Genomic DNA, 72089 nt, shown 5'->3' with positions numbered 1-72089 from the left:
GCCCATTTTTGTCAAAACAAGGAGAAAAGGGCTGGCTGTAGCGCGAGAACCGACGGACCGATTGGACTAATTTTTTTGTTTTGTGCTTGGGCCATGGTGAATTTTATGTATACCAAATTACAACGAATTCTGAGACGGTCGGGTGCAACCACTGGGTGAATCCAGATGGAATGACCCCTATAGGTGTAAAACTAACACCACCAATTTAACACCGGTGTAAAATAACTGGTGTGGTCCTCTATGTACACCAGTTAACACCACAGTTTTTGCTGTGCACATTTAAAAAAGAAATCATTAAAATGCCCCTTTTGTAACCAAAAATACCTATGTCCCTACAGTTGCAATCTATTTTTCAATATAGTAACGTGGGGATCTTTTTTGTATTCTCTGGAGCGCTCAAAAACCTAAATTATGTATGGGCATATTTTTTGTGCAGGCCCCTGTATTGGTGGAAAGTAAAATTTCAAGAAAATCTTAATTCATTTTTCAATCTCTATTTTTTATTTCGAAAAATAATTTAAAAAAATGACATCAATTTACTTAAAGGGGAATCCAACCCAAATAAAAACTTGTTTTTTTAAGGAAAAGAAAAATCAGACAAGATGATTGGTGAAACTTTGAACAATATTGGACAAACAACAAGAAAGTTATGAATTTTTAAAAGTTGTAAATATTGGTAATCACTATACCCATGGAGACTTCAAATTGGCCGCATATGGGATGTGATAGTGATGTAAGGCAAGGACTACTCTTCCATGTACTCCAATACACATTATGGCTAAAATGTCATTTTTCCCAAAAGTTTTATTTCAAATTATATTTTTCTTTCATGAGGACATAAAACAATATACTCCCTGGGTTATATTTAGATTACTGCCCCAGGGGAATGGGTACTTAGGAGAAAACCACAAATCCCTGATAATAAAGTACATGGCCTATGGGAAAGTTGTCCTTGCCCCTTGTCATAATTTACTTACTCAGTTGCCAATTTGAAATCTACATAGTGATCTCAATTTTAAAGCAGCTATAACTTCCTTATTATTTGTCCGATTTCTATCAAACTTGCACCATTCTGTTTAATTTATTTTTCTCCTTCCCAACACCAATTTTATGGCCAAGGCTGGATTCCCCTTTAAGAATCAAGTATGATGAATAGTTGTAATGGAAACTGACACTATAAAAATAAAGCATTTATCCATGTAAGAATTAAGTTGTAGAAATAGTTGTGGAGAACCTTAATGGTCTCTGTCATGTCACCCTTAGCTCGTCTATAAACAAGAGTAGGCATTACGAGAACCATTTCCAAGATGGGACGTAGTGAGCCTGAGCTCGTCCCTGCACATTCTCAAGTCCGGTCTCAAGTGCATCAATATATATATATATATATATATATATATATATATATATATTCAACTTTATATGGATTCCACACAGCGTGGCATACATAGATTAAATGAGGCCGAACAAAAACCTTTTAAGTCACTATAATTATCTGCATCCAGAAAAAATGACTTCCTTACCATACCTGCTAGCCTATTAGCTTTTGAAACAAAGGTTTCTGCATGTCAGCATGTGAGCATCAAATGAAAGCCGTCTCTGCCCAGATCCCTAATCGAATCAACAGTAATACACAGTATAAGGAAAATAAAAAAAATATGTAGAAATGTCCATTTATTTGAGAACACGTAATCGCTGTTTAAAATCCTTCTAGCTAGTCGTTCATGTTGTATTGCCATTTGTATGTTGGTGTGTTGCCGTAAATTTAAAACACTCTTCCGTCCACATACCATGCTATTCAAAATTTCCCGCTCATTGTTCGCTCGTTTTCCGCCTCGGTGCATATACAGATCAACTGCAAGACATTCGTAGCTCAATTCCTTGGATCCATGGTGATTGTCTTTGTCAATGTCGTTTCAATGAAATTGCATGCTTCTTTACTTTGATCATTGTCAAGGGGAACTTCACTCTAGCAAAGAGTTGCAATGAATAAGAGAACCTCCCGCCCCCAACAATAATCAAAATCAGAAGCAAATAAGAAAATTATATGACATTTTAATATTTCACTTTATCATTTTTCTTTCATTTGCTTTCTTTTTCTCTTTTTTCTTGGACGAGAACCTTATCTGAGGCAGTAAAATGTATTGCTGGACACAAATTACAAACATCCCCTAAACAAGTTTATCTCTTTGTGCAAAACAACCCCCTTAACACGTTTTTCGCGAGCTTCATTTACATATTTTGGCCCCTAAACAAGTTGTCGCCAGAAAAATACGTTTGGTTAACTTGCTATTAAAATGCTTAAATTCATGCAGGTCGGGGAAACACCTCGGGGCGGGTTGGAAACATACTCTAAACTTGTTTGGCTAGTCTTAAAAAGAAAAAAAAGCTTTGGGAAAATAATATACCCTAAATACGCCTGACCCCGCGATTGACCATTGATCAGTCTTTCAAATCTTTGAAAATCGATGTTTTGATACCCTTAACGAGTGCACACACGGCCCGCGTCCAAAACCATAGACAAATTAATTCTTCCAAAACTGAAAAAACGACCCTTTAAACACTTTTTTTTTGGGGGGGGGTGTTACACCCACAAATGTAATAATCGCCCACAAATGTAATAACGCCCACAAATGTAATAACACTTTACCCACAAATGTAATAACGCCCACAAATGTAATAACACTTTACCCACAAATGTAATAATTTCACCCACAAATGTAATAATGCACTTTACCCACAAATGTAATAATTTTTGATCGCCCACAAATGTAATAATGACTTTACCCACAAATGTAATAAATTTGAAGGGATTTTTGGCAAATCCGTTCTAAGCTAAAATCGTATAGTAATGCGTTCATTTAGCACAAACGTGCAAAGTCTCATTTCCTGACCCGGTTAATTAACAAATTATATTATAATATAAATCCAAAGTCTTTATTCCAGACCCGGTTGTTTCAAAAATAATATGAGCCCAAAGTCTTTATTCAAGACCCGGTTGTTTCAAAAATTATAATATAAATCCAAAGTCTTTATTCCAGACCCGGTTGTTTCAAAAATAATAATATGAGCCCAAAGTCTTTATTCCAGACCCGGTTGTTTCAAAAATTATAATATAAATCCAAAGTCTTTATTCCAGACCCGGTTGTTTCGAAAATGATAATATGAGCCCAAAGTCTTTATTCCAGACCCGGTTGTTTCAAAAATAATAATATGAGCCCAAAGTCTTTATTCAAGACCCGGTTGTTTCAAAAATTATAATATAAATCCAAAGTCTTTATTCCAGACCCGGTTGTTTCGAAAATAATGATATGAGCCCAAAGTCTTTATTCCAGACCCGGTTGTTTCAAAAATAATATGAGCCCAAAGTCTTTATTCCAGACCCGGTTGTTACAAAAATTATAATATAAATCCAAAGTCTTTTTCCAGACCCTGTTGTTTCAAAAATTATAATATAAATCAAAAGTCTTTATTCCAGACCCGGTTGTTTAGAAAATAATAATATAAGTCCAAAGTCTTTATTCCAGACCCGGTTGTTTAAAAAATAATCATATGAGCCAAAAGTCTTTATTCCAGACCCGATTGTTTCAAAAATGATAATATAAGTCCAAAGTCTTTCCTCCAGACCCGGTTGTTTCATAAATTATAATATAAATCCAAAGTCTTTTTCCAGACCCTGTTGTTTCAAAAATTATAATATAAATCAAAAGTCTTTATTCCAGACCCGGTTGTTTCAAAAATAATAATATAAGTCCAAAGTCTTTATTCCAGACCCGGTTGTTTAAAAAATAATCATATGAGCCAAAAGTCTTTATTCCAGACCCGATTGTTTCAAAAATGATTATATAAGTCCAAAGTCTTTATTCCAGACCCGGTTATTTAAAAAATAATAATGCAAGTCCAAAGTCTTTTTCCAGACCCTGTTGTTTAAAAAATCATGATATGAATCCAAAATCTTTTTTCCAGACCCGGGTGTTTAAAAAATTATGATATAAATCCAAAGTCTTTTTTCCAGACCCGGTTATTTCAAAAATTATAATTTTAGTCCCAAATGAGATACATTAATGATATTCCAGTGGAATAAAAATGAGAATCGAGCTTAGTCTTTTCTCCAGACGCTAATGGTAAATTGAAAATCAAGCATAGTCTTTGCTCCAGACCCGGTAACTAAAAGCTGAAACTTTATAGTAATGTGTTTATATGGCACAAAAAAGCGAAATCTTTTTTCCAGACCCGGTTAATTAAAAAATTATAACATAAAAAATAAGTCCAAAGTCTTTTTCCAGACCCATTTATTTCAAAAATTATAATAATTATAAAAAAACAAAGACCCACGATCCTATTTATGTTGAATAACATGGAAATGTAGTGTAGTCTTTCTGTCAGACCCAGTTATAAAAGTCATTAAAAACACAACAACAACAACAAAAAGACCCTGCAACCATTAAAGGTCAAGTCTCTTCAGAAAAATGTTGATTTGAATCAATAGAGAAAAATCAGACAAGCACAATGCTGAAAATTTCATCAAAATCGAATGTAAAATAAGAATGTTATGACATTTCAAAGTTTTGTTTATTTTTAACAAAATAGTTATATGAACGAGCCAGCTACATCCAAATGAGAGAGTCGATGATGTCACTCACTCACTCTTTCTTTTGGTTTTCATTGTTTGAATTATACATTATTTCAATTTTTACGAATTTGACGATTAGGACCTCCTTGCCTAAAGCACAAAATGTTAAAATAATAAATTTCCACGTGTTGCAGGGAGGAATGAAACTTCATTTCACATGACAATGACGAGAAAATAAAAATATTTCATATTTCATTTAAGAAAATACAAAAGAAATAGTGAGTGATGTCATCAGTTCCTCATTTGCATACCGACCGAGATGTGCATATAACTGTTTTGTGAAATGAAGCGAAACATTAAAATGCCATAACTTTCTTATTTTACATCCGATTTTGATGAAATTTTCAGTGTTATGCTTGTTGAATTTTTCTCTTTTTATTCATATCAAGTTTTTGTTGGGGTGGACTTGTCCTTTGAAAAAAAATAATTTCTTGTATATTCCTTCCTTCTTTCTTTGAAAACACCTAAATAACAAAACATTAAAATCCATATGAAAAAAACTGAGAAATAAGATATCAGTAAACAATAGGGGGATTACTTCCCGAAAACGATAAAGTTGTTGATTGACGATCTATGATATATTATATAAAAGAAAAACATTCTAACAAGAGGGGATAACCATTCCATTCCATGTTTTTATTTGGCAATAAGTCATGATTGACTATTTTTGCCACCCACTGTATGAAAAGTAGGGTAACTATTTTCATTTAGTATTATTTTTATTACTTCTTTTTGTCTCACCTGCATAGCAGAGTGAGACTATAGGCGCTGCTTTTCCGACGGCGACGGCCGCGGCGGCGTCAACATCAAATCTTAACCTAAGGTTAAGTTTTTGAAATTACATCATAACTTAGAAAGTATATAAACCTAGTTCATGAAACTTGGCCATAAGGTTAATCAAGTATTACTGAACATCCTATTAGAGTTTCACGTCACATGACCAAGGTCAAAGGTCATTTAGGGTCAATGAACTTAGACCATGTTGGGGGAATCAACATCAAAATCTTAACCTGAGGTTAAAATTTTGAAATATCATCATTCATAACTTAAAAATATATAGACCTAGTTCATTAAACTTGGACATAAGGTTAATCAAGTATCACCAAACATCCTGCATAAGTTTTACGTCACATGACCAAGGTCAAAGGTCATTTAGGGTCAATGAACTTTGGCCGATTTGGGGGTATCTGATGAATTACAATCAAAACTTAAAAAGGTTTTGGATCTGATTCATGAAACTTGGACATAATAGTAATCAAGTATCACTGAACATCCTGGGCAAGTTTCAGGTCACATGGTCAAGGTCAAAGGTCATTTAGGGTCAATGAACTTTGGCCGAATTGTTTTTTTTTTGTTGAATTACCATCATAACTTTGAAAGTATGTTGGTCTAGTTCATAAAACTTGGACATAAGAGTAATCAAGTATCACTGAACATCCTGTGTGCATTTTAGGTCACATGACCAAGGTCAAAGGTCAATGAACTTTGGCCATAATGGGGGTATCTGTTGAATTACCATCATAACTTTGCAAGTTTATTGATCTGACTTTTGAAACTTGGACATAAGAGTAATAAAGTATCACTAAATATCCTGTGCAAGTTTCAGGTCACATGATCAAGGTCAAAGTAATGTGAGGTCAATGAATTTTGGCCACATTGGGGGTATTTGTTGAATTACCATCCTATCTCTGTAAGTGTATTGGTCTAGTTCATAAAACGTGGAAATAAGAGTAACCAAGAATCACTTAACATCTTGTGCGAGTTATAGTAGTTTTCAAAGTCAGCACTGCTGCTATGTTGAATCGCGTGATGCAGGTGAGACGGTCAGAGGCATTCCACTTGTTCATTATTATTATTTCTTGTATATTCATTCCTTTTTTATGAAAAAAACCCCACAAAACCTTTAAATACATATAAAACAAAAAACTGAGGAATAAGATATCAGCACACAATATGGGGATTACTTCCCGTAAACGATAAGGTTGTTGATCGACGATCTATGAGATATATAAAAGAAAATCATTCTAGCAAGAGGGGATAAAGTTTTAACAAGTTCTTCGCTACTTTAAATTTTCAGTGTACCAAGCACCATTTGTAATATATTCAGCATTTTTTTTTTATTAGTTACAATTCCAATAATCTCAGTGGCCTAAGATATATTTTCTGGGGTTATATTGACCCGTTAAGTAAAGAGAGAGAGAGAGGGAGGATTTATGTGATCAAGAAGTGATAAGATAGGGAAAAAAACTGATTTGAAATGACTGAAAGAGAGACAGGCAAAGAAAGAAGAGCCCCCTCCCACACCCGTACCAGAGTTACGGAGTTAGGCTGTCCCGTCGGTGGATTCAGGTCCATCAACATCTTGAGGTTTAATATTTCCAGGGGGCAAACGTGTGTGGGTGTGTGTGTGTTTGAGTTTTGTCAGACGTGTCTCAATCAGATATGATTATTTACGTCTGGGACCGACCTTTAACGTCACCATCCGAAAGACGTGACAAGGGCTCGAACCTCGAACCTCTGCATCAATTGTAACTTCCCCACATAGCTTGGATTACAGGCGCACAACGCCCAGTCTTTAAATATGGTGTAGTCTTTGCTCTAGACCCATGCAGTTATTTCAAAATAGGAAATTATTAGAAACGATAAAAACAGACAAACTATATTAACAAAGACGCCACAATATCATTGATGTAGAATAACGTTGTTGTTGTTGTTATTTTGGGTTTTTAAGGCGCGTACCATTCAGATCTGAATATTTACACCTTTTATTAATTTGACGTTTTTGTGGTATTCAATTCAATTTTATTTATTTCACTTCCATCAAACAAAAACAAGTTGTATACCAACTTACGGTATGCCTTATCACAGGGTTTTATAGTTTGGGAGATGCTGGTGTCTAAGTTTTTAGATTAATCTTTTGCTTAATTTGTATTTTAAGAGAACTGGATGTGGGGTAAAGACAACTCTCTAAACCCAAGCATTTTAACTGGGTTTAATTTTAAAGATTGGTCTCAGCTTTGATTTTTTTAAATATTTGTTTATCTTATAAATAGCTAGGTCTAGACGAAGGTCTAAGCATAATAATAATGTTATTCAACAGGAATAAGAATATGACAAAGTCTTATGTTTTTAAGATTGTTTGAATTAATTTGTAAATGACTGGGTCTGGAATAGAGACAACGCTCTAAACATGTGCTTTTGTACTTAATTTGGAGGATTGTTGGTTCTTAGATTCGTTGTTGGGGGTTGGGTTTTATTGTTTTTTTATTCTTGAAATAATTGTGTCTGGAGGAAAGTCTACAATCGATCTCCATGTTATTCCACAGTAGTTAGATTATTGGGTATTTGTTTTAGACAATTTTATTTTTAAATAATAATAAAGTCTGGAAAATGGACGTTTTCTTTGCAAATGCATAATTACAATGTTTTGTAGGGGTCTTAGTATTATACAAAAGAATCTGGGTGTGGGGTACAGACATATTTTTTACTGGGTGTAAATTTCAAAAATTGGTTTTAGATTTGATTTTCTTTTTTAATTCATTTCTTAGATAACCTGGTCTGGAGGAAAGAGTACGTTTTACAACTCATGTTATTCCAAGAGAATATGATAGGGTCCTATGTTAGAAGATTTTTTTTTTAATTTTTGTAATGATTAGGTCTGGAATAAAGACAACATATTAAACCTCATTTTAAAAACATGTTCTTAGGTTCAAGGATTGCTTGGTATTAGATTTGGAGTTATTTATATTTTTACTCTTAGCCTTATTTTGAAAAACAAATGACTGGGTCTGGCTGAAAGACTACGCTATATGTCCATGTTATCCAGCATTAATGAGATTATGGGGTCTTTATACGGTTTTTGTTGTTGTTGTATTGTTATTTACAATTTTTGAATAACAGGGTTTGGAGAAAAGGCTAAGCTCGATTTTCTTTTTTTCCACTGGAATATCATTATGGTATCTTAGTTTGGACTTATATTATAATTTTTGAAATAACTGGGTCTGGAAAAAAGACTTTGGACTTACATTATAATGTTTGAAACTACTGCTTCTGGAAAGACTGGACTTTTGTGCTATATGAAGGCATTACTATAGGGTTTTAGTTTTTAGTTTTAAATAACCAGGTCTGGAGAAAAGACTATGCTTGATTCTCAATTTACTCATAGCGCGTATATTCACAATACATTCAGTATAATTTAAAACAACAACAAAGACTTTGATTCCACCAGTTTTAATTAACTGGGTCTGGAGAGAAGACTAGGCTCGATTCTCATTTTTATTCCACCGGAACATCATTATCGTATCTAAGTTTGGACTTATATCATAATATTTGAAACAATCGGGTCTGGAATAAAGACTTTGGATTTATATTATAATTTTTGAAACAACCGGGTCTGGAATAAAGACTTTGGGCTCATATTATTATTTTTGAAACAATCGGGTCTGGAATAAAGACTTTGGATTTATATTATAATTTTTGAAACAACCGGGTCTGGAATAAAGACTTTGGGCTCATATTATTATTTTTGAAACAATCGGGTCTGGAATAAAGACTTTGGATTTATGTTATAATTTTTTAAACAACAGGGTCTGGAAAAAGACTTTGGATTTATATTATAATTTTTGAAACTACCGGGTCTGGTGAAAAGACTTTAGGCTCATATGATTATTTTTTAAACAACCGGGTCTGGAATAAAGACTTTGTACTTATATTATAATTTTTTAAACAACCGGGTCTGGAATAAAGACTTTTGGCTCATATTATTATTTTTGAAACAACCGGGTCTGGAATAAAGACTTTGGATTTATATTATAATTTTTGAAACAACCGGGTCTGGAGAAAAGACTTTGGACTTATATTATCATTTTTGAAACAATCGGGTCTGGAATAAAGACTTTGGATTTATGTTATAATTTTTTAAACAACAGAGTCTGGAAAAAGACTTTGGATTTATATTATAATTTTTGAAACAACCGGGTCTGGTGAAAAGACTTTGGACTTATATTATCATTTTTGAAACAATCGGGTCTGGAATAAAGACTTTGGATTTATGTTATAATTTTTTAAACAACAGGGTCTGGAAAAAGACTTTGGATTTATATTATAATTTTTGAAACAACCGGGTCTGGAAAAAGACTTTGGATTTATATTATAAAATTTTAAACAACCGGGTCTGGAGAAAAGACTTTGGACTTATATTATTATTTTTTAAACAACCGGGTCTGGAATAAAGACTTTGGATTTATATTATAATTTTTGAAACAACCGGGTCTGGAATAAAGACTTTGTACTTATATTATAATTTTTGAAACAACCGGGTCTGGAATAAAGACTTTTGGCTCATATTATTATTTTTGAAACAACCGGGTCTGGAATAAAGACTTTGGATTTATATTATAATTTGTTAATTAACCGGGTCAGGAAAAGAGACTTTGCACTTTTGTGCTATATGAACGCATTACTATACGATTTTAGTTCAGAACGGATTTGCCAAAAATCCCTTCAAATTTATTACATTTGTGGGTAAAGTCATTATTACATTTGTGGGCGATCAAAAATTATTACATTTGTGGGTAAAGCGCATTATTACATTTGTGGGTGAAATTATTACATTTGTGGGTAAAGTGTTATTACATTTGTGGGCGTTATTTCATTCATTCATTTCATTCATTTCATTCATTTCATTTCATTTTTTCATTTCATTTATTTTCCACAAATCAATCAAAATACAAAGAAAAACATACAACTCATTCCGAAATAGTATGCATAATTACAATACAAAAGCAGATTCTAAGTGGATGGACCTAAAGTAAAGCAAAAGCTTGTTGTGGATAGGCCCTTAACAAATAATTTATGTGTAATCATTGATAGCTACAAATAATTATAGAAAAAATAGAGCTGAGCTCGGAGAAAGTTACAGAAACTGGACAAGGACGAAAACAGAGAACGTTACAAAGAACAGGGGCACACAGGTTACTAGACAAGACAAGGAGGACAAAACAAGACATAAAAGAAAGAAAGAAGGAAAGAAGACCCGTCTATTATATTGCTGTTCATTATTGCGTCGTTAAAGCATGACGTAAAATATTTTGACAGAATTGATCGTATGCCAGTGGAATAGTAGACGGGTCCTTTGTAAGGGTATCTGCAGCTGTAAATATGAATACATGTAATTCATTACAATGGTAAACATACGGACATAGTGAGGGGATAGAGCACCTGGCAGACGAGGAAAAGAAAAAAAAACTTAATAGTTGCTAGGAGAGAAAAAGTATCAAAGGACCGAAGCATTATTACATTTGTGGGTAAAGTGTTATTACATTTGTGGGCGTTATTACATTTGTGGGTGCAACAGGGGGGTCACGCATGTGTACAGCAATATATTTGACTGCCCCCCCCCCCTCGGTCTCCCATCTGTATACGCCGGTGGGCGAGACTATTATTGGTGGTTCAATAATTTGTGTACTGTGGAACGAGCCCCTATAACAGTCTCACCAACCGGCGTACAGATGGAAGGGGATGCTTGACATGCCCCCAACAAAGATTCTCGTCCAAGAAAAAGACAAAAAGAAAGCAAATGAAAGATTTGTTTGTCAAGAGTCGCAAAATTTGTCAACATTTTTGCTCGCACGCATTTAGAACTTTTCTCCATCCACGCGTATCTGGCCCCTTTTATACTTTAACAGTTTGAAATTCATTGATAAGAATAACTTGATATACAATCATAATATGGTACATTTCAAGCGCCCTTTGATTCGTAAAAATGAAAAGTATATGACTAAACATAATTGGAGGGCAAAGCGACAGCTCATATGACCATAGAGATATATCTATCTCTGGTGTTGACCTAAATCAATAACATGTCAAGCACTATATTTAGATGATAAACAGGGCGAGTCTAACATTAAAACATCAAGCAGGCGCGCGCTAAACCTCTTTCATATGTGAAGCACCGTCTTGAATCAATAAAATAAAGAGTATATTTATCGAACAAATAATTTGAGAGCGAAGAGCGAGTATATTTTATATACAAATAAATTTTATTGTGACGGTACATAACAAATAATGCAAATAAGAATTGCGAGCTTGAATCATTCAATTTTGACAATTAACTTTTTTAAGGCATTAATACGATATATCTCAAGAAATAATTCATGCGTGGAGTTCAGTCTGAAATTTAAGTTATTATGACAGAATATTTTAATAACTTTTCATAGTCTAACACTATAAACACAACATGCGAGTACGCGCTAACCTCTTTCATCATGTTCATTTTCATAATGACCTGTCACCTGAAAAGGGGATATCTGAAACACCGTTTTTAATCAATAAACACAAAGAGTATATTTACCGAACAAAATAATGTGAGCGCGAAGAGCGAGTTTATTTTATATACAAATATAAAATGTTATTATAACGGTACATATCTCATTAAACAAAATCAAATGCGAGCTGGAATCATTTGATATTGACAATTGACTATTGAAAGCATGAATACGATATATTTTTGGAATTCCATCTCTAATCATGTTAAATCGGTTAAGGCATGGTCACACCGCCCGAGCGTTGTTGGAGCGGCGCACAGTGGGCCGGGGCGAAACAAAAGTGCGCCAAAAGTCATTTTGGGCAATTTCAGATTTTTAATTTTTGTCATGCCCAGCTGAAAGACAACACTTTGAAGAATACTTCAGCAAAATATTTCATTCGGGAATTTGCATAAAGGTTGTTAATTTCCTACCTCAAATCGTAAAATGTGACATTTTGCGAAATGCCGCGTATATGACAACTTAGTTGAAAAACAAGCCATTTCACAGGAGGTTTTTCATGTAGGAATCTGAAATGGCACCTACATAATCCTGATATATTTTTTTTTCGTGTGAAAGGGTTCAAATTAGATAAAAGACATATTTCAGGAGGTTTATAGGATAATTATTCCTCGAAATAGGCTGATAATCCATGTTTTTTGCATTTACATTAGAAACGTTTACATTTCCGTGGATTTCCGTTTAAATTCTATCATCATTATTTTGCTAGATGTATAAGCTTTAAGTCGATACCAAATTTAGCTGCCCGTTTCCATGTTACAGCTGATTTTACTTGACACAACTTGTTCAAAAACGGTCATTTTCATACCGCGCAGTCATTGCAGCGCACCATGTGGGATGTACATTGCCGTTCATTTTTGCATGGCGAGGACGATTCCCCTTCCATTCCATGAAAATGACATGAATTTCGGGATTAATGCAAACAAAATAAAGGTTGATAACGCTTATTAGGGCTACCCGCCCCTCTTCCAGAGATAAAATTTATTGTAGAATAATTTCAGCCAAAAACCCTCCTCATAGTAAAACATTCGTTGTGTTATACTCTGCGTTTTACCCAAGTCTACGCCGCTTGATAAAGCACGTTAATATTTTTCAGATTTTTAAGTATTTTTTTTATCTAATGATCATTTTGATGCCATAAAATTATTTTCAGGATCTCATACACACTTTTTAGGCATGCGAGAAGCATAAACCAACATTCACTCTGGTAAATCTTAAAGTAACACATAACACAGAGTATATATACTGCACATTGTATAGCGTAATTTGTCTGTTCGCAGATAGGTTTTAAGTTGGTATCAAAGTGACGTCATATCGGCTTTAGATTATGTTCAGTCGATTCTACGCCCAAAATTACCCTTGAACATGTTAAAGTAAAAATATGGAATGTAATTTTGGCGCACTTTCAACTCATTCTGGCCCACTGTGCGGCGGTCGTGGAGCGGAGAGAAAAAAATCATCACCGCTCGCTACCGTTCACCATTTTTTATTTCGATTGTTTTTTTTTTCGATTTTCCCCCAATTTTGTGAGCGAAATTCGACCCTCTTTCCCTTCCGCTCCACGACCGCTCCAACAACGCTCGGGCGGTGTGACCATGCCTTTAAGACTAATACACAATTTAAAAGAGTATTGAAACAACACTTTAAAAATGTCCCCACTCTGTAATGTTGAATATTCTTTCTAATTTCATGTGTATCGTGTAGTCTTATATATAAGTTTAGTTATGATTTATTTAATCAACTTGTTTTACATTGTTTCATCATCTTTTGTTGTTTACGTGAAAGTTTGATGTCAAACTTATTTGTACTTTTTCATATCTTAGGTTTTACGATTTAATGAATCTTGTATTAGTTACGATGCATTTAGCGCCACTTAAAAACTGATTATTAGTATAATTCTCATATGAAACTTAGAAGTAATGATCGCTTACTTAACCTGTTTTACTATTATTTTGATCATATTTTGTTGACTGCGTAAATGTTTTTCATGGCAAACTTATTCATTTTTGTCTTTTCATATATTAAGTTTTAAAATTCATCGTGCTAATTTAGTGGTCTAGACTTAATTGATGTAGTTTGTAGATTTCTATAGGTGTTTTTTCATAGATGTACAGTGCCTTACTGATGTAAGGACCCCATTGGAATTAAGCCATCTCGGCTTTCATGGGCAATCCTGTCAAGGTATACACTTCTGTTCATATTTTCTTGTACTTGTTCATAGTTACCTGACAAATAAAATCAATCATATCAATCATATCTCACGAAATCAGTTTAGTCTGAAATTTAAGTTTAATATATGACGGAATATTTTAATCACTTTTTTTAGTCTAACCCTCAACACACCATGCAAGCACGCGCTAAATCTCTTTCATGTATCTGAAATACCGTTTTGAATCAATGAACATATAGTATATTTACCGAACAAATAATGTGAGCGCGAAGAGCGAGCTTATTTTATATACAAATATTATAAATGTTGTATGTAACGGTAGACATCTCATTAACAAATGATGCGAGTGAGAATAGCGAGCTGGAATCATTTAATATAGACAATTGACTATTCATGACTATGAATATGATATGGAGTTCAGTCTGAATTTATACATGACATGGCAAAGAACACTTTAATTATAGTGACTCGTGAATGTCACACCTGACATAGGCCTATCAAATGGAAAATTTTCAGGACTTTTGTCGTATTATACAAATTCATGAACATTATTTTATGAACATAATACATGTGTCAATAAACGAGAACAAAATGAATAGTGAGCTAAATTATATTTGGGACTACAAACGGGACGTTTTAAAGACCAATTCATGAACAAGTCGTAAATCTTACACCCCCCAAAAATAGAGTGCGAAACGCGAAGTGGACTATTTCTTTTCATATTGACTGGAAAATGAGACATTTTATGCGTTAAATAATTCTTATAAGTAGCTGTTTATGCAAGCCCAAAGCGCAAGCGGATTATTGTGATCTGGAAAGGCCGAAAAATTGCTACTTGAAATTTTACCCTCCTCTCATTTTTTCCACCCTTTCCTCTCCTTTTATTTTTATTCTTCTTTTACTTCTTCTTTTCAAATTTTCTTCATCTTTCCTAATTTTGCGCCGCCTACAAGCCTATATGGGGCAGCTGCCATTTCGGCCCGAGGCTTTGAAAAATGATCCCCCACCTAATTCGTTTTTTTTTTAAAAGGGAAGGGCGTGGAGCCGTTCAGCATGCCACTTTCTTTCTCCTCTTTTTAATTTTCTTCTCTTCCTTGTATATCCCTTTTAATAAAGCTTTCTTTCCTCCTCTTTCTCATTGTTTTTGCGGGAGGGGGGGGGGGGGGGCTTGCCCCAGGTTGAAACTCTTTTCGCATCCGAAAAAAAAGAAAATAACTGTTTTGGAAAACGATTCCGCCCTTCATTGTTCATATTGAACCAAACAATCAAGGTCAAATGTTTCCATTTCTCTCTTTCCCTTCTCCATTTCATTTAATTTTCTCATCTTTACCTCTCCTTCCTTTCCTGTCAGTTTTCCTTTCCCGTTCTTTTCCGCTCTTTTCTTTCCTTACAAAGCTCAATTTTTCACATTATTTTCTGTCTCTTCTTTTCCCTTCTCCATCTCCTTTTTTAAGCTCCTCCTCTTCTCAATTTATCTCCCCTCTCCCTTTCCCTTCTTACCCTTTTCACCTTCATATTCTGCCCTCAATACCCTTCTCTCTTTTTTCTAGTTCCCTCCTTTTTCATTTCCCTCTCCCCTTCAGCTCCTCCTCCTCTATCCTTTTTCTCTTTCCCCTCTCCTTTTCCCTAGATACGATATGGCCACCACAAAAACAGACCCAGTATTAAAGGACAAGTCCACCCCAACAAAAACTTGATTTGAATAAAAAGAGAAAAATCCAAGTAGCATAACGATGAAAAAATTATCAAAACCGGATGTAAAATAAGAAAGTTATGACATTTTAAAGTTTCGCTTCATTTCACAAAACAGTTATATGCACATCTCGGTCGGTATGCAAATGAAATATGAAATATTTTGATTTTCTCATCATTGTCATGTGAAATGAAGTTTCATTCCTCCCTGAACACGTGGAATTCCATTATAGTATAACATTTTGTGGTTCAGGCAAGGAGGTCCTAATTGTCAAATTCGTAAAAATTGAAATAATTCAAACAATAAAAAACAAAAGAAATAGTGAGTGACATCATTGACTCTCTCATTTGGATGTAACTGACTCGTTCATATAACTATTTTGTGAAAAATAAGCGAAACTTTGAAAATGTCATAACTTTCCTATTTTACATCCGATTTTGATGAAATTTTCAGCATGTGCTTGTCTGATTTTTCTCTACTGATTCAAATCAACATTTTTCTGAGGTAGACTTGACCTTTAAAAATAGCAAAAGACATGCAAACATTTTGATAAGATTCCTTGTGCCCATACCAACTAAACTACTCAACAAGAAATTGGAAATAATTCATGGTTTTGATATCTCTTTCTTTTTTTCTTTTTACAGAACGATAAATTGGAAAATTATCATTAAAGAAAGTTGACTGGTAGCCCCAAATATATATTTAATTAAGAAGCCCCAGATCAATTAAGCAAACACCGACCCTCGAAAAATGGTTGCTATCCAGTCTGAGATGTACCGTAGTCTTCGAAATAAAGACCCACACAAGTCTATGACATCACGAACAAAAGGCGTTCCACTTGTTTTACGTTGTTATCAGGATCTTTAAGGACAAGTCCACCCCAACCACAACAAAAAAAATATTTGAATAAAAAGATGAAAATCCAACAAGCATAACACTGAAAATTTCATCAAAATCGGATGTAAAATAAGAAAACTGTGACATCCTGGTCGGTGTGCAAATGAGGAGACTGATGACATCATCCACTCACTATTTCTTTTGTATTTTATAATATGAAATATTATAACTTTCCCCTCATTGTCAAGTGAAACAGTGATTAATGCCTCCCTATACATGTGAAATTAGCATTATTTAACACTATAGGTTCAGTCAAGTCAGTCCCTATAAACAAATCTGTAAAAAATGAAATATTGTATAATTCAAACAATAAAAAACAAAAGAAATAGTGAGTGATGGACATCACTGACTCATTTGCATGTCGCTGATACTGCTGTTGTGCATATAATTTTTTTTTTTTTTAATAAGCGAAACTTCGAAATGCCATAACTTTCTCATTTTACATCCGATTTTGATGAAATTTTTCAGTATGGTGCTAATTTGATTTTTCTCTATTAATTCAAATCTACAATTTTGCTGGGGTGGACTGACCTTAAAATTACCAGATTGAAGGGAGACCATGGTGTGCGTACACTCACTGGATGTGCCGTGGCCAAGTGGCCTGGCTATACATGGAAAGTCCGGGGTTCGATCCCCGTCCGCTTCATCTATGCCCGTGAGCAAGGCATTAAATCGACAATGCTCTTTTACCCTGCATTCAAATAAATGGAAATGCTATACGCATTATTGGTAATTAGGTGTGAACTTGTTTGTTTTAAAAAAATTCTCCCTGAAATAAAAGACTGAATTTAGACCACTGTTTATGCATATATTGCATCTAGTTTTAATAATCATTTGAGTACTAAAATTATGTTTCTCATTGGCATGATAATACAAAAATAGAAATTGAGAAAGAGCTGACGTTACTGGCACTATAGATGTCTAAAAGAAGAAATACATACTGTATATCATAGACCATACTACGGTAAAACACTTAAGTAAAGTCAAGGCAGAAACAAATATATTTTATCATATGGATGTTAATTTTACAGTTTGAATATTTACATTAAATATTTATTTCAATATTATGAGGCATCTCGTCATTGCTGTGAAAGTATAAGGAATGTAATTTGACATAATCCTAAGAGGAGATGATGACGATGATGGTGGTGATAAGATGATGGTGATGATGATGATGGTGATGATGACTATGATGATGATGGTGATGATGATGACTATGATGATGTTGATGATGATGATTATGATGATGATGCTGTTGATGTTGATGATGATGATGATGATGATGATGATGATTATGATGATGATGTGGGAGGTGCTGCCAATACATAGTGGTGGGTGGTAGTGATGCTGATGGCAGAAATTTTCAAAGCCTAATTTTCTACTGCAAGTTTTCACACAACTCCACCCAAAAGAGTATGTCAGATCCTTCAATTTTAAATTTGATACCAAACAAAAAAAAATCATTTTGTCTACTCTCTTTCAATTCACATATTGTTGAACATTAACACATTCTAGGAAAACTTTCCATGTATGACCATATCGTGGCGCAGTAATTAACATAAAGATTGTGGATTGAGTGTGGGACTGACTAAAGCACCTGATTACATTGACTATTACGTAAGTTTACTATTAATCATAAAAATTAATCAAAGAAATCAAACATAAGATCAATCAAACATCACTGTGCTACTGGGCCAAGGAAGTGAATGTAAACTAAAAAAATAAATAAAAGCTATGATATGGTCACTTTTTCATATATTTTGGCACAAGATTATCTGAGTTTTTAAACATTATAAAATTCTCAGAAAGCTTAATATCTAAATTAAATGTTAATTAAAAATATATTTCTATATATGATATATATATCATCATCATTCTATTTGACCATTTGCTTCCTATATATACTGTTTATACAAATCAATATGATTCAAATATCATTCGTAAACCCTATAAAGATAAGCATTGATAAATACCATCTACATTCACAATATTAGAGACAGAGTAAAAATATGTGTGGAATGGACAGAACAATTTATAATTAAAATTCAATAAACCCACATATATATTAGTACATGAGTGTACTTAAAGTTACTGTGCATAAATTACTGTATGAGAGAAATGGTGAAAGACCACACCCATGTCTTTGAGAAATGTTTTCTATGCCAAGAAAATCAGATGAACCTTTACTCTCTAAGATATTGCCAATTTAATGAAAACCCCACCATGATCACAAAGATATTACATGTCCGGACAGAGTATTTTATCCCAAATAATTGGATATCATTTTTGATGCGGTATGTGTTTAAGCATGAATAATCTAGAGGTATTCCTTGCTGTGATATTAACTTTGATGTGTTTCAAAGTAAGGAATGACAACTCTGAACAAGTTGAATGAATATACATCCATGACATCATAATACTACAAGTACATGAAATGCTATGAAATGCTATAAAACTTCAATGCAACATGCATTTTCAATTTCAGATTGATATTCAAATATGTTTAATAAACAATACTAATGTTTCGTTTAATTGAAATGTAGCTTGCTATGAATTTTATTGCAACTCTAATTAAGTTTTGACCAAATGGACATATGGATTTACAGTGAATTCTACTCCAGTTCTTTTCTGTTTTGATTTCATTGACATCCAGGTTCAGCAATATTGTATTCATTCCTTAATACTTTGACCCAAATTGAGGTACACAAAACAGCAAGGAATACAGACTGATTACCCAACTGGTGCATAAGCATTTACCCCATCAAAATGGTATCAAATTGTTCAGGACATACATGTTTATGACTGCTTTTTTTTTGCATCAAATTGGTGATTTGTGAGGTGTATTTTTTTCGGACTCAATTTGCAAAATTACATGAAGTATTCAGTACTGTACTTCTCAATTTATTATACAAGTGAGTGCATAGAAGTCGAAGCAAAGATAGATATATTCCTGTCATATTTCTATTTGTTTTTGTATACAACATCACTGGATTAAGCACCTTCTTCACTAACCATTTCACACATCTCATATATTGCACAAATTTAATCAACAGAAAACTATCAATGATTTAAGGAATCCTTCCGACTGAAGGTATAATTCACACTGCATACATTCGTAATTCCAAAGCTTCGTTATTCCGAAGGTTCGAAATATTCCGAAGGTTCGAAATATTCCGAAGGTTCGTATTTTCAAAGGTTCGTATTTCCAAAGGTTCGTAATACCAAAGGTTCGTAATACCAAAGGTTTGTTAGTCCGAAAACGAAATGAGGTTCATAATTCCGAAGGTTTGTTTGATTGAAAACGAAGTGAGGTTCGTAATTCCGAAGGTTCGTTAATCCGAAAACGAAATGAGGTTCGTAATTCCGAAGGTTCGTTAGTCTGAAAACGAAATGATTAATGAATCTTATTTCGTTTTCGGACAAACAACCTTCGGAACAACAAACCTTATTTCGTTTTTAGATTAACGAACCTTCGGAATAATGCCACAAATATTCAGATTAACGAACATCGAGGTATAGGCAATTTATGCGTTTCAGAATTATGAACCTTCGGAATTACGAAGTGTAACCAATTCACACACCCTATAGATATAAAGCGACTGATCAATACGATGCAATTATATACTTACCACACAATGTCAATCAATTATTGTGTCAGACATACAGTATAAAAATGTTTGTGCATGCATCATATGTTAGGTATAATCATAAAAACAAATAGAATGGAATTAGGACTAAACCTACACTAGGATAGATATAAAATAACCACCTTCTGCATATCAATATTAGGAACAAATAATTATGTAATAAGGTGGACATATATTAAACATACTTTTATTCAAATCATCTGGGGTCCCGTAACATAAAACTTAGCAATTGATTGTAGGTCTGACTTTAAATAACTGGGCCCCATCTTACAAAGAATTACGATTGATCCAATCAATCATAACTCTATGGAAATCCATCAGTGTCATAATTTTTTCTAAAGGAAATTTGCACAATGTCCTTTGTAAACAAAGAGAAGCACACTAAATTTTCAAGAAAACAATGAATGCATGAATATGCATCATAGTAAGAAAATATTTTGAACAAGCATGAATAATACACGTTGATGTTGTTGGCTGTCCATAGTTGCGATTGATTGGATCAATCATAACTCTGTAAGATGATCATACACAATAATCAAATGAATGCAATCAATCGTAGAAATCAGTGATCAATATCTAAGCTACATTACTGGGCCAATATATCCGCAGTACTTGTTCCCACGTACTTAAGCAACCTAACATTCACAAGGGGAATTGTGATATTCAACATTTCACAATAAGGTGTGAAGGACACTTACACTTTCATACTCTAGTGTAATTGATTATGTGAATTCAACCATATGCTCAATAATGAAATGTGAGAACACTTGAAAGTCTTCATGAAAAATAGCATCAGCGTACTGTAGAGTAGAGAGAGCAATGGCATGACGTCTGAAAACAAATGATTCGATTATTAGAAATCTGATAGTATTCGATGTTCGCACAAAAAACAATATTAAGCACCTTTAACCCAAAATGTTATCATTATCATCATTACACATATAAAAGGTTTATACCAATTTTTAATTTGTTATATATAATTTTTCACACATTCTCAGCATAAACTACCCTAATAGCTAGACCCTAAATATAATATAGGCTTATTTACATAGCAGCTGCATAAACAGATTTTCAGCAGAAATCTTACTGAAAAGTGGTACGGTTCTCTTTACTTACTTTAAACAATTGCCTTAATTTTGCAGACTCTCCTATCAAAACAATTGTTGGTAAAAAAGCAGGGTTTTTTTTTAATTGCTTCATTGACTAAGTTAAGATTATAAGCTTGGCTCTAAACTGACTTGTCTGAAACTCTGCATGAACTGGCACATATTCTATGATTACAATTATACTATGAGCATAAACTTGGGTTGAAACTCACTTGTCCAAATGAGCCAGGCATAAAATTCATTCAGATATTAAATGATTGTAAACTTTGGTTCCAATCCACTCATCTGAATGACCTAGTCTTGACATTCAATGAAGAGTCAAGTGATGGGAGTAAACTTGGGTCCAAATCCACACATCTAAATGACCTAGCCTATTTATTCAATGAATGATTAAGTCATGAGTGCAAACTTAGGTCCAAATCCACTAGTCTGAATGACCCAGTATTAGCCTTCAATGAACAATCAAGTCATGAGTGTAAACTTGGGTCCAAATCCACACATCTAAATGACCAAGCCTATTTCTTCAATGAATGATTAAGTTACGAGTGTAAACTTGGGTCCAAATCCACTCGTCTGAATGACCCAGCATTAGCCTTCAATGAACGGTCAAGTCATGAGTGTAAACTTGGGTCCAAAACCACTCGTCTGAATAACCCAGCATTAGCCTTTAATGACTGATTAAGTTACGAATGTAAATGTGGGTCCAAAACCACTCATCTGACTGACCCAGCATAGGCCTTTAATGAAGGACTCAATTATGAGTGCAAACTTGGGTCCAAACCCACTCGTCTGAATGACCCTTCTCTTGCTTTTTGGAAGGCAGTCTCGTATTCAGATATCGGGTAGATGACTCCAACGATCTCTTCAAATGGGTACTTCCTGCTGAACTTTGACATGAATGCTATTGCCTTTTCTAGGTGCTCGGGGGCATAGTTATGGATACCTGAAAGTAGAAAAATTTATGAAGTTATCTACAATTATGAAGTTCAAATAAATGTAATGCTACTGGAAGATGTAAAAACCCATTCCATTCAGGCCCAGTGGACCAGTCTCTGGGCTTGAAACAGAGGGTTGTGGGTTTGAATCCCAGCCATGGTGTTATTTCCTTCAGCAATAAACTGATTCAGATTGTACTGCAACCAACCTAGGTGAGAAAAATGGGCACCTGGTAGGAATTCACTTGGAATGCTTGTGTCCTGTAAAAGACTTGCCAGGCCAAAATGACAGTGATAATATCCAAGATCTTTGAAGCACCCAGAAAAGTATGGCACATGATATGCACTCTACAAGAACTAAATACTATTAATCATTATTATCTCTTCCTTTAATTCATACTAAAGTATGTTGTGATTTGGAAGTTCTGGGTCTTGTTCCAAAAGAAAACTATTTATATTATAAAAAGACCAAAGTTCCAAAGAACCATAACTTTGATCTATCCATTCAAGTTTTACTTGTATCTTCCACAAGGAGAAACTGTAAATCTAAACATCATTGCACAAATATTTTTCCATGTAGGCCTATAAGAAAAAAAGGCCTTCCTAACTATCATTATGCAATCAAATAATTGGATATTTCAAATCAAATTAAACCATAAAAAACTCAGATTTCATTTATTATTTATTCATTAATAGGACAAATCAAATTAATGCACATTTCCAGCACTTATATTACACCCACCTTTTATAGTAAGGCATTTTCTAATAATAGCTTCAGCTGTTATATTCATGTAGGAGTCTGGATGTACAAGTCCAACTAGGACATAGATTCCGCCTGGCTTGAGAAGTTGTATACCAGATTTAATGATGCCACTAACTCCACATACCTATGATAAAGTGAAAGAAAGTTTAAGGATTCATCTGACTTATTTATTAATTCATAAATCAATTCATTCATGCGTTCAATTATGGATTGATTGGATCATTCATCCATTCATTCACATCCATTCAGTTTTATTTTCATGTATTCATTTATCCATTCAATTACATACATTATGTACAAATACAAATGTATTTATTCATTCATTAATACTCATTCATTTATTCAATTAATGCATTTTTCTAAATTTATTTTTGCATGTTGCATGATTCATTCACTTCTTAAATCATTAATTTATTAAATCATTTGTTAATTCATTCATTTACACACAATTTATTTTAGTGATTTTCATGGCAAGTTCTTTAACAATTAAAAAAAAACAATGATTAGTTCTTCTCTTAGACTGCTTTGCAAAAGTGGATGTCATACAGAAACTAAATAGCTTTTTAGCTTTTTTTTAAATGTTTTTACTGAAAAACATGAAAACATGTTGCTGGAGAGACTATTCTAAATACTAGGGCCAGAGAAACTTATGCATTGTTGACCTTTCTTGGACTTCTTTTTGGGAATTTATAAAATTTTGAAGTTTTCTCGAACGTTATGAACACTGAATTGGTCATTATTTTGTTATTAATCATACCCTTTTTAGTAAAAGTAAATAAATAAATAAATGAATGGAATGGACGAATGAATGAGTCAAACAATCAATCAGTCCATCCATCCATCCATCTATCTATCTATCTATCTATCAATTTCTAGGACAATTTTTGAAATAAATTTTCCAAGGCTTTTTCAGCATACCAGGGGTGAAATTGCCCTGAGCCCCCATGCACTTATTTTTTTTTTAATAGTTCTTACCTCTATCACAATATCCAGTTCATCCTCCTTGAAGCATACAGATTCATCTCCTGGGTAATTATCATAAAAATAAATAATGGTGAAAGAAGCGTGGAATAACAATGCCTTTACCTTCAATAGAGTAAATCATGAGATAAATTCAGTCGGAGAGAGCATGCAGAGCAGAACAAAAATTGTTACCCTGTTGTCTCCAGGAAAAAAAACCCACCTCCACTGAAAGTCATAAATTCGTGTAGGAGTTTTTCATGAAAAAAAATAGTGAATAGATTTACTTATTAATTGTTCTGAGGCAATCAGAAGCAATAATTTCAGTAGCCATTAACTATACAATGTGTATACTGTACAGGGGTATGAAGTTTAAAGAGGGTGCTGCTTTGAAAATGAAAAAAAAAACTTCACATGGGTAGCTTGTGACAATAAGGCCTTAAACATGGGGTGTAATTCTATATTCTTTCCTGTTTAATTGAAAAGGTGAAGAAATAAAAAATCCTACAATGTAAGTTGGTTCATACTTAACCTCTCCCTCTCCTTCCCCTTTGTCTTGTTTCAACAAGTATAAGGGGATAAACAAAAAGATTTGAAAAGTCTATAAAATTTTTGTTTCAATGTCTATGATGTCTATATTTTGGTGTTAATAGGTGCTCTGAAGTCTTATCTTTCAAATGCCATTTAAAAAAAATGAGCGAACACAGAATGTTTTTTGTCTGGGGTTAAAAAGGAGGTTTGCACCAAAATTGCATAAAAATGATAAATATCATCTCCTTTCAATTTCCTTATCTCACCCACTGACATTTCCCCTCACTCCTCACCTTTCCCTACCCCCACAACCCTCCACGTTCCTCTCCAAATCAATTACATCTCTCACATTGCCTATCTATCACAAAATATTGTAAAAAAATTTGAAATTCTTGCTTGCTCGCTCACAACTTATTGATACATTTTACCCGATCTGCCTAGCTCCTTCAAAATTGACTCAATACACCATTGACATTGAAAGAGGTGAATCCTTTCCTGTTTGTCCTGTCAAGCACATAATTAAACTTGGTCAAGGAATCATTAACACTTTGAAAAATGGATTCATGTCTTTTTAAGGCATTTCACATAATAAAAGTATTTGAATAATTACAAGTTATCCAAATTAATAATGCAAACCGTCTTGCTTGGGTTGACAAAATGTCTTCTTTTCTTACTTATAAAGGAAAATTCAAAGGTAAAAGAAGTTAAAATGAGAAAAAAAAAAACTCAAGTAAATAATTTGACAGCACAATTCGAAAATTATGGCAAAGATAATGAAAAGGTTAGAAGAAGTCTGCTGATTAGCAAGAAGTCTTTACATCATAATTATTTCATTCTGCCATTTTGGCGCAAGCCTCTTTTTGAACACCTGACAAAAACGTCCCGTGTTCGCTGAAGCATGAAAAAAATTTTACTTTTTAAATGGCATTTCAAAGATAACATTTCAGAGCATCTATTAACATTAAAATATAGACATCATGATTTGAACAATTTTTTCAATAGACTTTTCAAAACTGTCCAGTTTTCTTTTATACGCACTGTATGTGAAAAAATTACCCACATGTATATATTTTATTCCCAGGGCTTTTTCAAAGTGTAAACTTTTTTTTGATATGCACTGTATACTGTATTATACATGTCTATCTTTTCTCATTCACGATCACAGTCAACAAAGTTGATTTTTATACAACTCACACAGAGGCTTTTATTCTCCATGCCACTTGATTAACTCTCTCTCTTTTCTTGATTTCACTGGTTTCATTCCAACTCTCAATAGAATTATTCCATTTTATGTTAGACCGACGTCATTGTTGCCAACACGCGACTATCCTTCCATTGTAAACGTTTCCATCAAATTTGTATGCTCAGAGAACATGAAAAATTGCTCAGGGGGGGTATATCACAATTCCATTTCGGCAATGGAAAATCATAAAGAGTTAAAATAGCTCTTCTTTCATAACTATACCCCAAAACAGAAAATATGACTGTAGTGAAATGATCGATTTTGACAGTGTCCTTTGAGATCAATAGGGAAGATTCCACAAAGGAAGATTTACGTCATTGCTAGATCCTGAAGGTTCCTATTTAAAGTCTACATGACTGCACAAATGAATTATGAAGTTAACCCCAATATATTTTATTTTTCCTCTGTTATTTTCTCTTACTTAACAGGAAATTTGTAGTTTCACAATTATACATATATGTACTAGCACTTTATTTATACAAAAATATTTTTGAGCTCAAAAACGTACTACATGTATATTGCTGAGTTAATGTTTTGCCTTTTAGTATTTGAGGCATAAAACAGTCTTATGTAGAGACAGTGGTTTTCTCTAATACTCTGAAACGGAAAGCCTGTTCTGTTACCTGTTACTTTTTTAGTGTGAGAATTCTTTGAATTTACCTTCAGAAAACAAAATTCAATAATTCAATTATGTTTCTGCTGACATGTATTTTCCATGACAAGTGGAATTAACATCTTTAGATCAAATGTGAAATGCAATTACAGGTTGTAAGAAATAGAAAAGGCATTTTTTTATAGGGAAAATCACTATCCCTACTTAATACATACTATGTATAAACAATTATTCCATAGAAATTTAATAGCTCATATCATAGTCATATAATCAAAGGATGTAAACAGAAGGATGTAACTGAAACATTCAATACATTCATTTTTTTAAATTAGTCTATAATCTTTATTGAAAGAATATGAGAGGAACTCTGATGGGGATATATTACATTTGTATCAGAAACTTCACTTTTCAAAAATATGTGAGATAAAGTCACCAAGTGCTAGTATATATATCATAACAACTGAGTTTGGAATCTCATTGTAAAACTACAGTGTAGTTACTCCAGAGACTTAAGTAAACTGTAGTTCATGTTTTATGCGAGCACTGAATAAATTAGTAAAAAGTTGATCAACTGGAAATATTTGCTATCACTTTCCATACCAGTGAACTGCGTTGATTCATTCGGGCGCATGGAATATTCTGTCAATATTTCACCTTTTATTTGATCACTCAAGATGAAACGAGAAGGGTTTTCACGAGCCAAGTGAAATTGCAATTTTGTATAAAAGGTAAAAGGCATTCTTGTCTATCAGCCTGAAAATGTTGGTGTTAATCATGAAACATCCTCCTCCTCCTTCTTCTTCTTCTTTTCCTCCTTCACCTTCTCCTTCTTCTTCTTCTTTGATTTGATTTTATTTTATTCATATATATATATATATACATCATTGTCAACATTCCATAATATTCATATTAGTATAATCATTCATATTATAATACATGATTGGAGCATCTTAAGCTCTATGAGCTTGAGAATGACGTTCCAAGAAAAAAAATACAAAGAAACATAATTATACATTGGCTAAAATAATACATTCAATGATGCGAACATCAATTAAGAGTTAAAAGAAGAGCAAGAGAGATAGAGGGAGTGGTGAAAAACAGAGTGGGGAAGAAAGAACTGAATACAAAGAGAGAAACATGAAGATAGTTCTAACAATATATGAAATACAAGAAATCATGTTTTGATAACGAAAACTCGTTGGTAAGGTATTTTGTTTGTATAATAAATACAAACAATAGCAAAAATAGGAATTACATATGTGTGGTGGTATATTATGTAACCATGCAATGGTAATACAACATACATGACATCATTATCAGCCTTGTGTTTCATATTTTGAAAGAAGGAAAAAATTTTATTTGCCTCTTAAAGGGGAAGTTCACCCTGAAGAAAACTTTGTTGTAAAAATAGCAGAAAAAATAGTAAAAAATATTGGTGAAGGTTTGAGGAAAATCCGTTCAAGAGTAAGAAAGTTATTAGAGTTCAAAGTTTTGGATTTGTGACGTCATAAACGAGCAGCTGCCCCATGTGTAATGTAATATAAAATGCATGAATTTCAAATTTTGTATGGTTCCTGATAACTTAATTTTGTTTTCTTTTCATGATCGGGTGTGAAATTATTTGTCTATTGATATACAAAAGTTACAGTGAAAACCATTTTCAATTTTCTGAGAAAATGACATTTCATTGATTTTTTAACCATTCGCTATGTAGAAATGCTGCTCGCATATGACGTCACAAATCAAATAATTGAAATTCTAATAACTTTTTAATTATTTGATGAATTTTTCTCAAACCTTCGGCAATATTTTTTATTATTTTTTCTGCTATTTTTACAATAAACTTTTTGTCAGGGTGAACTTCCCCTTTAAAGGATTTTTTTTTCGTTGAGCACGAATGAATATAGATAGAAAGAGAATTCCAAATGTCAGGGCCAGTATGTCAGATAGATCTATGGGCAAGAGCTGTTCTTGGGTTTTCTAAATGAATATTATTTTGTAGAGGTTCGGGTTGGCTAATTATGAATAGATGTATTGCAACGGAACCTTTTTAAAAGGTTGTCTGTAAGTTCGCGGATTTGGAATCTGTACATGAAAAGAGCAATTTGAAGGTAACGAATGTCATGTATGGTAATAGGGTTCTCAGCTTATGGAACAATGTTTTTTTTCTTCTTCTTCTGTTCTCTTCTTCTTCTCTTCTTCTTCTTCTCCTCCTCCTTCATCTTTTTTCCTTCTAATTATATACCATGTTATAGATCAGACTGAATTATCACACTCATACTATTTTACAACACCCAACCTTGAAAAAAGTGACCAGTTATGTAGGTTAAACTTAAAGTTCCCTAAACTCTAACCTTACTTTTTCACAGAGGCACATACATGTGCATGTATCAGCCCACCCCCCCTCCCCCTCCTCCTGTGTTTGGAGGAAACCCAATTATCCAACATAACAAGATATTCTGTGCAAAATAAAGACAAACTAATTATTGTCACATGTCAATCAGGTCGACTCAAATACAAACTGAAGTGTATAATTTATTGCAGATGCACTATGGTCTTGTTGTCAATCAAAAAAACACAAATTTAAGTTAATAATTTTGCATTTTACTGCCCTGTCACACTCATGCACAGGTATTCGACTATAAATTGAGCAGCAATTATTCTCCAATTTCATGATACTGATCTACCGAGCGACAATAACATAGGTTAATTGTCTTCAGGAAGCTCCATCCGTTGGCATGGTAACCATCAAATTAGGATAGATCTCTCCTTGAGACAAGATACAATGGCTATTATAGGCTGAAGAATGGTTTTGTAAATGGGGAGTGGGGGGGGGGGGGTGGAAGCTGAAGTTTCATTCATTTGTATAAAAAAACAGGTAATAGAAACCAATCAAAACAAATCAATTTCGGGGGCAAAAAATACTGGATAAAATTACAATAGAAAACTGAAACATTGCACTTGCTTCTCTGTGAACTAGAATCATGTCCCATAATGCATTGCGACTGAAAATGCATAGGCATGTACAATCACGGACCATCAATTAGAGCGTATTCCTACCTGCTACGATGGGGGTCCCTCCAAACAGGGGAATGGTACTCAGTCTCTTCCCATCGACATCACTGACATACACCCTTCCGAAGCCAAGACTGTGAAGGAGAGCACATCCATACACACCTAGTAGACCCGCTCCCTGGGGAACAATTGGATAATTGTAAATTGATTACGTAACATGGTTTTATTCATAAAGAAATCAGGGAAGTGGGTGAATGAGATCAACTTCGGGTTAGGGGGACTGTGAGAAGGGGCAGTACACTGTATGCGAAAGACAGCACATCCATATACACACCAAGTAGACCCACTCCCTGGGGAAGAATTGGATTATTAAGAATTGACTATGTAAAGTTGTTTTTATTTATGAAACCATGGAAGTGGGTGCATGAGATCATCTTGGGGTGGCTGTGGAATATTAAAGAGTGTGAAGACTGTAAAAGAGAACACATCCATACACACGTTATGACCCACTCCCTGGAGAAGAATTAGACTCTAGTGAATTGATGATGTGGCTTGTTTTTACCAACACTGAATGAAATCAGCGAAATATGTGAATCGAGAACAATTTCAAGGGGGGGGGGGTGTGAGAAGGAAAAGTTTATAAAGACTATAAAAAAGCACATCCATATACACACACCAAGTAGACCCACTTCTTGGGAACAATTTGATTGTGAATTGATTTAAAGTAACTTGTTTTTATATATGAAGAGCTCACTTGCAGAAGGGGTTAGGTCCATTTTTCATCAAATTTGATTTTTATGTCTCAATATATAGATTTTTAGTAGCTCTATAAGATGATACCAAAGAAAAATTGAAATTCCTATTAAAAAGTGAACTAAAATTGCAAAGAAAAATATTTTTTTTCGAAAGGGGTTAGGTCCATTTCAGTTTAGTTGCAAAAGGGGTTAGGTCTACACATATTTTAGTTGGAACAGAATATCTTAAAAAAATATGAAGACAGGTATATTTCTTTTATACCCCATTTTTTGTGTTCTCATGATAGGGTAGTACATCATGACAATTAAGTTTCTCAGAAGAATATTGCAATAAGTGATAATAAAAAACATGTTTTTTTCTCGGAATGGTCCAAAGTGGACCTAACCCCTTTTGCAACTAAACCCTTCATATATGAACAGGGAAGTTGGTATCATGAGATCAAGTTGGAATGGGGTTGGTGGCTAGTGGGAAGAGAGCTGTATGAAGATTGTAAAGGACGGCATTCATAAACACTTAATATACCAGCTCCCTGGGGAAGAATAAACAAAATAATGAATTGATGATGTATCTTGTTCTTATATCATTTAATCATATCAGGGCTGTGAGAAGGGGCAGTAGAGAGACTGCAAAGGACAGCGCATCCATAGACCATACACACTTTATACAGACCCGCTCCCTGGGCAGAAATAGACAAAATTGAATTGATGATGTATTATTTTTACAAATTAGGGACGCGGGGAAAATAAGACCAACTTTGGATTGGGGGCTATGAGAACAGGCAATATGTAAAGACTGTGAATGACAGCACATCCACATAAATCTAGTAGACCCACTCCCTGGGGAAGAATTGGATAATTACAAATGATGATGTACCTTGTTTTCATAAACATTGAATGAAATCAGGGAAGTGGGTCTGTCGTGGTCTAGTGGGAGCGTCGTGGTCTAGTGGTTCTGACTCTCGCCTTTGAAACAGAGGGTCGTGTGTTCAAATCGTAGCCCTGGCATATTTTCCTTCAGCAAGAAATTTATCCACACTATATGCTGCACTCGACCCAGGTGAGGTAAATGGGTACCCGGCAGGAGTAATTCCTTGCATGCACTGAGCGCCGGTGATGGTAGCTCGAGCTAAAGCTGGGGTAATAATAGCAGCGCTTTGTATCCTCTGGCAAAAAGCGCTTTATAAATCCAGCTATTATTATTATTAAGTGGGTATGAGTCCAACTTAGGGTTGGGGGAGGGGTGTGGGAAGGGGCAGTGCATATATGTACATGTGTACATACAATTAAGACTGAAAAGGACGAGCCACCCATACACATCTTATTGACTCACTCCCTGGGGAAGAATTTGATAATATAATGGAATAAGGGAAGTGTGTGAATGAGGCCAACTTTGGGGGGGGGGCTGTGAGAATGAAAAGAGGGGTACAGAAAAAAAGACTGATGGACAGAGATAGGAAAGAGGGAGACAGATAGAAGAGAGAGGGGGGGAGATAGGGTGATGCAGAGTCAAGAGGCAAAAGAGAGAGAAAGAAAGAGAGAAAGAGATGTTGATAGACAGAGAAGAGAGTTAGACAGATAGAGAAATATAAAGAGGGGAAAATGAGAGAGAAGGAAATTGAAAAGGCATAAAGAAAAAGAGCATAAGAGAATGACAGAGAGGGAGGGAGAGGGAGAGAGAGAACAGAAGGACTGCAAAGAATCAGCAGTGAAAGTTATCACAATAATAAATGTTATTGACATTTATCAAAATCTACATCTTACAATGAATTCTGGATTCTTTACTCTCTAGGCACAAGTATTTGTTTCATTTGTTTTTGACCTTTCATATTCCCTAGTTCTGTCCATAATCTGGCTCAAAATAGGATAAAGAATGTGACAAGGAGACGACAAATTTAGTATTGTAGTTTCTAATTTACAAATGTTTCTCCAATAGCATTTACAAGAAAGAACATAGCTGTGACGTCAATCCGCCTACCTTCTTTGGTATTTGAATATTTTTGCCCCAGAAATACATGTACATGTACAAGAACAATCATATCATGAGCACTGGCTAACGTACATACATAGCGACTTCTAGTTACCATGGAAACAATGTTACATGCATGCCTTTTAATAAGTGGCGTGCCTTTTAAATAAGTGGTAGATGCCAAGCTATTGAGGCATAAAGGAAAAAACAATTTTTTTTCTCTATGTCAAAGCTTCTTGGATGTTTACAATATAAAATCATAATTCCCCTATTTAGGCATGAAAAAAAATGATGGAAACGTTCCACAAGTACATACAGTATCACTTGAAAACAAAACTTTAATCTGGATGTCAAAAAAGCAAAAGGAAGAATAATATTCTTGGATGAATTGAGATTTGAAGAATATCTGGAAAGATTGAGAAGAAAAATTGTATTTTAAAAGATCTGATTTTAATCGAAACATAAATAGTTCCTTTCCCTTTAATACTAAGATAGAAAAAAATTATCAAAATTCTTAATACTCTGCTGAAGGATTTTTCTACATGCATAGCTCTCTAAAATATGTTGAGTATCATTAAAATAATCAAGACCAGCTTCTTCAATGGACAGGAAGTTACATGAGTAGATAAGATTGAATAGGGCTCCTGATATTTTCTCTCATGACTGAAATCTTATGACAACACAGTAGGATACCATTTATTGGAACATCATATTCTAAATACACTTGGCCACATGTGATGAAGTCTTTCATTATTAAAGGTCAAGTCCACCCCGGAAAATGTTGATTTGAATCAATAGACTAAAATCGTACAAGCAGAATGCTGAAAATATCAGATGCAAAATAAGAAAGTTCATAGTTTCACTTTTATATGCACAACTCAGTGACATTCAAATAAAAAAGTAGATGATGACCCTCACTCACTATTTACTTTTTACTGTCTGAATAATACAATAGTTCAATTTTCAAGATTTGACAATGAGGACCAACTTGACTAAACCATAAAATCTTATAAAAATGGTTAAGAGGAAGAAATTCGAATACATTTTATATTCATTGAACTACAAAAGAAATATGATCAGTCCTCTTATTTGCATACCGACTAGGACATGAATATATTAACTGTTTTGTGAAAATAAGCAAAACTTTAAAATGCCATAACTGTTTTATTTTACATCCGATTTTGATGAAATTATGCTTGTTTGATTTTTCTCATCTTATTCTACTTTGAGTTAGGGTGGACTTGTCCTTGATTTTTCAAAACACACTATGAATTTATTACTTTGCAAATTATTTCTACCTTCATATTACCAAATAATTATCGTTTTATCTTCATTATCATAAATTTTGCTGTTATCATAGTACTATTTAGTTTGCCAATCTACAAATGCATAGAGAACAAATACATGTTAAGCAACAACAAGAATTACGTGGTTGACAGGAAAAGGACATCAATACAGACAAGTACCTGCTGTATGTGTATTTCTGAACGTCTTTCTTTCCAATTGATGCATCTGTTAATATAATTTTTGTCATCAGGTTAGGAAATAATTTTCATTTTTTAAAGGGGCTACCCTTTTCTACATTTGGGCAACTGTGGAAGTGTGGGGGCTATTTCTATCATTTTAAGGGCTACTTTATAGGGGTAACAAGCAATAAATGCAGAAAAGCCAAATATTATCATTCTGTCCTTGTTAGAACATTGATTTTCTAAATAATCTTAAATGTTGTTGAGACAGATCTTGGGGTGACTCTAGAAAGAATGATCGTCCGGGGGGAGGGGGGGGGGGGGCCATTCAGCTGTACACAAGCGCAAACACAGGTTTTACAATAATAGTAATAATAATTGGCATTTATATAGCGCTTTATCAATCTACAACTGTTCACAGCGCTTCACAATTATTATTACCCAGTCACTGGATTCATAGCATTTCAAGTAGCCTGTTAGGCGCAAACTTGCTAAACCAACCACAATGAGGATTGCTTCCTACCATTACCCAATTAGTACTTGGGTGAGAGTGGCAAAGTGTGGATTGACGCCTTGCCAAAGGGCGCTAGGCCATGGTGGGATTCGAACACACGACCCTCTGATTACAAGGCGAGAGCCAGAACCGCTACACCATGGCGCTTCCACATCTCACCCTAAACAAGTTTTAATCCAATATATACCCTATTCCAGTATTTTTGCATCCATTATCAACAATTCTGCCCTTTACATATGTAAAAAAAGTACACCCATGAAAAATACATCCTACGACCATAGTACCCTTTTTGTCCGATTTTGGTATTTTTGACACCCTAAATGCGTCAAGCGCATGTGATGTGGCATAATCAGCAAAAAGTACCATTTTCACATTTGTTTGCGCATGTTTACAGCAATATATATTTAGTTGAGTTGCTGGCTCCCCCTCCCCCCCCCGCATGCATTTTGAGAAATTTTGGGGGTGATTCTGGCTGTCATGAGGGTGAAATCGCCCGTAGCTCTCGTGAATTTCCTGGCTTTTTGCCATTTTTATAAATAGTATGATTAATATTTTTGTTATTATTATGATAAATTATCATAATAAATCATCAGTACACTATTCCATGTACATGTACATTTGAAATAATTATCATCATGATATTCAAGAATGCTTGAAATAAAAGTTATTGTTATTGTTACATGAATTGTGAGACTAATGCATGAAGACGATGCAAATATCATCAATCCTAAAGGGAGCTTTCCAAATAAAGCCAATTAAAATATTACATCAATCAAGTTCCCTCAGGGAAAACTACATTACCGTAATTAGAAAGATCGTCCCTTAATAAAAGTCAAGCATTCCAACTATTAGATGTTGTGTAATAATGAAGTCTTCAGGGAATCTCGGAACAGTGACTGATAACATACATGTACATTGGAAACTTAAAGGTCAAGTCCACCCCAGAAAAATGTTGATTTGGATAAAAAGAGAAAAATCAAACTAGCATAATGCTGAAAGTTTTATCAAAATCGGATGTAAAATAAGGAAGCTATGACATTTTAAGTTTCTCTTATTTTTCAAAAAATAGTGATATGCACAACTCAGTTATATGCAAATGAGTCAGTCGATGATGTCCTTCACTCACTATTCCTTCTGGGTTTTTATTTCTTGAATTATACAATATTTCATTTTTTGCATATTTGACAATAAGGACCAACTTGACTAAACCATTTAAACAATGCCAATTTCACAGGTTCAGGGAGGAATTAATTGTTGTTTCAGTTGACAATGAGCAGAAAATTAGAATATTTCATATTTAAAACACGAAAGAAATAGTGAGTGGATGACGTCATCAGTCTTCTCATTTGCATACTGACCAGGATGTGCATATACATGTAACTGTTTTGTGAAATCTATATAAAGCAAAACTTGAAAATGTTATAGCTTTCTTATTTTACATTTATTATTATTCATTTCTTTATTGGTTTTCTTTGTTTTATACTGCAGGGTAGGTCTGTTCAGTTTGCAAAACTGCTTTCCAAAGGCGCCCTGCAGTTTAACAAATATTCAGATTTTGATGAAATTTTCAGTATTATGCTGGTTGGATTTTTCTCTTTCAAATCAACATTTTGTTGGGGTGGACTTGTCCTTTAAGGATTATGGGAAAGCAATTAAAGGATAAGTCCACCCCCACAAAAATTTGTTTTCAATAAAAAGAGGAAAATCCAACAAGTATAATAGGCTAACACTGAAAATTGAACATCAAAATCGGATGTAAAATAAGGAAGTTACGACATTTTAGAATTTCGCTCAAAGGAAACCAAAACCCAAGAAGATAAGCAATCTTTAATATTGGAATGAGTAAAATTTTACATATTTCACATTATCTCCTCCTGACCTTGACATATGTGGTGTGAATCATATTTTCCCATGACATATGTTGTGCTCAGGAGGCAAAATGCAAATAGAAATATAATGAGGAAAATCTGAACATTTTTGTACAAAACAAGTGGAGAATTGTCCACAAAATCAGCCATTTTAAAGCATGTTTGCCAATTTGAATGAGGATCCCATAGAAAGTACAAGACTTTTTAAACATCCATAACTTGCTTATTTCATAACAAATTTTTATGAAACTTTTAAAATTGTTCCTCTCATTTTACTATTTCCAATAAGATTGCTTCTCTTGTGTTTTGGTTTCCTTTAAATTCACAAAACGGTTATATGCATATCCTGATCGGTATGCAAATGAGGAGACTGATGATGTCATCCTATTTCTTTTGTATTCTATTATATGAAATATGAAATATTATAATTTTCTCCTCATTGTCAAGTGAAACAACGATTAATTAATTCCTCCCTGAACAGGTGGAATAAGCATTGTTTAATATCATATTTCAGTCAAGTTGGTCTATATGAAATATTGTATAATTCAAACAATAAAAAACAAAAGAAATAGTGAGAGGGGGACATCATCTTTTGTATCATTTGCATGTCCCTGAGTTGTGCACACTAGCGGACCCAGGCCCGTGCCCAAAATCAAAATTCATAATGTATATGTAAAATGCCATTAACACAGTGGTGTGCCCCCTTTTTTGAAAGTGAAGACCCTTTTTTTTTGTTAATTTTTTTTCGGGTACGAAATATCTTTGAATTTCAGTTAGAAACCTTTTTTTCTTTTTTTTTTCTTGACAAAATTTTCCTCCGAAAAAATGTACATGTACCCCCCCTTTGGATCCGCCCCTGGTTGTGCATATCGCTGTTTTGTAAAAATATTACGAAAAACTTTCATAACTTTCTTTATATTTTACATCCAATTTGATGAAAATTTTCAGCATTATGTTTGTTTGATTTTTCTCTATTCATTCAAATCAACATTTTTTCTGGGGTGAACTTGACCTTTATTAAAGAGAATTTGAATGTTTCCTGATCATTTCAATCTCCTTCAGTCTATAAATATCAGATATTCTTCTCTGATGTAGAATGGTATCAGGGAAATAAAACAGAAAACATGTTAGCCAAGTATGATTTCAGATCATGCATTGTCTGGACCCCTCAAGATCATTCACTAAGCTTCAATGATACTGGTCCCTGAACATCGAAAGGTCAATTTCAATAGCTTGTGCTGTTTGCCCAGATTTGCTTGATCGTGAGGTGTAACCAATGCTCTCTTTGGGATTAATCTTGACATTCAAGGTCTTTTTTTTTTCGACACACAAATTTTAAACGATGAATAATATTCTGGAAAATGTCAGGCATAACTATAATCAAATGTACTGTAACCCTGACTGATATTGGTATTGTTCTTGATTATTTCATAATACTGTGAATATAGGACATACATTGTTCCCCCATGAAGGAACAAAGAGACAAAACGTTGAACATTTTTTGTTGACATAGAAAATATGTTCCTACAACATTTGTTCCTGTCTTAATATCTCAGAGGGCATCCGGTTAGGATCGTAATATAGTTTTAGTCTAATGTCAAAATTACTGGTAGGATAGTGTTTGAAGTTAGGTTTTAGCCTAACATGCAGATATTCGGTCAAAGCAATTGTCGCCGGAGCAAATGTCATAGAACCAATTTTTTTTTTTACCTGTAAAAGGACGGACTGGGAGCTTGCATCTCGGTGTGAGAAAGATGAAACAGCATTCACCATGGTAGCTAGGGAACAGTTTATTGGAGCAGCCATCTTGTCCGTGATGTGATCAGGAATTGGAAAAATGCAGGTGCCTGGATGCAAGACTATGTGGGTTGCATAGCAACCGCTAAGACTTCTTTGACTGGTGATCTGACTGTGGCCATACTAATAGAGACAGACAGGAGAAACAAAAAACAGATTGTGATCTTCAACATGCCATTAATAGGTACATGTACATTTGTATGACCTTGATAACCTACAATAATAGTCATCTTGAGGAGAACTAATTACCAGGTTGATGGAATTTGATCTTAATGAATGTGAATCCCTTTGACACTAGACTGCTCAATTTTAATGATTTCAGAATACTGCTTTCCTCATGACCTTTTCCATTTTCCATAATTCATTAATAGCTTTAAAGGCGCACTGTCATCAATTTTCATGTTGAAGCTAGATGACACCACTCAGATGTCAATCACCATCAAAAAGAACAAGATTCATGACCGGTAGACGTTATGAAATTTCATATGTCATTATCTCACTTTCCATATCCTGACAGTTGCCCAAGGCTGTGATCTGCCTACCCATATAATCTTAGCTGGTTGCCAGGGAAGGTTCACTACATAAAAAGCTAAAAGAAAAATACTTTGGTCCTCAAAATGTAAAAATTAGCTTTTATACATTTCAAAGATTAACTCCTCTTCTTCCTGTCAAAATTTGAAGTCATAAAGTAGAAAAGGAAACAAATCACAAGAGTTTCTTTAAGAAACTCTCAAATACTTTTTTTTTTACAAGACTGCTTAGAAGTTTCATTGAGATGGCACAGCGTGCACATCTCATGCTTGAGTGAACCCTGAACTTCAAACCTTATTTTCTCTCTATTCTTGGAATCTCTCACTCAATTCCTTCTACATGTACATTCAATCAAGTAATTGTGTTGGTTATTGATGATCAAGTTTGACAGGTAATACAATTTTTTTTTTTCGAGTTCCATTGAAATCTAAAAATTATTTTTGGGCAACTTATTATTGGTTTTGAGTTTAAGCAGCCTTGGCTAAATAATTTCTCACTGGTGGTTTGAGTTTGCTCTCCCCCAAAGAGGTCTCTATTACATGTGTATTTCCAGTGCTTTCAACAAAGTCAGGGGTTTAGCAAATAATCCCCCATGAAAGATAAAGTATGTTGGTGCTGCAAAGATAATTGGGACCTTTCGCAATCATCACGGACGCTAGTATTAGGGTCCCCTAACACAAAAGTTAACGCTTAATCATACACTTGATTTTTAAGATTGATTGTGCATTACAGTCAATAGAATCAAACGTAGAAAACTGCTCTACGATCAATGCTAAGCTTTGTGTAACAGGGGGGTTACAGGCCCTACAAATCTGCTTTTCGTGTGCAAAATCCCTTTCCGCGCGACACCCGTACCGCATACATGCATGTATATTACGACTGATGGCTGGAGATATTCAAAATGCAGGACCTAAAATAGATTTATGACATGGAGAAGAAAGTGGTTTTTCAAACAAATCGAGAACATATTGAGTGAGGAAAAACTTACTGAATGAAGGCTTAAATATAGATCATTACAGTCCATCGAATCTATATTACATTTAATGTGGATTATTGGTGGATCACTGGCAATTGATTTCATGGATAAGATCAACCTCTCCAGCCGAACATTTCGCATGCGTTGATATGTACACATCATATGCGATACCTTTGAACTCGTTTCCTTTTGTTTCTTTTGTTTACTCCTTATACACAAACGATATGCCTCTCGCACACGATGTGAGGGGCATTATGTTTTACATTCCCCAGAAATGGGGATTAGATTCAAATTCCGGGGGGACCACTTCCATTGATGAGTGGATACCAGGCACGACCATGGGGTTTCGAAAAGTACCCTAAACATGCTAAACAAGGGAAGCAATTCTTTTCCAGATTATGAAAATGCATCTCTTAACAAGTATTTGGCTTGTGAAACCCTACAAGTATTGAATATATCGTCGGCCTTATGCCAAAAGGGCCTTAACCGATTTTAGGGGTTCTGAATATTTTATAATAAATTTAACACATTTCATGTAAAACTTAATAACTTAACACGTTTATCGAAATTGGCTTCAAAAGCAAACAAGTGGAATGCCTCTGGCCGTCTCACCTGCATCACGCGGTTCAATATAGCAGCAGTGCTGACTTTGAATACTACTCTAACTCGCACAAGATGTTCAGTGATACATGGTTACTCTTATGTCCACTTTTTATGAACGAGACCAATAAACTTACAGAGATATGATGGTTATTCAACAAAAAACCCCAACATGGCCAAAGTTCATTGACCATACATGACCTTTGACCTTGATCATGTGACCTGAAACTCGCACAGGATGTTCAGTGATACTTGATTACTCTTATGTACAAGTTTCATGAATAAAATCCATTAACTTTCATAGTTTTGATGGTAATTCAACAGATAAACCCAATTCGGCCAAAGTTCATTGACCTTTGACCTTGGTCATGTGACCTGAAACGCGCACAGGATGTTCAGTGATATTTGATTACTCATATGTCCAAGTTTAATGAACTAGACTAATAAACTTTCAAAGTTATGATGGTAATTCAACAGATACCCCCGATTCGGCCAAAGTTCATTGACCCTAAATGACCTTTGACCTTAATCATGAGACCTGAAACTTGCACAAAATATTCAGTGATGCTTGATTACTATTATGTCCAAGTTTCATGAATCATATCCATAAACTTTCAAAGTTATGATGGGAATTCAACAGATATCCCCAATTCGGCCAAAGTTCATTGACCCTAAATGACCTTTGACCTTGGTCATGTGACGTGAAACTCATGCAGGATATTCAGTGATACTTGATTAACCTTATGTCCAAGTTTCATGAACTAGGTCCATATATTTTCCAAGTTATGATGACATTTCAAAAACTTAACCTCAGGTTAAGATTTCGATGTTGATTCCTCCAACATGGTCTAAGTTCATTGACCCTAAATGACCTTTGACCTTGGTCATGTGACATGAAACTTTAATAGGATGTTCAGTAATACTTGATTAACCTTATGGCCAAGTTTCATGAACTAGGTCCATATACTTTCTAAGTTATGATGTCATTTCAAAAACTTAACCTCAGGTTAAGATTTGATGTTGACGCCGCCGCCGCCGTCGGAAAAGCGGCGCCTATAGTCTCACTCTGCTTCGCAGGTGAGACAAAAACGACCACAAACTTTTGATTATTAGAGAGGCCAAAACCTTTATAAACGCCATTATCTCGGAATGGCCAAAAGCAGTTAAGGCCCTTTTGGCATAAGGCCGACGATATATCCCTTATTTCAGCATTTTAAACATCGTTTTGACACCCTTATAACGTTACATAGGCCTATATACGTAACGTACCTGCCCACTCTGTCCCCTTTTACGGGTGGTCGCTACTGGTATCCACTAATCAATGGAAGTGGGCCCCCGGGCGGCCTCTCGAGCTCTAGGAGGAGTCAAATGTGGCTTTGGAAAGTCGTCCTCAATCGGATAAATCGCTGTTACCATAGTAGCAACCAGAATTTTGCACACGAAACGCATATTGAATGCTTCCGTCGCAGATGCGAAACGAAAAAAAAATCTCATGTCACACAATTTGCATTGTAGGATTGAGTTTTACGACCATGATGACGGGCCCAAAAAGTCCCTTCCAAAGTCAACTACCGTTGTAAATAAGCGTCCGCGTCCTCAAACGAAAGGTCGGGAATGAATCCCACTAGAAAATGCACTCCTTCATGCTGAGTGATGAACACAGACAACAACGCACAATGTCTGGCAAGCCCAGAGAAACAAACTATATTGAATGTATTCTTTTATCACCTGACTTCACAATTAAATATCTAAAAGCTAGGAGAATCTAATCACTATGTTCATTTTCTTGGGGGGGTTCACGATTACACTTTTCATAGCACCACTGTACAAACGACTTCAAACTGGATTTGGACATTTACAAGACATTTAGAAGCTAGCCTAAAACACTACTAAATGGGAGACTCAATGCAATCATAAAAAATTATATTGTTTGAACAATATAAAATCTATTAAAATTCTGTGAGTCTGTCACAAACGATTAAGAGAGCAGAATTATTTTGTTTCTCAGTGTTTATTTAAAATTTTGATATTTCCAAGAAGAAATTCTGTCAATTTCACATCGAATTATTATCAGCAATTCAATGGAAAAGATCCATTCAACTGAAATGTTTGTATCCTTTACCAACACTATCCACGAGCTTTAACTTCTTCTTATTCTTTGAAATTTTGCCATTGCCTTATTTTCTTTATTCTAAATATTTCTCCACCCTCTTTTTTTTTGGGGGGGGGAGGGGGTTAAAAAGGTGTTTTGTTTTGCAACCAGGCGCGTTAAATGTAACATGTACATATCTCATTTTGTAACTTTTTATGACATCGCAGAACAAAGCATAATACTACTAATAAAAAAAACCATGTTAATCTCAAAGTACACACCTTGAAAAATGACAAACACTTTTGAGGAAGACCAGCCTGGCATCTCCTGCAATTATGACAGACATCAACGACAGTGAAAGTTATCCTCTGTCCCACTTCAAGCCTACTTTCACTACCTCTCTTGTGAGCAACGACCTCCAACACTCCTTCATGGCCAAGTGCACTGAAAGTCAAAGTAAAAAAACAGGGGTAAGTTTTAATAACTCTGTGTTTATTGAAAAATGCTAACAAATTTTCAATATCCTTCAGCCATGAAATTCTAAATTAAATATCAGATCACTTATAAATACCAACGACTGAACTAAATCCATATTTTTTTAGCAATAATATTTGTTTTGCATACAAGTAAAGTACACTCCTTTATCATCACTCATTTGTCTGACTAGCTTCCTATGGGGGCTGGTGCCCTTATATGCTAGAGCTCCTGTAAGTACTGAGCTGACAGAGCTTGCCCTTTAAGTTGTTGGTGAATGGAGCAGCAAGCAGGAGGGCACCAGCCCCCACCAGGATGTAGCTAGGAATTTCAGTGGGTGATGATGCAAAGCCGTACTTTTAGTGATTTAATATATCTTTGTCGACTTAATTTACATCTATATTTTTTTAGTTGTTCATTTAAAATGTATAAAATATTTATATCCAAAGGAACTGTTGCTGCACTAGCGCCATGAGCATCTCTGGACGGTGCATGCGCTCAATAAGACATCACTATTATTATCATTAATAAAAAAAATGGCATTTTGAGTACTATCACATGCCATGTACGTGGATGAGCTGCTCATCTGTGCCGTCACCATTCACCAAATCAAAATTTGAAAAATTCACAACTTTGTAAAAAAAACAGATTTTCATCAAAACTGCAAGGGAATTTTCTTTTAATTTTGCTGCTTTAAAAATGATTATAAAACTAACATATCACCAAGGGGATTCACTTTTACTAGATAAACTTAAAAACAAAACAGATTATGAAACGGTAGTTGCTGCTATATTTTTTTGTGTTTTTCATTCATTTTTCACTAGTCAAATAGTTTACCAAATGCAATTTCCTATGTTTTAAGAAAAAATAATAATCAAGGTATATATGCTTTGAATAAATACTTCATATGAAGTGAAAGGCCTACAATTTCAAATGTCACTGATATAAAAAGATATAAAAATTCAAATTTGGGTTTTCTTTTTCTGAACTTTCAAAAAAACTAGTTACCAGTACACTAATTAAGGAATGAATTCAAAGAATAATCATCCTTTCAGAATTTGTTCAGAGTGCAAATTTCAAATTCACACAATCATTGTCAATTTTTATTTCCAAAATAACACATTATACATTCAGAATTTGGAAAGAGTTCATTTTGCAACAGCCACCTGAAGGATAATGTAATACTTTTTTTTCACTTTGGGTGGTAGTCGCAAAAGTAACTCTTCCCAGAAGAAAAACGCAGAAGTTATTCAGTCGGTGCAATTTTCAAATTCAATTTCGCACAGTCATGACAGTACACAATAACATGTTCTATTCCAAAATAACAACAATAGACCTAGTCAATATTATCCCCTTTTATTAACCCACTTAATTCTGTGTCACTGGCAGTGACCAGTGTGCAAAATCTAAATTCAATTTCAAATTCACACAATCCTGACATTGACAATACACAAGTTAATTCCATTCCAAATTCGATCAATCTTAGTTCTTACCACGGGATATCCGCCTTTCTTTTCCCGTGGATGGTATGCAGATCTGAGGAACATATTGTTGCAAGACGCACTTTGGCTAAAATTTCTCCTGGTTTTAACTCGGGAAGAGAGACAGTTTCAGTGAGGATCGACGGGCTCCTACCAGCTCCAAGAAACACCACTCGGTGACAAGCGGGCTCCCCATCTGCCATCATCGGGGAAAGTCTGGCGTACGGGATGTTAGCTTACCGCTCACGCTCACACAGTTGCCAAACTCCAGTGCATGTATGGTATACCGGTACGGTACCACTTGGCTTTGCAATCTGTTGATCCCCGTGATTTCCTAATTGCTCCAGTCGCGAACGTTTAATAGTCAATTCCAAGTCGTTACTAGCTTGAAAGTATGAAGAAAATATTTATATGTCATAATTTCGGATTCGATAAAAATGATAGACCGACTTAGGAGGATAATTCGTGTAATAAAAATAGTTACTTTCTTATGAGAAGATAAGATAAGGACAAATCGCCATGTGTACTCTAATTTCAAGAAAAGAAAATAATTAAGGCCCACCCACCAGAATCGATCGATTGGGAAATCACCGGCCAGCCGGCCACGCCCCCGTAGTTTTCTTTGATGTACCGACAAACTCAGCTCAAGGGGGGGGGGGGGGGGGGGCGGAGTAAGTCTTTAGCGGGAAAGAAAGACTAAAGAAGGGGGTGAACGTATAGCTAGTTTGCTAGTTTATTCATGATATACAATGCAATGATGATGATGATGGTGGTGGTGGTGGTGTTGGTGATGATGATGATGATAGGTTACAACAATACATTCTCAGGGACGAATCAAACTTTCACGCTATAATTAAGGAAATATCAAGATAAACTTGAAATACAAAGGAAATATGGTGCAATGAGGGTGTGTTGTTATTATCTGTTCTCTCGATTTGCATAACCAAGATTTAAAGAAACTATGAGATATCTTCCTTATTTTAAATCCGATTTTGATGAAATTTAAAAGTTACACTCATTTGGTTTCTTTTCTCTTTTTATTCATAAAAGCTTTTTGTTTGGACGGGACATCGCTATTAAGTTAATCTGCAAAAATGTTTTAAGTTCACATTCTGTGTTTTATCAGGGGCGGCGGAGTGGGGGGCAAAGCCAAAAAAGGGGCCCTTTTAAAATTATTCACATTTTCTTTCACAGGGTTGTCCCGTTCGAGCCAATTGGCCTGCCTTACAAGCCTGAGCCCTGGCAATATGCATTTTCATAAATAAACATACACAAAAATAAAAAAAAGTTTTGGGTTTGGGCAGGTAGAATTGGTTGGTAACAACATGTCGAGTAGGGTAAATGGTATGACGATAAGTAGTTAAGTCTTCTGAGATATATATATAAAACACGCGCAATATTGATAATTAAATCTATAGTATGTATAGATTGCCATATTAAATTATTAAGTAACTGAACACTTAGGGTATAATAATCAGTGAATATGAGGCTAGCATTTCTATTTTGACATCTTTGTACAATCTTCAGATGTTTTCGGCTTAGTTGACGACGCCCAGACTGTACTGCAATAATGAATCTTGTTATGTCAAAATGCGTATTTTAGCATGTTTGGTGCAAACAGATCCTTTGTTACATAAGAAAAATAGTTTGCACTTCGTGTTTAGTTATAATTATTGCTTAGTTAGATCCAGGTACGTATCCAGCCCATTAATTAATTGCTTCAACACGTCGCTTTTTCATAATAAACAAAATCAACTTGGTGATGATGCTTCACGCTCCATTACTCATTCAGGCCTAATGAAATACCTATCTCAGCATCTTATTTGTAAAAAATAATAATAAATAGAAAGTACTCAAACTTACTTTACACTCCTATGTTTTTAGCTCTTCGAGTAACCGATCGGTGAAAACATGGTTTGAAAAAATAAAAGCAAACAATCATTAATCGATCTCGGCAGATTTATTTTTCAGATAAAAGTTCTTTTCTCTTATATAGACAGGATTTAGTCACTTCCTTGACACACATCTGTAGTTATTCACCACTCTATTTTCTGGGGCACTCAAGTGACTCAACTACAAGCGCGCGAACCCCCCCCCCAAAAAAAAAAACTACTTTTCTGTTTTTTGCAGATCATGGGGCATCATGCGTTTAGGTGCCAAAAAGACCATAACAGAAAAAAAGGAAAATTTGTGGAGTAAAACACATAGGCCTATACTTACAAGGGTATATAGTTGTGTAGTTGGAAAATTGTAAGAAAGCACACGAATACACCTGAAAAGGGCATAAATACATAATGACCTACGGATAAAACTTGTTTAGGCTGGGGTTTGTAAAACCTATGGTCGCGCTTGTGTGCTGCAATATAAACTATTTTTTTTTAGAAATCTGACCTTGATCGATAGTCCCTCCTCGGTTGTAATGAATATTAATATTTGATTGATATAAATATACAGTAGATCATTTAATGCTCTTTAAAATGATACTCTAAATCATGTGATTATGGTTCACATGTAGGTGCAGTGCCTTGAAATGTGGGGCAAGGTCAAAACTCAAAACTCCAAACTTTTTTCTGAGGGTTTAATTAAGTTGAGCGCCCCGGACTCTATTATTCCTTAAAGGGGAAGTTCACCCTGAAGAAAACTTTGTTGTAAAAATAGCAGAAAAATTAGTAAAAAATATTAGTGAAGGTTTGAGGAAAATCCGTTAAAAAGTAAGAAAGTTATTAGAGTTCAAAGTTTTGGATCTGTGACGTCATAAACGAGCAGCTGCCCCATGTGTTATGTAATATAAAATGCATGAATTTCTAATTTTTTATGGTTCCTGATTACTTAATTTTGGTTTCTCTTCATGATCGGGTGTGAAATGATTTGACTATTGATATACAAAAGGTACAGTGAAAAACATTTTCTATTTTCTGAGAAAATGACATTTCTTTGATTTTTTACAATTCGTTATGTATGAATGCTGCTCGCATATGACGTCACAACTCAAATAATTGAAATTCTAATAACTTTTTAATTATTTGATGAATTTTTCTCAAACCTTCGGCAATATTTTTATTAATTTTTCTGCTATTTTTACAATAAACTTTTTGTCAGGGTGAACTTCCCCTTTAAGATGCAGGCTATGAATGCAAAACGAAGGGGCAACAAGGAGAGGGATTCGAAGAAAAAGAATGAAGATCGAATGTGGAACAATAACTAGGCATAGAAATAGAGAGAAAGATAGGTAGATAGATATACAGAAAGAAAATGATAGACAGACGGACGGACAGATAGATAATGAATGAAATAAGAGATGGTCGGAGGGAATGATAGATAGGTTAATAGATATATATATTAGATAGATAGATTGGTGGGTGTAGATAGATATAAATAAACATAGCTAGACAGATAGATAGAGAGACAGATAGATATATAGATAGATGGATAGAGATAGATAGATATAAAGATAGATAGATGGACAGATAGATAGATGGATATAAAGATGGATGGATAGAGATAGATAGATGGACGGATAGATAATTAGATAGATAATGAATGAAATAAGAGATGGATGAAGGGAATAATAGATAAATAGATAGATAACCCACCACAGCTCACTGTACAGGGACACAAAAGAACACAGAAAATAGAGTGAAAGAGACAAGCAAAAGTCCCCCCCCCCCGCCAAAAAAAAGGATGATAAAAAGAAATAAAGGAAACTGATATGTGAAGAAAAAAAAGAAGGGGGAAAGTGAAGTCAAAACAGATAGCCTCGGCCGAAGAACAAAGTTTGATATGAAGGGCTGGGATCCTTTAAAAAAAGTTATCAATGAAAAAAAATTTCATGTTTTTTTCACACAAAGCATTGGAAGATGAAAATAAGAAATAAAATGTCCGGGTGCGAAAGGACCTTACTTTCGACAGGCACAGATACAGGGGGGCAATTGGGCCGTACTTCATCCCTCCCCCAGCAGAAAACGAGAGAAGGAAAGGAGGTGACAGGGAAAAGGCATATCAAAGGAAGTGGAAAGAGAAATGAAGAGGGAGGCTGTGTCTTAGCACCATCTATCTAGAAATATTCTGTTCCGAGGCGCATTGTTATTATTATCATTATTACCCGGCTTTAGCTCGAGCTGCCTTTCAGGCTCATGCATTCAAGGAATTAATCCTGCCGGGTACCCATTCACCTTACCTGGGTCGAGTGCAGCACAACATGGATAAATTTCTTGCTGAAGGAAATCACGCCATGGCTGGGATTCGAACCCACGACCCTCTATTTCAAAATCAGAAGACTTATCCACTGGGCCACAACGCTCCACTTTCCATTTTCTAGAGTTCTTTGAGCATTCCTGCGGCTAAATTGCCCCAAGCTCATGTATTTTTTTTCCATGATTATAACAATAACAAATACAACCCTACAAAAGGCAGAACTTTTTTGAGGGGGAAGGCAGGGCTGGTGGGGGAAATAGAGGAATAAGAGAGAAATTATTTATACACAACACCACCTACAACAATCAAGAACGACAAAATTCAGGCAAAATATTCATATCATAATTTTAATATCTCTATTTACAGAACAACATATTGGACAATCTCTTCTTTGAAATAAAAAGAAAAGCAGCTCAAAAGATTTATTCAAGTAAGAAGCCCTCAAGCAAAAGACCTCAATCTATGAGGCAAACCCTGATCCTCACAAAATAGTTGCTGCCAAGTCTGAGATGAATTCTTTCAAAGAGACCCATAAAAGTCTATGATCTAAACAGCAAAGACTCATAGAAATGCTTTGATACCTGTGTACCATTATATCTCAGTTCAACGCAATCAAGACTTATAAAAGTTCAAAATCTGAAATTTTACTACACCTATTTTACATTTTGTTTCCATTTAACCACAAATGACTTTTACCCCATGCTATTTCAGATTTTCATTCATCTACTTGATGAAACTTGATAACCATAAAAGTATTACACACAGGAATTTATACTTTCAAAATTATCTTATAAATTCAAAATCATAACCTTAGTTATCCCTATTTTAACTGTGCTATTTTAGACCAACATTGGGGGGGGTCAATTTGACCCCCTCAGATCTCGGCTGTTGATTGCGCGATCACCGGAAAAATTTGCATGCACGTAGGGTTAGATGTAAACTACAAGACTGTCTGATGAAATTTTCAAAAAATTATTTGCTTATATTTTTTTATTAATTAAATATGCATATAAGCATATGAAATTTTTTGGATTTTTTGTGTATGTTTTTGCCTTTAACTCAATTTAGACAGCTAACAGAATGCTTATTTTTGGTGAACATATACATTTCCAACAAAATTCACAAAAAATTGCTGAAAAGTAATTAATTTCCTATGTATTTTATTGTTTTTTACATTCTTGTGTATTTCTTTGTTTTTTCAATGAACTTTGTCAGGGACTATTTTGCAATTATAAATAACATAAATTAAATCCAACTAAACCAACAAAAGTAAAATAATCATACATTTATGATTTTTAGTTGAAAAACACAATTCGCATTGACTTAGTACATGTAATCATGTTTTTGAGCAATTTTGGGACCAACATGTGCTTACAAAATATTATGTGATTTCAAAAGCGTGTACCCGGGCGTCGCAGTCAAAAAAATTTGTGCGGCGGCGTAGCGGTGAAATTTGTCAAGTTTATTAAGGGTTAAGATATTGATACCACAACATGCTGAAAGTTCATCGATTCTAAATGACCTGTAGCCTGATCATGTGACCCGAAACTATTGCATGATGCTAAGTGATACTTTATTACCCTTAAGTCCAAGTTTCATGAAAAAGGTCAACATGTTTTTAAAGTTATGATGAAATTTCAAAAACTAATCCTTGGTTACACTTTCCATTCTGATGCCGCTGCCTATATGTATGTAACACTTCTGCTATGCAGGCGAGACAAAAATGATCTCTAAATCAATTCACTTCTTCTTCCTGAAAGATAATAAAAGAGAAAGACAGTTAAAGAGATAAGAATGAAAAAAAAAAAAACAGATGTGTTCAAATGAAAATTAAGAAAACAAGTAAATGAGAATAATACAATACTAAAAACCCAGATATGTCTTCAAATAAATATTAAGAAAACAAGTACATGAGAATAATACAATTAACAAAAATATTCTAACGAACACTTTAAATGATTGCACAAAATCAAAATTTTGATCAATTGATTCTAGGCATTTCAATATTCCAACCACATCTGGACATCACATCCACTACTTCTATTTCTCTGGTTTACTTCATTGTCTTTCATTCTTGTTATTAACTGCAAGTATTTGCTGTATTTTGAGGAGTTAAATTTCCTTTATCTACATTCATATCAAGAGAGGCTTAACCCTAAATCTCCCGGGGTATTTTGATTCTTGTCATTCCCGGGGGGGGGGGGGGCCATTATGGCCCCCCCTTAAGATCTCGGCCGCCGATCGCGTGAGCGGCGCAAAAATTTGCACGCTGGTAGTGTGCGATGTAATCTACAAGGCTGTATGGTAAAATTTTCCAAAATAATGAGATTTTATTTTATATGAATTAATTATGCTAATTTATGCATAAATCATACTTTTTGCTCTAATTCACTAAATAAAGCTCCTAGAATGCTAATTTTTGGTAAAAATTTTCTTTGTAGCATTCTTAACAATCGTAATTCAAAAAAACTTTGGTTTGGAAATAAATTTCTTATGTATTTTATTGTTTTATGAATTTCTTATGTATTTCTATGTTTTTTTTACTTTTTGTTTTTTATTGTTTTTTCAATGGAAATTGTTCCAGACATAATTCTGATCATAAACAAGGCAAAATTAATTAAGTTTAATCAGTAAAAGTAGAAATAATGATACATTTATGAATTTTGGCTAAATATGCAATTTGCATTGGATTTGTACATGAAATCACGTTTATGAGCAATGTTTGGGTCTGACATGCACTTGCATAATGTTGCGTAATGTCGTAACCGTGTACCCGGGCGTCACAACTTTGGTCTCAAAATTTGCGCGAGACTTGAATGTAAAAAGTCAGTGAGCTGCGAGGTGAAAAAATTTCGCGCAGCAGATATATCGCGAAAATTGTTGAGGGGGGCCATTATGGCCCCCCCCGGGAGAATTAGGATTAAAAAGGCATAAGTTAACGTTATAGACATGTAATTCAAAAAAGAAAACAAAGGAGAGATGAAATATGTGCGTGGATGCCTTTCTATTGACCTAAAAAACAACAACAAAAAAATCAAAAGAAATGCTTTTGATACATTATAATCAAAGATTTTGTGTCATTTCCTTCGTGCCGATAATAATAGAACACACAAGTGTATATGTGATGAAATTAAGATGGTGCTTCCGGTCACTTTATATTTCACTTTTTTGAAGCACGAAATGATGATTTTCGGACACAATTTTTTTTCTGGGCTTCATTTTTGTTATTTTGTAACATATCACAGACACAGGTGACAAGTGGGACCTTGCAGCTCAGATTTTTTAAAGTCAAATCAATTTCACCCAATGCCTTTAACAGTCAATAGCCCTGCATGTAATCAAGTACATGTACCAGTGTGGGATATGTTGATCAATGACGACAAGTTTTATAACATTTTAAAGATTAGGAGGTGCCTTTTTCAAGCCCAATACAATCTCAAAATTTGTTTTGGGCCAGTCATTGTTGGTTTTGGGCTTAGCAGGTCACATAAGAATCATCAAAATAACCAAGAAGGGAAGTTTCGGTACCAGTACTTACTTCTTTCTAGGTGGCATATTCAAGTGTATCTTCTTTTCCACGGGCGAGGTGTTATCAACATCAAGGGCGTGGCTTGTTTGCAAGTGGGATATAAGAGGGGATTCCCCAATTATTGCTTCTTCAATCTTCTGTAAAATAAACCACAGAGAAAATTTTACTATTTAAAGACTGTTGAGCATCAGCTTTCATGAGAAATTAGTAACTCAATATATAATGGTATTTATACATTTTGTATAATCTATATTATACTTCAACAGCATATGTAGGGGGAGTAACAGGTGTTCAAACCCCCCCCCTTCAATTTTGTTGATACCCCAAACCCCTCTAGAATTCAAACACCCCCTCTAAAATTTTTGTTGAAGATCTTTTTTTTTTGCTTGTCATTTTTTTTGAGTTACAAAATGACATAAAATTTGTGGTGAAGACCTTTTTTGGGGGTGTGGGGTAAGAAACGGTGAAGACACCTTTTTTTCTTTTTTTGGTCGTCATCATCATTTCATTTGGCTTGATTGAACCCCCCCCCCCTTTCAAAAATCCTGCATACGCTACTGTTATACATGTATGTCCTGTTTGTTCTGGTTTTTCACATATTTCCCGCGCATTTCTCATATTTGTATCATACGTATTCCTTTGTAATGATTTGAGTGTAAAAAGGGGATGAGTTATTACTGCAACATTTTTTTGATGCCTTATATTCCATTCACTTTGCACAAAGAAATCTTGCTGAACTTTCTTGTTCAGCCTTGTTGCACTGCTGAACAAGCCTTCATTATGGGTGAATTCAAGCTTCGTGTTGATATTTGCCTGTTCTGTGCAGCACCAAAATAAAGATAAGACTGGTATTAGACATCTTTCACTTGCTTTTTAGCTATCAAGAGTGCGTTTGAAAACTCATGACAGATGCTACCGCGATGGAAGGTATTCTTAATGGTGTTTCAAATACCAGCACTAACACCAAACCTAAATGGTGTTTCAAATACCAGCACTAACACCAAACCTAAATGGTGTTTCAATACCAGCACTAACACCAAACCTTACATCACCAAATTCTCAGTAGATTAGTCTCGGGAATTTGAACACAACATCCGAGGCTCAAATCTCACCGAAGCATTCACGTCTTTGCCACTCTCCACCGCGGTGTAGTAAATGGGTAATACATGAATTTACCGATTATCTAGTAATCTATTCAGTGACGCGCTATATATTACCTCGGCTTTAGATTCTGCTGCTTGGTGCATTCAAGGTATTAATACCCATTCACCTCACCTGGTGGGTGTTTCATAAAGCCGTTTGTAAGTTAAGAGCGACTTTAAGAATGACTGGTGATAATTTCTTGTGGTAAATGGTATATACAAAAAAGGTTAATTGGCGATGGTTTAGCGTGTAAGAAAGGAACACCAGTCACTCTTAACTTACAAACAGCTTCATGAAATGACCCCCTGGGTTGAGTGTAGCACAATGTGGATCAATTTCTTGCTGAAGGGAATTATGCCTGGAACTCGAACTCACGACACTCTGTTTCAAAGTAAAGAGACTAATCCACTGGGCCCCCAACGCTCCAGATGAAGAAGGAATTCATTGAATGCTCAAGCTCCCAATCAGGGAAGCTGTGCTAAAGTCGGGATAACAGTATGCAGTGCTTACAAACAATGCATTAAGTGCTGGGTGTGCTATATACCGCCATACTTTGGCAAAAGGAAGTTACAAAAGTATCATTTGTTGTAAATGAGCAATGTGTGTTTGTCATTTACATAGGCGCCAATGCAATTTAACAGCATATTTTCTTCAATATCTTTCCAGAGAACGATCATTTCTTCCCTAAATTTTGCCCGAATGTGCAACATACAAAGGGTGTTTCATAAACAACAATAACTAAAATTTGACTGATGCGTCACTTGCTTCCTTTGGCCAAAGTTGGGCAGTAAATAAATGTTGTATATTATCATTACTCACCACGTCCTGTGCATTCTCATCCTCCCCACTCATCAGCTCTCTCTTCACACCAGCTATCCCCGCCGACGAGCTTGATGCATCTTCCCCGTTATCTTCTTCCTTTACCCCTTGGTACCATTCACTGCTGCTCTCATCCACCTCCTCCTCCTCTCCTTCTCTTCTCTCTCCTCCCCTTTCAACCACCGTCACTGCACCACTGGAGTCATCCAAGTCCATCCCACTGAAAATTAAAAAATATTTCATTCAATTTACTTATTTTAAAGGTGAATGCCAGTTGTAACAATATCAAAATGAGTTCGTACAGAATCCAATGAAATGACCACCAAAGTGTCTGTTTGTATGAATAAAAAATATGTGCCAAAGGATTCTGGAAGAAATTGTGTGAGAAATTAGCAAGCACAGGATTCTGGTCAAGCAATAATAATACACTGTCCCATGTGCGCTATATCTGTGTTGGTGATCTTCAGTGTGAAAATTTTTCAGCGTGATTTCAAGATTTCACAAAGTTCAGTTTATGTAACTGTACCAGATCCTCGATGATATACTGACAATTAAGCCTGATTTACAGACTTTCTCATGAAATCAGTGTTTACTGCAACTACTGGCATTTCTCTTTAAGTCCCAATAGCAAACATTCCAAGTTGCATGTGGACTATAACATATTACTGTGTTGGCATTGGTCGGATCATCCCCCTGGGATGCACTGTACTGTGTATTAATTCATTGAGATTATGCCTTTGATATCATGTATGCCTTGGCACTGATAAATAGCCAAGTCATCTACTGCCAACTCGTCCACTCACCACATTTTCTACTTTCATTTAGTCTAATGCCTTTCCATCCATCAACATTTGGTCTCATAACCAGTTGGTCTAATATCCATTTCATTTTCATTCATTTTGAACAATGAACACGTAAATGCAATTAGACCGAATGGTATATGGACTAAATGGCTATTGGACCAACTTGTTATTGGATGGAATGGCATTTTAGACTAAATGAAAGTGGACGAACTGATGGTAGACCAAATGATGACAGACGAGTTGGCAATAGGACGAATTGGCATTAGATGAATTGGAAATAAACCTTGGCACTTAAGTAGGACTTAAGCCAGACTTAAATCTTTGAGAAACCTCACCATGATGTACCAAGGTTCCTGTCAACAGATGAATAATCTTAACCTTATCTCTCTCTTCTATATTTACATCTGGTATTTGTAAATCCCCAGTATAGCAAGACGCCAGGTGTCACTTGTGTTCCAAAAGACATTGATAATGTAAGATATGTACATGTATGAGGAGATATTTTATTCTTGGTGCTTGCGGGTGTATACATAGGATAAGTCCAAAAGAAGACTATCATTTTTTATAACCTTTAATCCCTGAAGAAGCTGAATCACGTTGAAAGTAATTAGAGACTGTTAAATAATATTATATTGGATGGCTCAGAATGGAATACCAGAAAATAAATATAAGAGTTTGAGCAAATATTTCACGAATCGCAAATGAGAGGAATATTGGTCCTAACAAGTGGAATGTTTCTGGTATTCCATGAATAAAGCATCCAATATAATTATCATCTATCCCTCCCAACCCCCTAAAAAAGAACAAAAAGAGGGAGAAATGTGATTGAAGAAGTCATATCACTTATCACATTATGGCATCATCACTTCATAGGATCAAATTTGGTTTATTATGACATCATGGAGCGTAGATGTGCTCTTTGCTGCGCATTACATTGCTTTAATTGTTGTACGTGTTGGATATTTCACGCATTCGCGCATGTGCACTAGAATGTTGAATACAGTCTCATATTCAATGGCAAATTTTGTACAGGAGCCAATGGGATATTCGTCGGATTTCGGTCCTTTTTAGGGATACACTCTGATACTGCACGGGCAATTGATGCAGACCAAAATACACGTTTTTAATGTATCGCTTAAACACTCTATATAGATGATAATACAACATAATCATATACTTCATAAAGTAAGCTACTCATTACTCACGATGTGTTTTTCAAATCAATTAACCTTGATGATGTACAAAAGCTGGAAAAATGTAACTATGACCTTGGCTTTGAACTATAGAAATAATTTTCATAAACATGGTTGACCTTACCTGAGGCTGTGGAAAGAGAGTGGCTGATTGGATGGTGTCTCAGATGAGGAAGTTTCACTATTGTTCTCGTGGCTATCGTCATGGGGTTGTGACTGAGAATCATGGAAGGAAATATCAGACAGAGGCTCTTCTTTCACCCTAAGGAGGAAAGGAGAAAGAGAGAGATTACAGAAAATGTAGGAATAAAAGAAAAAAAGGGAACCTGATAAAAAAGAGTTAGCAGTGTCCCTGAGAGGAACATTTCTTCACTGGGTATCATCCTAGCAACCGATGTGATGTCATCTGTCATAAGAGAATCTTGCAGGCAAACTCACACACGATGGACATTCACAGGACAGATGTACAACTGATGGACCCCATTGATTCCCTTAAACTTGCCTTCACCTTCCAGTACATGAGACAAACAGTCACTCACAAACACTTAAGGTATTTCATTCCATCAATGATTAGGACCTGCCAACAACTAAATTTTGTTGGTTTAAAGTTATGTAAGGGCAACCGCACACCTTATGACCCGACTGGTCTGCGACTGGCTTGCGACTGAGTGAGGGGAGATGAATCACAAGGTAGTCATAAACCGCGACACCGCACACCTTGCGATCCGTCTATCATCTACCATGCTGTCCTCCACTCACAAATGCGCTTTTTGCCATAGCAACTGAGAAATGCACTCACTACTGCATATGCGCATTGTTTATCATATACGTGTCATGCAAGTCTGCTGTCTGATTGGCTGGAAGTTAGATTGAGCTTGCGATCCAGTCATAAGGATTTGACATGTCAAATCCTCACAATTTTCCTTACGACTTATCTCTGACCGGTCTGCAACTCTCAAGCTGACAGGAGCTGTGACGTCACATCTCCCCTCATCCAGTCGCAAGCCAGTCGTAGACCAGTCGGGTTATAAGGTGCGCGGTGGCCTTAAGACAAAGAAAGTTTACAAAATATCTAGGGTGGGAAGAGCTAGAAAGGTAATTGGAAAAGGACCTAAAATATCTATTAACCTCAATGAACAAAGTAAGGTAATAGGGGCATCCCCTGGCTACCCGTTGAAAACCTTCGTAGGGTGTGGTATAGTGTGGATGCGATGGACGCCTTGCTAAAGGACACTAGGAACTTGATGGGATTTCAACAAATGACCCTTTAGATTACTAGGCGAGAGTCGGTACTGCTTCATCATGACACTTCCAAACACAACAGCATTTCAAAGACTTGATCCTCTCTATTCAATAATCATGATTTTCTTCTTATCCCCTCCTCTTTTTGCCTTCTTTTCATTTTCATGTAACTAAGAAAATAAAAGGGAGTTGGGATGGACAGATGTTGCACCCTACCCCATAGCCTATAACCTATTTGGGAGGCTGCAGCTATACAGTGCGTCCCAAAAAAAACTATACACTTTTGAAATGGCTGCCAAATAAAAAATATAGCACTTTGGGGGGAAAGACTCGTAGATATGGAAAGCCAATAAAGTCAACTTTCAAATGACACCAAAAAGTTGGAAAATTATTCATGCTTGAGTGAGCACTACCCACTGAAACAAAGGGTATGAAAATTAGGGTGGGCTGGAATTAGCCTTCCAATTTCTTTCAGGTTTTTATGTTTGGTACTTGCAAAGTCGAGGGATATTTGGTGAATTAAAGATCAGATGTGATCAGTTTGTTGTTTGTGAAAATTTAATGCGTTATTAAATTGAAATTTAATGCATGAGTGATCATGAATTGTAATTTTTAGTGCAGAATTTTGTCTTTATCATGTGGATTTCAACAATGTGTTCATGACACTCAGGAGAAGAGGGGGGTAATATGACTTAGGTAGGTGAAGTACGTTGATGGGATAAAGGTCAACAGAACATTTAGTAACCCATCCCTCCATCTCTACCCCCTCCCCCACTTCTCTCCTCCTGAGAGACTAAGCTTGGCTGGGCTGGGCAGGAATTAGCCTTACATTTTTTTTTGAGAGGTTAGTCCTTTGGAACTTACAAAGCTAATGCTATTTATGAGTGAGATAAGTTATGGTTTCTTAGGCAAATTTCAAAAGTTACTAATTTGAAATGTAATGCATGAGTGAACAGGAATTTTAATTTTAGTGTAGCATATTCATCTTGTGGACATCAGAAGTGTGTTCGTGAGAGTCAGAGTAATGTGATGGTAACCGTTACAAGCAAGAGGGCGAGATATGCTAAGACTTGGTTAAAACTGGGCATTCCTCTTTTTGTCCTTTTACAAATTAAAAGTCATATGTACCTCCCCTCTCCACCTCCATTTCCTAGCCCCCCCCCCCCTCTCTCTCTGTCTCACTTCCTGGATTGTAGCCTATTCAAAACTCAGTTTTTTTTATTGAATGATTACCAACTGCCAAGTGACCGGTGGCTGATGGTCAGTTTGTTTATTGAATGATTACCAAGAAATTTTGTGATTATGATGATTAATGAAGTAATTTACTGAAAAAAATGAATGTTTGATTGATCACATTACACATTCAATGAGTTGATTTACTGATAAATTGTTGATTAAATGATTGATTGAGGAAAAAGTTGATGCACCAATACAGAATATTAATAATTAAATCAACATTCTGCTCTGGACTTCACGCGTACATGACAATAGCCATCAGTCTCTCAACAGGAGGGGAGGGCGGAAAAGGGGGAGGGGCTGAATGTTCCGTTACCCTTATTCCATCAATCTTCTTCTCCCACTGAAGTCCTATCTCACCCCCTATTCTCCCGACTCCCATGAACACATTGCTGAGATCCACATGATAAAGTTGAAATGATGCCCAAAAAGAGTTCCAAATGATAGAGTTGAAATGCTGCCCAAAAGTGTAATTTATGTTCACTCATGCATTAAATTCAATTTAATAATTTAAAAAATTCGCTTAAGCAACCAAATCTGGTCACGGTTGATCATTCATTTATCACAACGCCCTTAACTTTGCAAGTTCGAAAGGATTTACCTCTCAAAAACCGACGTAAATTGGAAGGCTAATTCCAGCCCACCCTAATTTTCATACCCTTTGTTTCAGAGGGCAGTGCTCGCTCGAGCATGAATAGTTTTTCAACTTTTTGGTGTCTTTTGAAAGTTGACTTTATTGGCTTTCCATATATGTAAGTCTTTATCCCCAAAGTGCTACATTTTTTATTTGGCAGCCATTTCAAAAGTGTATAGTTTTTTTTGGGACGCACTGTATAAACATGCTGTTGCAGTGAATGTAAGCAATGCTAGAGTGTTTGTGAAGCAACCATCACCTAAATCCTCTCATCTTGCTTTATTTTTTCCTTTTTATCCACAACGATTCAGTGCAGGTTTTCCCTATAAAAACTTAATAATGGACCATCATTGATAACATGAAAACAAAAATTAAAACAAGATGGAGAAGAACAGGCAGAATCTGCTCCACGGCCACTGCTTGTATGACTGCCAAAACAGATCTCTTTCATTTCGCATAACAGCACCAGACTCGTAAAAGCAAAGACAATAGTGGCAGCCTCTACCCCCTCATCCCCCAAGATGTTTAGTTCTTACCTTGGTGACTTGTCGTCTTGTGGCTGGTAATTTGGATTCTGTGAAGCAAAAGTTTTAAGAATCAGACATTTCAAATTCAATATAATTCCACCATTTTGACTCAGATTATTAATGAATATTTGTCTATACAGGTGTAAAGTTTGTGGTTGTTCGCAAGTCTTCTTTTGTTAGAATCATGCAGATACGGGTATGCGCAGACTTATTCCATACCTTACCATACATGTACAAATCAAATTGTCATCTTGTAATCATTATTCTAAACAATTTATCCAGCATGAAAAATGTAAGGTAAAATTCTACTTCTGATGAGTCTGTACTAACGAAACAAATTTGAGGTTCAAGGTCACGTCCACCCCAGAAAAATGCTTATTTGAAAAAATAGAGAAAAATCAAACTAGCACACCGCTGAAAATTTCATCAAAATCAGATGTAAAATAAGAAAGTTTTGCTTATTTTTCACGAAACAGTGATATGCACAATTCAGTGTCATGCAAATGAGTCGGTCGATGATGTCCATCACTCACTATTTCTTTTGTTTTTTATTGTTTGAATTAAACAATATTTCATTTTTGTGCAGATTTGAAAATAAGGACAAATTTGACTAAACCATATAGTATTAAACAATGCTAATTCCACATGTTCAGGTAGGAATTGAGCATTATTTCACTTGACAATGAGGAGAAAATTAGAATATTTCATATTACCATACATGTAATAAAATACAAAAGAAATAGTGAGTGGATGACGTCATCAGTCTCCTCATTTGCATACCTGCTAGGATGTGCGTATAACTATTTTGTGAAATTAAGCGAAACTTCCAAATGTCATAACTTTCTTATTTTATGTCTGATTTTGATGAAATTTTCAGTGTTATTAATTTTATGTTGGGGTGGACTTGTCCTTTCAGACAAAATACCAAAGAACGTGCAATATGCATTTTAGAACACAGAAAGTTTGGGACTATACCTTCATGTCCTCGTATTTCCCTCTAATGTCCTCGGTCTGTTTCAGGATGCGGTCATGATAGTCTCGTATCCTGGTCTTCCAGAAACTGATAAGGGTCTGAGTGCTCCCGACACCAATCTCATGGAAAACTTGGGTGAGGGTGTCCTGCAATAGACAAACATAGATTTAAAAATATTGGGAAACAAAAATAAGGCATAAACAAAATTCCACTTTGGTCTAAACTAGCTTCCTCCATACTTTCCATTTGGTCTCCTAGTATGTCTCAAATCTATTCGTCTTCTACCTATTTTAGGGGCCATATTGTTTTTGGACAATTGTCGGCCTCTCAGAACTATTGTGTATAATCTGGCTGGATCTGCGCCTGCTATGTTCAACTGGTGACAAATGACACATGATGAGTTACCCAAATTTACCCTCAGGGTGTTTCAACATAGTGGGACTGAATTTCTTATAACCCTTAGAATGAAATTAATAAATTATTTGCTCAGATGATTAACAACAAGTATTCAATCTACAAAGATAAATTCATCTAAGCTTATTGGAATTATTAAGTAATTGTGAATCTGATTTTATAGTACCGAAGAACATGTTTCCAGTTGTGAGTAAAATTGTTAGTGACTCAGAATCAGCCGTATGGAACGCTAACATTTCTTAATAGTCCCACTTACTTGGAATCCCGTGTGGCCAGTAAGAGCCTCCCTGTCTACGGCTACTCTGAGTAGTTTACAAGTGTTACATAAGAACTCCTGAAGAACATCTGTTAATGTTTCCAATGAAGATTCCTGACTTGCTGTGAAAAAAGACAAAAGAAAAAGACAAATAAAGACAAAATATGGTTCATTTGTGATAACATGGAAGAGCATCCTCATCCTAAACAAAGTGGTGAAACAACATTAACATAGAAAAATAATTCTGACAGAACAAGAGGTTTGCTGTATCACTCCAGAGTGTACATGTATAATAATCAACAATATTAGACAATTTTAGATGAAATGGAAGTCTGCCATTTGTTCTTTAAAAAGCGACAAACAAATATTGGTTCAGTGTATATCATGCGAGTGGGCCAGAGTAAAAAAAGAATTCTTTATACTAACGCGCTTTGTATAAATGAGACATTAATTTTTTATAGCAAATATCTTGACAGTCAGTCTGTAATAAATAAATTTACTCAGTACTTTCAGAAACCGTTAATCCCTGAGGCATACCAGAAAGCCCCATTTTAAGATCAAACTTGAATTTCAAAGCCCCCGATTCGTCACTTGTCTGCCATGGTTAAGTTAAGCTGCCTCCCCCACCCCCTCAACCCAGCTACTCTTGGCAACATAACATTCAACTTACAATCATATCCACTATGTGAACAGATGGTGGCGACTGCTCGACAGGTGAGTTGTCTGGCTATCCCAGCGTCAATCTCGACACTTCCATCAGGCAGTTTTAATCTTGGACACCTAGAAAGAGGGAATGCTAACGTTTAAGGGTTGGGTAATGCAGGAAACTATTTGCTATTTGATTGTTACTAAAATATGCGATGAACATCAATATCAAGCTTTTGAAGTGATTGTAGATTTGCTATCAATCAAAATTAGAATGTACTGTAGGATGAAATCAAGCCCTTCGTTAAAAGTTTTGAAAAAAGTAACAAGAAAATTCTCTTACAAAATCACATGTAAATTGTAAGGCTCATCTTAATGTATTTTATGTTATGTCTGTTTAGGGTTTGTAAGGTTTTGTTAAATATTCAGTTTATCTTGATTTGTATCATCTTGTTTGTATTATTCATTTGAAATATGCAATCTCTAATATGTTCTTTTCTAATATATTACTTGGTTTTAATTGTTTGTATATAGGTGGCAGCATTTGATAAGACTTCAATGTTCTCCCAAGCTTTCTCCACATTCTACATGTATGCATTTTCAATTTGTAATCTTGAAATTGAATTGAATATATCTCAAGGGTTGGAGTACCGTAAATTGCAAATCAATTCTAGGACCAAACAACACTATCAATTATTTTGAGTTAAATGCAAAATTGCGACCAATTGCAATTAAAATGTAGGACTACATGTAAATATCATCTCTTGCAATGGCAATGCACATTTGTAATCCATTAAAATTCTAATGTATCATGGACATACTCTAGTATCTAGAATCAATTGAAAATGTAGGAATGAACATCATCTAAGTGTTGGAATTGCAAATTTGAAAACTTTTGCAATTCAGATGTATAATAAATATAACTCCTAAATATTGAAGTTTATTGCAAATTTGCTATTGCAATGAGCGTCTTTTGATGGTGTGCAGGCTCTGCAAATCCGCACTTTCTTATTATTATCAACCACAATCATAAACAAACAGAACAGTTGTAGGGGATAGCATTTTTTTTTTTTCCGAGGACCATGGTGAGTTCGGCCGTGATCTGGCAAAACTACGTAAGTCATTTTTGGGCATTTTTCAGTTTTTTAGTGTTTCTTATAATATTGAATACGCTCTTTCATCTGTCAAAATTTCAAATTCTAACTCCAATTATTTTGGGAGATTCGAAACCCAGTTTTTGTAAAATTCTCTAAAAAATCACTAAATTTAAAAGGCAGAACTACGTAAGTCGACTTACAAAAGTAGTTTTTCAAGCTTTGACGAGAATTAAAAGGCAAAACTACGTAAGTCTACTTACGTAGTTTTGCCAGAACAATAGCCGCAAAAGAAGGTGATTTATCAGGCAAAACTACGTATCTCCCAAATTCTGCATTTTACCGGTCGCTTTTTTAAAACATACGCACTTTTGCCTGATAAAATCGATGACACACTCCGAGCTTTTTATCAGGCAAAACTACGTATGTCACAAGGTACGCGGCCGCGTGGCAAATGTTTATCAGGCAAAACTACGTATGTCCTCCGCATGGCAAAGTTTTATCAGGCAAAACTACGTATCTCTAACTTTGCCATGCGGAGGACATACGTAGGCCTGATAAACATTTGCCACGCGGCCGCGTACCTTGTGACATACGTAGTTTTGCCTGATAAGTTAGAACATACGTAGTTTTGCCTGATAAAAAGCTCGGAGTGTGTCATCGATTTTATCAGGCAAAAGTGCGTATGTTTTAAAAAAAGTGGAAAATTAGAAGATTAAATGAGTAAATCAACTAGTTTTTGGTGCCAATAGCTTATATAAGTTCCGCAGATCAAAGGAAAACAAAAAAAATCGATATACCATTTTCCACTTTTCCAAGAAAAGCAAAAGAAGCAATGTAAAATATTCAAGCTCGAATATCTCGGAATGGCAAAAAAGGAGATACGTAGTTTTGCCAGATCACGGCCGTGTTGGATTGGAGCGATTAGGAAAATTTCAGAATTTCATTACTATTCAAGGCAGATTTCCCACTCCGTAACATATTGAAACCTTAGTTGTCATGAGAGAGAATGTATCATGGATCCAAAATTGTTTATTCAGTGAACTTTCATTGCTACGATATATTGCAATATCATCATATCGTCAGGCCTAATAAATAATGACCAACATTCCATAAATGAAAGATTTATTAAAGTTACAAGAACTTGGAATTGTTTTTTCTGCATTAATTTGACTCAGAATGCCCATAAATTTGAGAATCAATATTGTAATAACAAAATAATCATCATTTTATTCTTAAATAAGATTTTTCTTACTCTGGTCTTGCTTTGATACCAGTGATGACGGGGATAGATGGCTTATCAGTGGTTTGTATCTGAGGCTGGGGCGGTAGGGGTGGTAGCCTGGTATTGCTGAATCTCTCTTCTCCTTTCTAGTAAAAAGCAAGGAAGGTGAAAAAAAAGATATAGGGAGAACATGAGTTCAAACTACCCAATAAGATTGCCGTGGCAAAAATTCCATTAATGATTTGAGATGCGAAATGTATGATTGGTCTGCGACCCAATTTTGGAATAAATCATAGAATTTGATGCTAATACTGAGACATGGAATATCTTAATATGTAATGTTCTAAATCATTGTATGAATACCTATGTTGAAATTGTGACAATGCTATCATCGTTATTAGAATAAAATCAAATTTAATACCTAGACGTAATGACGTCACAGCAATCGTACTATTGGCTACAATTTGTAACTAATTTGGCCTTTACTCCAGTGTGCAGTGGCCTTTATAAGTTACAAATGCACCCAGTTAAACATTTCAAAGCATTCATGGATCATACTCCTCAAATTAAAATAATAAATCCTTGTTGTGAAAAGCTGGGAGACATGTGCCCTCTATGTTAACTTTGGGAAAGGCAACTTCCAAACACCATGGTCCTATCTGGACTCGGGTTATAATTGCGTGTGCCGCCCAGCACAAATTTTCTGAAAAAGGAACTATATCTATAACTTGAAGAATAGAAGCTTCAATAAAACTAACCAGAATTCAATAATTAATTGCCCTTTACGTAAGGTTAAAAAAATTTGTTCTTTCTGATACATTTACACATATTTTGTTCAAAAATATTCAGCAATGAATGGAAAGTAGAGCAATGCAATGATGCCAACTTGACTAATAGATGCTGAAATAAGACTTCATTCATTCATTCATTGTCCTAAACAAGCTACAGCAACAGCAGTGGAGTTAATCAAGCAAACACCTAGGCGAAGTTGCACAAAACTTATGATCGATTGTAAATCACGATGGGGTCCCCATATCCAGTATCCCCATATACAGTATGTATTGCAATGCAATGTATATACAGTATGTATTGCAATTAATTGCAAATTTGAAATTGACTGCCAATCTACATGTACTCTTGCAACAAGGAGAGTGTTTAATGTTTTCTACAACCAAGGGTGGATCAAAGATTTTCCAAATGGCTGGGCATATTTTTCTGAGAAATTTGACAAGAAAGAAAAAAGAAAAAAAAAAGGTCCTCACTATCAAGGGGGGGGGGACACTTATGTTTTAATTTAATTTTCACATTGCAGATGTGCCCCCCCCCCGGATCCACCAGTGTCTACACCTACAAATGATCTATCAATAATAACATTGCATTCAGAAATGTGCAGTTGATTGCAAATGTGACCTGCCGTCCCAAAACCAACAATAAGCCATCGGGGTAGGTTCTCCATAGGCAAATAGCTAAATTACCAATTTGGTCTTCAAAAAATAAAAGTTAAATTTAGAAAATTAGCTTATCAGAAAGGGTTATTTCTTCTACATAATATATTGTCAAATTTGAAGTTGTACATTTAAATAGTAAATGAGATACAAGAGTTCCTTTGACACCCTTTTTTCCTGGACTGTGTGGAAGTGTCACAGAGATTGATGCGAACCCTCACAGGCATGAGTGTCTTGAGTGAACCTTGATTTCATACCTTGTTTCTTCATATTATTTTGAAACTCTCATAGAATTCCTTCAACATTCAATTCAGTCCTAGTATTGGTTATCGTTGATTGATTTTGACAAATTATTTATCATTTTAAAAGCTTGGGATGTGCTTTTTCAAGATCAATTAATGTAACAGAATTAATTTTTTGACAACTACCGTAATTGTTGGTATTGGGGTGGGTGGTCACAAGTATTTTCTTGCAAGACATTAAATTGCAGCTCTTCTTTACCGAGGATTCTTGATGATGGTGGTGCGTGAGCATTCTTGTTCTGATTTGCCTGCAGTGTTTGAGTAATTCTATTGAGTGCAGACTGGTCACATCAGGTCTGCATAACTCAGACTGCAATCTGGTGGGAAAAAAATCAAACGTGATGGGATGACTAGAACAATAAAATAAAACAGTACTGAAGGTATATTGTTTTTATACATCAAAAGATCAAAAGAAATTCATGGTGCTGGCCCAGCAGCAGTTCTCATTAATATAAAACTACAAATTAACCCAAAATTACACCATGCACAAAGTGACAAACATTCACTAGTATGTCCAATCTGGCATCATTCATTGGAATTCCTACCTATATCCTGGTAGGGCCTAGTGGGTGTTTCATAAAGCTGTTCGTGAGTTAAGAGCGACTTTAAGAATGACCTGTGATCCTTAATTGTGGTAAATGGATACAACCAAAATGTTCATTGGCGATGGTTTAGCACGTAAGAAAGGATCATCAGTCATTCTTAAAGTCGCTCTTAACATACAAATAGCTTTATGAAACAGCCCCCGGGTGCCCTCCTGCTAGGTGTCCTGTTCATGAACTCATCAACCTGAATCAATACAAGTATTTGTTTCAATGTACAAGAATTGAAGAAAGCTAGTTTTGAAGTTTGGAAAACTGTTCATTACACGGCAAGTTACTTGGAAACTTCAAGCAGTCTGGAAACAGTCGGTCTGATAGGAAATCTTACAAGTTTCTTGTTCATGGGACTTCAAGTTTTGACAGTATGAAAAAGAAGAGCTAATCATTTTGATTAAGTAAATTTTTACTAAATTCTGATTTAGAGGAGTAAACTTGCCTGGTGACTAGCTGTTGGAGTCGAGGCAGAAGGTCACATATTTTGTTCTTAAAAAAGTGCATCTGTACAGTTGACTTATAAATTGGTGATTTCAAGTCCAGTGTTGGTGTTAGAAGCACAATATAAACTCCAAAACCTATTCTGGGTTTACATAACTTATTAAAACAGATCACAATGTTACCAGCTCGACACCTAGTGAGTGACCTTTTCAGGACCTATTTCATTTTATGTTTGGTGCTATGCTCATGTAAATCTTGCATTGACATCGACTCCAAAAGCTCAACAATGAACTTGAAATCACCCAAGGTAAAAACAGCCCTGTCACAGTTAGTTCCTTCAGAGTAATACTCATACTGTGAAAGAAGAGTAGAATATAAACGCGTGGAATGCCTCTGGCCGTCTCACCTGCATCACGCGATTCAACATAGCAGCAGTGCTGACTTTGAAAACTACTATAACTCGCACAAGATGTTCAGTGATACTTGGTTACTCTTATTTCCACGTTTTATGAAATAGACCAATACACTTACAGAGATAGGATGGTAATTCAACAAATACCCCCATTACGACCAAAGTTCATTGACCTTTGACCTTGGTCATGTGACCCAAAATGCGCACAGGATGTTCAATGATACTTGATTACTCTTATGTCCAAGTTTTATGAACTAGACCAACATACTTTCAAAGTTATGATGGTAATTCAACAAATACCCCCAATTCGGCCAAAGTTCATTGACCCTAAATGACCTTTGACCTTGATCATGTGACCTGAAACTTGCACAGGATGTTCAGTGATACTTGATTACTATTATGTCCAAGTTTCATGAATCAGATCCAAAAACTTTTAAAGTTTTGATTGTAATTCAACAGATACCCCCAAATCGGCCAGAGTTCATTGACCCTAAATGACCTTTGACCTTGGTCATGTGATGTGAAACTCATGCAGGATGTTTGGTGATACTTGATTAACCTTATGTCCAAGTTTAATGAACTAGGTCCATATATTTTCTAAGTTATGATGACATTTCAAAAACTTAACCTCAGGTTAAGATTTTGATGTTGACTCCCCCAACATGGTCTAAGTTCATTGACCCTAAATGACCTTTGACCTTGGTCATGTGACATGAAACTCTAATAGGATGTTCAGTAATACTTGATTAACCTTATGGCCAAGTTTCATGAACTAGGTCCATATACTTTCTAAGTTATGATGTCATTTCAAAAACTTAACCTTAGGTTAAGATTTGATGTTGATGCCGCCGCCGTCGGAAAAGCGGCGCCTATAGTCTCACTCTGCTATGCAGGTGAGACAAAAAAATGACGGGATGACATGAATATCATTTAATACAATAGATCTACCTGCACTATCCCTAGACAAATAAATACCTACTGATGAATCTGTGGCTTCTGTTGAGCAGAAGGTTGATGAAGATGAGGCACTTTGACCTGGACACTCTGTGACTTCATGGCCAGGGTCTCCATGTCAACCATAGAGGAAGTCAAAGGTGAAACAATTGACCCACTCATCTCACCCCAATGTCCGCTCATCGCTAAATCTTCACCCAAAGCTTGAGTCAAATGGAAAATAACTGTGAAAGAAAATGTCAAATGTTTAGTAAAAAATTAAAAAAATATCTTGCACCAAACATGCTTTTGCCCCGAGATGGCACCAAGCCTTTGCACCATTATAAGGGAAAGGTTGAGAAAAACAAACAAGACACTTTTTTTCTAGCTCCTTCTTCTTTCCCCTTCGTTTACATTTTCTTTCCATTCTTTTTATTTTGCATGAGAAAACAATGACAGAAATAAGAAATAAAGCCCAAATAAAAAAAAGAAAAGTCATATTTATAATAAGTCAAAATAAAATATAATGCCTGGAAATCTGGAATGGGTTTGAGAAAGGGCAAAAAACGACTCTTGAACTCTAACTTAAAAAGGACAAGTCCACCCCAACAAAAGTTGAGAATTAAATGAGAAAAATCGAACAAGCATATAAACACTGACAAATCCATCAAAATTGGATGGAAAATAAAGTTATGACATTTTAAAGTTTCACTGGTTTTCCTGGTCACTAATGAGCAGACTGATGATGTCACCTAGTCTTGAGGACGCAATGATGATGACTTTAAAATAATGAAATATACTTCTTCATCATTGACGTCTTGACACTCTTCCAATAGTCGCATAAGAGAATGGCATAAACAAAGATGGAAAATCCATCTTTTGAAACAAAAATCACCTGAAGTTAATGAATTTCATTGATTTTTACACCTTCCTATGCCTAATGCATAGGAAGGTTTTAAATTATATAAAAATGTGAAAAATTAAGGTTTCTTACCTAACTGATGCCGCGTAGACCCCTCGATCCACATGTAAACAACGGAAATACAATAGCGTTGACCCTTGAACTGCTTACGTATTACGTACTTCCGGATAGCAATGCTGTTTTGATGAATAATTTATAGATAAAAATTATTATTTCACAAATACTAAAATTTAGCCGGAAGTACGTAATACGTAAGCGGTTCAAGGGTCGACGGTATTGTATTTCTGTTGTTTACATGTGGATCGAGGGGTCTATGCGGCATCAGCTAGGTAAGAAACCTTAATTTTTCACATTTTTATATAATAATTTTTAAAACCTTCCTACGCATTAGGCATAGTAAGGTGTAAAAATCAATTAAATTCATAAACTTCAAGTGATTTTTTGTTTTAAAAGATGGATTTTCCATCTTTGTTTATGCCATTCTCTTATGCGACTTTGGAAAGAGTGTCAAGATGTCAATGATGAAGAAGTATATTTCATTAAAAAAAATATTTCAAAAGTCATCATAATTGCATCCTCAAGACTAGATGTCACCTACTCACTATTTCTTTTGTATTTTATCAGATGAAATATGAAAAATACTTAGGCCTATTTTATACTCATTGTCATGTGAATCAAAATTTTATTTCCCCCTGAACAGGTGGAATTACTATTAACTTAACAGTTAATGGTGAACTGAAATCAAGTTGGACCTTATCGCCAAATCTGTAAAAATTGAAATGCATCATTCAAACAATGTCAAAAGAAATAGGCCTAGTGAGGGACATCATCGCATCGATCGCATGATCGATCCTCTCACTTGCATATATCACTGAGTTGCGCACATAACTATTTTATGAAAAATAAGCGAAACTTTAAAATGTCATAACTTTCTTAATTTTTACATCCTATTTTTATGAAATTTCCAGCGTTATGGCTTATGCTCATTTTTCATTTTTTCCATTCTATTAGTATTAGTTTATGCTATCGATTCAAATCAACAGTTTTCTTCAACCCGACAGACAGTTGATAGCTTTCTAAAATAAAAACTATCACTATAATTCTACAGAAGAAAAACTTCAGTTTACTTAAACGTTAAATATGGAAGCTAGAATTTCGTGCGGGGACGTCGTTACGAACAGACGCCTATGAAGTAGGCCCTACAATCACGTATGGCAGTGTATCCTATTGCCGGACACATTCATTTCAGTGCTTTAAAAATGACAACTAGAGGAAATACAATCAAGAAAAATTATCACTTGCTATTCCAAATATTCTGAAAATTATGAATATGATGAAATTATTTTATATTTTCCAACCATTTTCTTTGCACCGCACTTGCCGCATACCCCTCCGCGAAAAACAATTATTTTCGTGCGTGACAAATTATATTGTAATTCCGGACGCGCGCCGGACGGGTAAAAATATTCTTGATTATAATGATGTAAGAAAGAATTGGTGTGATTTTTTGGAGATTAATCATCTCATGAGTAAATTCTAAGTTTTTGTTTGCTTTCTTATAACGATTCTGATCAGATCTTTGTTATAAATTTGCGTTGGCTAACTAATTTCCTTTTTTTTTAATTGCGCGTTCGATATTGCACTCGTTCATATCGTAAGACTCAGTCATCAAGTTAAGTTCCATCGATGCGCTGTCGATCATTGACCGGTACCGGGAACATTGAGAACTAGCCGTCGACGATTTAATCGATGGAGCGTACGAGATTGAAATTCGGCGAATCAGGTCCGTATTTCAATCAGAAAATAGATCAATTGGGATCAATTGTTAATGCCAAAACTGTGTTATATGTTATTTCAAGCATTTTCTGTCATTTTTAGAGAAAAATAAGGTAAAAGTTATATTTTCGCCTTGTTTTTGCAATCTCGTTCTTTGAATTGATCTGTGATATTGAACTGCGGAAGTCTTACGGTACGAAATTGATTTCCTACGCAGTTATATGTGCGTCCGGAAATATGATAGTGTCCGGTAATACAAATACGTCACTATATGATCTCTCTGCAACAGCACAGGACTACACAAAATTCAAAGCACGGGACCGATCTCTAAAAATTTGATACTTTCAAGCGGTTTTATGAGGCAGATTAAAAGAGTATCAGCACAAAAAATGTATCATATTACTCACTAATGATAGAGTCCCAGATTTAATTGAACCTCGTGGCCTAATAGCGAATATAATCAGGGATATTCTGGTACAAAATCACTTCTTCTTCTTCTTATATTGGTTTGAGTGGCGATTAGTCATATTTGACACGTATTGTCGCCATTTACTCTATTAATAAAAATCTCACTTCTCACATCATAAAATTATTACCAATAATAATTTATACATATGTGAAATATTTTTCATGTGCATCCTTCTAATATGAAAAAGGGATGATTATGGTACAGTTTGCCATAACTCTAATCAAAATGGCATATAAACAAATCTTCGCCAAAAACAAACCGCTAGCTTCAGCTCAGTTCCAACTAGTTGCGCTTGCCCTGTCCTTTCAAGATGCAATCATACCGGTCAGCACGGTACATTGTGCCGATTTTTCGGACGTAAATGCCTAGGTCACCCATGCATAGACGAGGGGGCGCTAGTGTACCTGTGCTTACAGATGGGTTAAACATTAAAATAATTTATTTCTTCTTTTTTAAACAACAACAAGGCGAAAACACTTAAGTGGGCTTTGTTAGTTATATGTGCAGAACATATTGTATATATTATATCATACATTATTATATATATATATTTTTTTTTTTCTTTTCACATTAGACTTGTACAATCATATCCTTTCATATTTCTTAATAAACAATACAATATAAAAAATAGTACATCACTCCTTACTAAAACGTTTCGTTCTTGAAACGAAACGTAAAAGTGCTTTCTGTATCCCTGGATCATCTTTTTTTAAATACTCCATTATTTGTCCAGGCTGTGATTCATTCAAATCTACAAGGAGCATTGATCTTTCAATTATATATTTTGGACAATGTAAAAGATAATGTCTGACAGTTTC

The 72089-nt window shown here is 35.0% G+C and overlaps 2 protein-coding genes across 4 annotated transcripts; both read right to left on the bottom strand.

The window, feature by feature from the left end:
* Positions 1 to 21487: 21487 nt before the first annotated feature.
* Positions 21488 to 44391, bottom strand: LOC121415892 (L-threonine 3-dehydrogenase-like). Its single transcript, XM_041609271.1, has 7 exons — positions 44061 to 44391; positions 42375 to 42537; positions 37808 to 38017; positions 29574 to 29706; positions 24142 to 24191; positions 23146 to 23290; positions 21488 to 22411 (listed from the first exon to the last, which is right to left on the bottom strand). Exons 1-7 carry the CDS (start codon positions 44252 to 44254, stop codon positions 22224 to 22226), a joined length of 1083 nt encoding a protein of 360 aa, XP_041465205.1. The 5' UTR covers positions 44255 to 44391; the 3' UTR covers positions 21488 to 22223.
* A 5134-nt stretch (positions 44392 to 49525) lies between these two features.
* On the bottom strand, positions 49526 to 71289 carry LOC121415890 (STAGA complex 65 subunit gamma-like). 3 transcript variants are annotated; one of them, XM_041609270.1, is made up of 13 exons: positions 71210 to 71283; positions 69099 to 69207; positions 68151 to 68349; positions 65922 to 66039; positions 64006 to 64121; positions 61682 to 61791; positions 61012 to 61133; positions 60344 to 60487; positions 59378 to 59415; positions 55854 to 55991; positions 53734 to 53953; positions 51781 to 51908; positions 49526 to 49995 (listed from the first exon to the last, which is right to left on the bottom strand). In XM_041609270.1, the coding sequence occupies exons 2-13, from the start codon at positions 69130 to 69132 to the stop codon at positions 49983 to 49985; spliced, it is 1380 nt and encodes a 459-aa protein (XP_041465204.1). In that variant the 5' UTR covers positions 69133 to 69207; positions 71210 to 71283; the 3' UTR covers positions 49526 to 49982. The 3 variants fall into 3 exon arrangements, with proteins under 3 accessions (XP_041465204.1, XP_041465202.1, XP_041465203.1); XM_041609268.1 differs by having other exon boundaries at positions 69099 to 69202; positions 71210 to 71224; XM_041609269.1 differs by lacking the exon at positions 69099 to 69207 and having other exon boundaries at positions 71210 to 71289.
* Between the last annotated feature and the right edge of the window lie 800 nt (positions 71290 to 72089).

Source organism: Lytechinus variegatus, chromosome 5 (assembly GCF_018143015.1).
Source record: "Lytechinus variegatus isolate NC3 chromosome 5, Lvar_3.0, whole genome shotgun sequence".
NCBI lineage: Eukaryota > Metazoa > Echinodermata > Echinoidea > Temnopleuroida > Toxopneustidae > Lytechinus > Lytechinus variegatus.
The sequence above is the reverse complement of the archived record's forward strand: the minus strand, read 5'-3'. Positions and strand labels throughout refer to the sequence as shown.

What these genes read in the sequence shown, in the direction of transcription:
- LOC121415892 (XM_041609271.1), bottom strand. Translation starts at nt 44,254, where the DNA reads ATGATGGCAGATGGGGAGCCCGCTTGTCACCGAGTGGTGTTTCTTGGA. An exon ending in AGTGTTTGTCATTTTTCAAG is followed by an intron (nt 38,018 to 42,374) that starts GTGTGTACTTTG and finishes TGTCTCTATTAG; the next exon opens with TATGGCCACAGTCAGATCAC. An exon ending in AGGGACCCCCATCGTAGCAG is followed by an intron (nt 24,192 to 29,573) that starts GTAGGAATACGC and finishes ATAATTACCCAG; the next exon opens with GAGATGAATCTGTATGCTTC.
- LOC121415890 (XM_041609270.1), bottom strand. Translation starts at nt 69,132, where the DNA reads ATGTGGATCGAGGGGTCTACGCGGCATCAGTTAG. An exon ending in CTCTCTTTCCACAGCCTCAG is followed by an intron (nt 53,954 to 55,853) that starts GTAAGGTCAACC and finishes TTTAATTTTCAG; the next exon opens with TGGGATGGACTTGGATGACT. An exon ending in ATGAGAATGCACAGGACGTG is followed by an intron (nt 51,909 to 53,733) that starts GTGAGTAATGAT and finishes TTTATTTTACAG; the next exon opens with AAGATTGAAGAAGCAATAAT.